Source organism: Perca fluviatilis, chromosome 14, assembly GCF_010015445.1.
Source record: "Perca fluviatilis chromosome 14, GENO_Pfluv_1.0, whole genome shotgun sequence".
Lineage (NCBI taxonomy): Eukaryota > Metazoa > Chordata > Actinopteri > Perciformes > Percidae > Perca > Perca fluviatilis.
In genome coordinates, this window is record NC_053125.1 from 35,349,938 (window position 1) to 35,404,803 (window position 54,866).

The 54,866-nt window shown below is 40.6% G+C and overlaps 1 protein-coding gene and 2 long non-coding RNA genes across 3 annotated transcripts; all 3 read right to left on the reverse strand.

Moving 5' to 3' along the window:
* Positions 1-252: 252 nt before the first annotated feature.
* LOC120572968 lies at positions 253-1,053 on the reverse strand. The gene is made up of 3 exons (XR_005641537.1): positions 889-1,053; positions 570-756; positions 253-411 (listed from the first exon to the last, which is right to left on the reverse strand). It is a non-coding gene; the product is annotated as an uncharacterized LOC120572968 (long non-coding RNA).
* A 4,534-nt stretch (positions 1,054-5,587) lies between these two features.
* On the reverse strand, positions 5,588-49,742 carry LOC120572634 (zinc finger protein 91-like). Its single transcript, XM_039821954.1, has 4 exons — positions 49,547-49,742; positions 48,295-48,382; positions 36,876-38,399; positions 5,588-7,038 (listed from the first exon to the last, which is right to left on the reverse strand). The coding sequence occupies exons 2-4, from the start codon at positions 48,310-48,312 to the stop codon at positions 5,662-5,664; spliced, it is 2,919 nt and encodes a 972-aa protein (XP_039677888.1). The 5' UTR covers positions 48,313-48,382; positions 49,547-49,742; the 3' UTR covers positions 5,588-5,661.
* On the reverse strand, positions 19,426-33,094 carry LOC120573007. The gene is made up of 4 exons (XR_005641581.1): positions 32,968-33,094; positions 32,183-32,270; positions 24,433-24,521; positions 19,426-19,653 (listed from the first exon to the last, which is right to left on the reverse strand). It is a non-coding gene; the product is annotated as an uncharacterized LOC120573007 (long non-coding RNA).
* Positions 49,743-54,866: the final 5,124 nt, after the last annotated feature.

Sequence of the window (54,866 nt, forward strand, 5' to 3'; positions counted from 1 at the left end):
GTGGTAGGCCATGCTTCCGCAGTTGCTGTAGGAAGTACATCCTCTGCAGAGCCTTTTTAAGGATGTTGGACTCCCTCTTCAGGTCCTGGGAAATGATGGAGCCCAGAAACTTGAATGAGTCGACCTTTGACACTAGGCTGTTGGATATTGTGAGGGGGAGCACTGGGGGGTCCTCCACGTCTGCTGCAGTTTTTCTGAGAGGCCGCTAGAGTAGCAAGAAGAAGCAACGTTACAAGTCAAATTAAAACCCCTTATCAGCCAAGCTACGCATAATACTGATGTGAACAATAAAATAACACCTGCCTGTTATAACCCTGCAGATTGTCAGGCCCTGGAAGGCCTTTGTCTTTCTGCCCTGCAGGCTATACGGTTTTACAACGTCATTGGTTGAAAGGTTGTCAGAAAAAGTTGCTGTAAAACAAATATAGAAATACAAATTACACATGTAGAACAAAGTGGAGAGCTTGTACAATCTCATTTTGTAAGAGAAGTCAGTTCAGTTATAATGATATTTTAATTTATGCAATCATATAGTGTTATCTTAGGGCAGGGTAGGGCCACTTAATTACCATTTTGTTCCTCCTCTCCTGTTGAACTCCTGCAGCTCGATGACTGTTGAGCAGGGCGACAGCAACACGTCATCGACTGGAGCAGAGGGAGGTGACTGGGAGCTCCTTAAGAGCATGAGCAGCTCATCCATCTTTTCCTCAAATGTGTCCATCCGCTGTGCCATGCGGGTAATGGAGGTCCTCATGGCTATGGAATAATTAATGGTTTTAGTTGTTATACATTATAACAGTCACGTGATATGCACCAGGTTGAATTTCAGTAGTTCCATGGTAGGAAATAAGACTGGTTTCTTAAATGCATGCATAAATGTTAACTTACGCTCTGTCCTGAAATGCTTTCTTGCTTGTGGAATGGATTCATCTGAAATAAAAGACCATACAATTTGTACTGATTGCAAAAAGAATATATGAAGTGTAAATAATGTAGTCTGTACTTAAGGTCTTACCATGATTATCTAAATAAACGATGGATGTATTTAGACAACCAAGGAAGTGTAATCATTATGTTATCCTAGGTTAGCCTGCAGTTTTGTGAATAGAGCTTCTGTTAATACATCCATGGCTAGCAGTCTTGAGCGGAGGAAAGTCTTTACTGTTGACAGCCGACAATGTCCTTCTTGGTATCTTCGTCCTACCTTGCGTTATAACACCGTCGGTGAAGTGTAGTCAGCATAGGTTTTAGTCAATGGCAGTATTTCAGTTCGAATTTGGGACCAAGCGAATGGATCTTTTGTCTGTCCTGTTAGCCAGGTGTGTGTACCAGTGTTGTAAACGGAAGTCAGGACAGGACTTGAATCGGTCACCTGAGAGCAGAGGCACGGTCTTCCCCTACTGGCGTGGGGGTGTAACGGTAGGATTTGTACACTGGACTGAGACACTTGTTAGAAATGAAAGAAGTGAATTTTCTTAGTTGTGAAAATCGTTCTATTGATAGATTCTTTTTTTAAGTATCTTCACCTACAGTTAAAAAAACGAAATCAAGCACAAAAGTATTGTTTTTAACAAAATTGTTATCAGCCTAAAAATAATTATATTCTCTTGCTTTGTTGTTTATCTTATTTTTGCGTGAATCTAAATCAAGTGACTGCTAGGCTACTTCAAAAACTTAAATGGAGCTGGTAAAAATAAACATTTTCAAAACCGCACTCAGAACAACCACAGGAGAATGTTCCCATTGGTTAGTTCCCCTAACGTTTAGGGAACGTTATAACCATGAGGGAACGTTCCCTAAACGTTAGTTTTTGGTTTGGTTCGAACTAACCTTTAGAGAACCAAAAACTAACGTTCCCCAACGTTCCCTAAACGTTCTGTGTTAGCGGGGTGTAAGCGTGTACTGGTGTTAATGTTCTGTGCATTGTCGGACACATGCAGCCACTTTCCTGAAACCACTTGCAGGACCGACACAAGTCCACAGCGGCCCGTGGCGTGAATGTCTGAGCCTGCAGGTTATCAGCTGTGTGTCTGCCTGGTATACTCTTGGACAGCAGATTTAATTCGCCGGTCCTCATGAATATAATTTAGTTGCATGTGTATCATAGCTCTCCACAAGCAGAAAAAAGAGGAGCTTAAAATGCAACTTGCGATTTGATCTTGTGATCTGGACAGGGAGGATAACTCTGGGAGTTGGAAGGGCTATGTCGCGATTCTGCCTTCTCACATCGTTACAGCCCTACACAAGAGGTGCTGGTCTTCTACACTGCTGACATTGAATCCATCCTCTGCACATCCTTCATCGTTTGGTTTGGGGCAGCCACAAAACAGGATGAACGCGGATTACAACACATAATTTGGACTGCTGAAAAAAATCAATGGTGCCCTCCTGCCCTCCCTCCAGGACTTGTACACTGGTAGGAGCAGGAAGGGGGCAGAGAACATCACCAAAGACCCCACACATCCTGCACACACTCTCTATAACCTCCCCCCCTCTGGCAGGCACTAAAGATCCCTGCTCACAAAAACAACCAGACATAAGAACAGCTTCTTTCTCACTGCCATCACTCTACTGAACTGCGGATGAGTGGGGTCATCCCCACTTTGGTCATTCACCCACTTCTCTACACAATACATACGTATCATTCCAATATGCATCTTGCACACTACTTTGCACTATTACGTTTTGCACTTTACATCCCACTCCATGTGTGCTTGTCTTGATTTTATGTCTTATTTGTATTTTTGTATATTATGTTGATATTTGTATATTGTTGTCTCCATTGTACAGTATGGGTCTATTTTACTATTTGTCTACTGAATGTTTACTACTACATGTCTATTTGTTAAATGTATAGAGTTAACACCTAATAACATAAAACCTATTACTGACATCTCTAATAATAACATAAAACCTGTTACCAACATCTCTAATAATAATATAAAACCTGTTACTGACATCTCTAATAATAATATAAAACCTGTTACTCTTCAAATAATAGTAATAATAATAATAATAATAATAATCACATTTTATCTACCAAGAGATTAATCAAGGAAATACCTTTATTTATTTATTCATTTATTTAGCAAGCAAGCACATTTTAAAAACAACAATGTTACATTTATGAAATATTAAGTAAAAAAAGAAATACTAAGGAAACCCTCGAAGGGCATGCTGGGTAAATTTATTCAGTGATAGGTGAAGATAGATATACATAAAATAGATTTAAAACATAAAAAACAAAAAACTATAAAAACTTAAAAAATATAAACCCATCCCTCCAAAGTCCAGTTTTTGGACCAAAACACCGCCAAACTGTCAATTTAAACTTTTGTTTGAATCAGACTTCCTGTATCCTGATAATTAATATTTTTTTATGAAATACTATTTTTGTATTATGTACTGCAGTAGCATTACACTAACTGGACTTCTACATCACTTATCATCATGATTGTCCTTTGCAGAGAGCCATTGAGCTGCAGTGAGAGGAACTGAAGGTGTCAGTTACGGACAATAGTGATCGGACCAAACAGATCAAGAGGAACAGCTGATCTTCTGATTAATCTTTGTGACTTATGTGTTCACTACAATGTCTTTTTGTTCCAATACATACCTGGTGATGCTTGTATTGCGATCGCAGAACAACTTGTCAAACATTTAGAGTTTAAACACAAACACTAAAGAGAACAAGAAGATCTGATTAAATAAATCTGTCAAATATGTTTGAAGTTGTTTGTTTGTGTTCAGAGTTTCCAGCAGAACCAGAAGTCGTCTATGAAAACCCCTGCAGAACTGCTCAGGAAACCCTGTTCTTAGCAAGAAGCATGCACAGAGTACTTGACCTGGCCTCAACTTGAGTCCAACTACAATTTCAAAGTTGCGCCACCAGACATTTTGCAGTGAGAACAACTTATCACAAGAAAATTAATACAATTAGTTGAAGTAATTCCTTTAACAAAGTTGACAATGTCATTACATATTTATTTCTTCAATTTCATTGAAAATCAAAGATTTTCAAGTTCAAGTTCTCGTTTTTACAGTGAACAAAACTCAACAGATCTTAAACCACATTCAGAGACAGAAAATACAAAGAGTTAATATTAAATGTAAGATACTGATTATTAAATGAAACGTCCACAAAGTAAGAAAAGATGTTATACTACAAGTAAGAATAAAAGAATATGTATAATGCAGAAAAAAACAAATAATGGGAACACGCCACTGTTTGTTGAAATAGGGTTATTCACCGTCTCCCCTAAATGTAGATAGGTGGGCAAAAGCATTTTTGTCTCAGTGTATGCATTGTCTTAGTCCGGTAGTGCCGGCGCTAGCTTAGCTTAGCATAGTGAATGGAATCCAATGTTGCCAGTTAGCATGTCATGAGTAAAAGTGACCCAACAACAACAAAACCTAATTACTTCTTGTGGCCTGCATATTAACAATGAGTACAAATAGCAATGCAGTTGGCATCAAGTAGAGCAGTGCAGAAGGAGCTCAGTCCTCCAAGTCAGGAGATAAAGTAAGGGAGTGAACGAGTTCTAGGAAGGGGTTCCATGTCTCTAGGAATGTCGTGATAGAGCCTTTCAGAGAATATCTGAGCTTCAAACTGTCGAGCACCTCTTTAATCCAAAGGTCATGTGTGGGGGGGTGGGAGAGCTTTCAGTTGAACAAGATCAGTCTCCGGGCTAGCAGAGATGTAAATGCGTCCGGCAAAAATAGAAGCTCTGTGTATCTGCTGCGGACCGCCGGAGCTGTGCCGAAGTCGGAACGCAGCCATTCTGCAGTCAGTGGAAATACACACATTGACTTTAATGGAAACCTGATGACTCCGACACCGTTCAGCAGCCGTTACGTAGCCATTACGTAGCCAGTGGAAATTGGGGGTTAGACGTTCCCTGTAAAGGATAGGGTTTGGGCCAGCTGTGTGTTTGACATCGATGTCCTTTATTTCCGGCCGTTCAGGACATTTCGCCTCTTTTTAAATTAGAAACAAAGAAAATAAGCTATCCTCTGACACAAGCTTTAGAAGCCTCCCATAATACGCCTCTGTTTGTGTCCGACAGGTCATTCAGCTCAAAGAATAGAGTGATTTGAGAGTTTAACCCTTGTGTGGTCCTTCGGGTCCCAGTGACCCGAAGGACCACACAAGGATTATGTACTTCCCTTTACTTTGTTGAGAATTGCTCTCTAAACCCTGTTTCTTGTAAAGTAAGTAAGTAAAGTTTATTTCTAGAACACATTTAAACACAGTTTAAGCTGACCAAAATGCTGTACAAACAAGAACTAAGGTGCTGTATTAACCCTTGTTTAGAGAGCAATTCTCAACAAAGTAAAGGGAAGTACATAATTATATATAAGAATCGCTTATAGTAATCCTCCACTAGTAGAGAGGAATTAAACCTCCACTGCTTGAAGGGGTTAGAGTGAGCACGAAAGTAGAGATCAAGGGAGGTTGGGGCGTGGTCTGATTATACGATACTATGGTAGTTGCTGGATTTAAAAGGCTGGCCAAAATGACAAGTGTGTTTTGCAATTTGCCAACTTTTTTGACCAACTCGGGGAGGCAGTCAGTCCAACTGCCTTTTCTGCCGAAGGTTAGCTGTCAGGTTGGTGTGTCCGAGCCTTTAAACTTGTTAAACCGCCTCGTAGGAAACATGTTCACAACGGGGCAGTATGATAGCGCTGTTGATGAGATTTAAGGTGACTACTCTGAGAAAACGTTTTCCCACATTGTTCACAGCTGTACGGCTTCTCTCCAGTGTGAATGCGCTGGTGAGATTTAAGGGTATCACCACGAGAAAATGTTTTTCCACATTGTTCACAGCTATACGACTTCTCTCCAGTGTGAATGCGCTGGTGTTTTTTAAGGTTCTCACTATGAGAAAAGGTTTTTCCACATTGTTCACACCAGTACGGCTTTTCTCCAGTGTGAGTGCGCTGGTGAGATCTAAGGTTACTACTCTGAGAAAAGAATTTCCCACATTGTTCACAGCTGTAGGGCTTCTCTCCAGTGTGAATACGTTGGTGTACTTTAAGTTCAATACTCTGAGAAAACGTTTTTCCACATTGTTCACACCAGTGCGGCTTCTCTCCAGTGTGAGTGCGCTGGTGAGATTTCAGGCTGCCACCATGAGAAAAAGTTTCCTCACATTGTTCACAGCTGTACGGCTTCTCTCCAGTGTGAATGCGCTCGTGAGATTTAAGTTCACCACTCTGAGAAAAAGTTTTCCCACATTGTTCACACCAGTACGGCTTCTGTCCAGTGTGAATACGCTGATGGTGAGATTTAAGGGCACCACTTTGAGAAAAAGCTTCCCCACATTGTTTACAGCTGTACGGCTTCTCTCCAGTGTGAATGCGCTGGTGAGATTTCAGGTTACTACTTTGAGAAAAGGTTTCTCCACATTGTTCACAGCTGTACGGCTTCTCTCCAGTGTGAATGCGCTGGTGAGTTTTAAGGTCTCCCTTTTGTGTGAAAGCTGCCCCACATTTACCACAGCTGTAAGGCTTCTCTCCAGTGTGAATGCGTCGATGGTTTTCTAGGTTACTCTGTTGTCTGAAAGATGCCCCACATTGATCACAGCTGTATGGTTTGTCTCCAGTATGAATGCGTTGATGGTTTTTTAGGATATCCTGGCGTGTGAAAGCTGCCCCACATTGATCACAGCTATACGGCTTCTCTCCAGTATGAATGCGTTGATGTGTTTTAAGGGCAACCTGGTGTGTGAAAGCTGCCCCACATTGATCACAGCTGTACGGCTTCTCTCCAGTGTGAATGCGTTGATGGCTTTTTAGGTGTCTCTGTAGTGTGAAAGCTGCCCCACATTGATCACAGCTGTGAGGTTTGTCTCCAGTGTGAATGCTTTGATGTGTTTTTAGGTTACTCTGTTGTGTGAAAGTTGCCCCACATTGATCACAGCTGTATGGCTTTTCTCCAGTGTGAACTCTGTGATGAATCTTTAAATATCCTGATGTTGTGAAGGATTTGTCACAGTGGTGACAGTGGTGACGTTTGACTCCTTTTCCTCTCGGTTTCTATCAACAGACAGAAAAACAGAGAGAGTGAGTTAGTGAGGTGCCATACTGTAGCGACCTATCTTACAATAGAAACAACATTTAGAGCATGTCTATGGGACATAGTTTGACTGCTGCATTACATTTCTTAATTATCTGCCGACATTCCCATTATCGAGTTGCATTATGGGAAATGTAAGATCCAGTGTTGGTTAGTTTGTGATAAATAAAATAATTTTGACTAATATATGTGTGGCCTCCCTTTTTGTTGCAGCAGAGCTTTCTGCTGTGCTATGTATTAAAACTGCTGAGGATCCAATGGTGCCACTGACAAACACCGGAGCAAATGTCATGATCATGGATGTTTAAAAGAAGAGCTTCGATGTATGAAAAGGTTCTCAGTCATCCAGGATATAGTATCCAAGAAAGGTTCAAATCAAGGGCAACTGGACTTGGTTTAAGGTTGTTGAAGACATTTCGTCTAGGACAAAAAGATAAGCTCAAAAGACATAGTTGGTTTTTTTTGTTCCTAAAAGGATCAATAAATTGTTTGGGGTGTATTAGGCCACGCCTAATTTATCCAATCAGTACACCACTGCATGCATGGCCTCAGGAGTGGCCCTAGATCAAACAATTCAAATTTGGTAAATATCGCATGTGCAGTTCATATAGAGATATATACGTTTTGTATCTGTAGCACACCCTAATGGCCAAAGTCTCAGAGTGGGATAAAAAAAACTCAGGATTCACATTGACAGTATTTGATTTGGACAAGATATGTAAGGTTTGTTTGGGTCTCTAGCTACAAAAATTCAGCAATCTCAAGATGCTAAATGCAAAGTTTCAAGCAGTTCGATCAGAAAACCCATGATGAGTTTGAAAAAGTATGTTTTACATATCCACGCATCCCTTGATTGAAACTTAATCACCGTATGTTGGCCACGTCCATTTGGGGTTGGGATTTCTTTTACAAAATTGCGTGCCCTGACAGTACCTAGGTAAGGACTACTAGCCAGTCAGAAGCAGAGTATGAGGGTGTGCCCTGACAGTACCTAGGTAAGGACTAATAGCCAGTCAGAAGCAGAGTATGAGGGCGTGCCCTGACAGTACCTAGGTAAGGACTACTAGCCAGTCAGAAGCAGAGTATGAGGGCGTGCCCTGACAGTACCTAGGTAAGGACTACTAGCCAGTCAGAAGCAGAGTATGAGGTAGGCCTGTCACAATAACAAATTTTGCTGGACGATAAATTGTCCCCGAAATTATTGCGATAAATGATATTGTCGTTCTGAGACCATTTTCATCAAATATAATAATAATGGCATAATAATGCAGGTACATCTGTTTAAAGATCAATAAACTTTTATTTCTAAATAATATTTAACTCTGGAACTGGAAGACATTTTAAATATCCACAATATGTCTTTGATCTCTTTAGTATGTCGTCTTTCACGCTGATGGACAGTTGTGGAATTGCCGTTTGTGACACGCATGTTTTCCCAGGCAATTCGTACTGGCTGTCAAATGTTTGCAGCATTCATCGAGTGTTTGTGCGATAGACTATAGACTCTGTACTACATTTAACAATTATTTATTAAACACTAAATATTAAATTTAAATAATATATAATTAATACATTATCAATTTCTATGTTGCTATCTGCCACATGGCGAGTAAATGTTTTACCAAAATAGTTTTGTTTTTCAGTCGTTTCAGGCAAAGTTATTTTCTTCTGCTCCTCTGCTGTCTACAGGTCAGAGCTTCACAGGGGCAGGCCGCCACACACACACACACACACATACACACGCACAAACACACACTGACACACCAGATGCCAGCCGCCACTTCTGTTTACTGATAGCTATCGTTTACCTCAGGCTAATTAACTAGCAATTTTTGTTTATAAGTCTTCATTTTGGCGAAGGTGCAGCTAGTTTCTTCTGCTCCTCTGCTGTCTGCAGGTCGGATACTGTTAATCCTTGTACACTGATAGTTCCTAAAGTACTACATGCATTAAATCATGCTTCTTCATGCATTAAGTCATGCGTGATTCATGATAATTCCACATGTGGAGGAGACGCCGGGCCTAACCACAGATAAGAAGACAGTATCTCTTTGTATGACTGATCAGTGAATAAATTCTGGTGGTTAGCCAACTGCTGTGACTGATCAGTATTTTGAAGAAGACATGATAATCATTAATAAATGACAAATCATGATGATTCAATAGCTTAATTTATGCATTAACGTGTTGTTCCTGCATTAAGTCATGCATTAGATACTATCAATCCTTGTACATTAGTGATAGTTCATCAAGCACTACATTAACAAAATCACGCATTAAATGTACCCTTATTTTAAAGTGTTACCCGTCATTGTTGTTTTATGTTGCCGACTGTCTTTTTGTGCTTTAAAAAACAAAATTTGAATGGACAGGACAGTGAGGAAGGGGAGTGAGAGGGGGAAAACACAAGAAATCGTCTCAGGTCGGACTCGAACCCTCGACTTCTGCGTCGAGGCATAAACCCCTAAACATATGTGCGCCTGCTCTAACCACTGAGCCCACCCGGCCACTTTTTGTGCTTTTTTTAAGTATTACCGGCATCTGTAAAAACCCAAATGATAGCCAACCCTAGTCGTGGCTAGAGAGGTGAACATACCCTCCACTGAATTTAAAGCCTGCTGGGGGGGTGCAGACCAATGTTGTGGTCTAATGAATTGTGTTTACGGAGGACAAGATGAGTTTCTAAACCCTTCCAGATGGTTCTCTCCAAAAGACATTTTGGTATTTGCATGAACTGTTGATGTCAACTGAGTTACCACCGAAGAACGTTAAGTCTCAAATACCACTTGAGCATTACAAAGTTCAAAAAACACATCCCTTTAAAAGTACATTTAAAACAGATTACACCTGTACCTACAAAACCTTGCCCAAAGGTGAATAATGATGCCTGTGGCACTGACATCCATTGTCATGAAATGTCTTGAGAGGATAATGGTGTAATTTCTTAAGTAAGATGTTGGTGTGTTTTTAGATCCTTTTAAGTTTGCTTATAGGCAGGGTGCACAGATGCTATTAACAGCATTTCACATCTGGTCAGTTAACACCTTGAGGACCCCCAAGGCCTACGTACGCATTTTGTTTGTTGATTTCAGTTTAGCTTTTAACACTCTGCAGCCTCACATGCTCATTCAGAAACTCAAACACATGAATGTTAACTCTTTTAGTTGTTTTTTTAACAAACTATACTCAACAGGTCAGAGTGAATAATGCTCTCACGGAGCCCAGGCCAATCAGAACTGGTGCCCCTCAGGGCTGTGTCAGCTCTCCAGTTCTCTTTACATTGCATACGAACGACTTCACTAGACTCCACACTGACAATTATACTATTAAAATTATCAGATGATACAGCAATCCTCGGCGTTATGCACAAAGATAGAAGCCCAGCAGCGTATCATACAGAAATTTTAAGATTTTGTCCAGTGGTGCGACGACAACTATCTTGTGCTAAATGTGACCAAGACTGAGGAGATGGTGTTTGACCCAAAGGCCATAGGTGACACCAGGCCTGTAGTGATCAATAACTTATTCATTACTCAGGTTAGCTCTTACAAGTACATTTGTTTATATATCGATAATGCACTCAGCTGGAAGGACCACGTGAACACTCTTTGTTCTAGACTTCAACAGAGGATGCATTTTCTACAAAGACTTAGAGTGTATGGAGTCAAACAAAAAATTATGTTGTTGTTCTATCATGCAAAACTAGAGAGTATTCTAAAATACATTATCACATCCTGGTATGCTAACCTGACAGTACAGTCCAAATCACAGATTGCCTGTCAGGTACAGACCACTGTGAAGATTATGGGGGTCAAAAATGGGAAATAATGGTGTTGCATAAACACTCATTTGTGCCTGTGTCCATTAAGCTTATCAACAATAACATGTAGGCTGGCTGGGTTGTGCACTATGTCATCGTGCAATAAGTAGGTTATTGGGGTTATGCAATATGTTAGAGGTGCAATACATGGGCTGATACATTGTTCATAATGTCATTGTGTACTGCAAATGCTATGTTGAAATGTGTCATTTGTGCAATATGTAAGCTATTTGGGTTGTGCATTATGTCAGTTGTGCAAAATGTGGGCAATTGGGGTTGTGCAATATGTTAGTGTGCAATACGTAGACTATTTTGGTTGTGCATTACATCATATGTAGGCTATTTGGGTTGTGCATTACATCATATGTAGGCTATTTGGGTTGTGCATTATGTCATTTGTGCAAAACGTAAGCTATGGGGTTGTGCAATATGTTAGTGTGCAATACATAGGCTATTTGGTTTGAACATTATGTCAGCACATTGTTCCATTTGTGCAGTACGTAGGCTATTGGGGTCGGGCAATATGTTAGTTGTGCAATATCTTATTGTGCAAGGGCTGTGCTACACTTACAGTACTGGCCAAATGTTTGGACACACCTTCTCATTCAATGCGTTTCCTTTTTATTTTCATGACTATTTACATTCTAGATTCTCACTGAAGGCATCAGAACTATGAATGAACACATATGGAATTATGTACTTAACAAAAAAGTGTGAAATAACTGAACAAATGTCTCATATTTTAGATTCTTCAAAGTAGCCACCCTTTGCTTTTTTAATAATAAGGGGAAAATTCCACTAATTAACCCTGGCAAGGCACACCTGTGAAGTGAAAACCATTTCAGGTGACTACCTCATGAAGCTCATTGAGAGAACACCAAGGGTTTGCAGAGTTATCAAAAAAAGCAAAGGGTGGCTACTTTGAAGAATCTAAAATATAAGACATGTTTTCAGTTATTTCACACATTTTTGTTAAGTACATAATTCCATATGTGTTCATTCATAGTTTTGATGCCTTCAATGAGAATCTACAATGTAAATATTCATCAAAATAAAGAAACACATTGAATGAGAAGGTGCGTCCAAACTTTTGGCTTGTACTGTAACTATTTTGGAGAATGCAGCCAACAGGGTTGTTCAATTAAAAAATGCCAATGAAAGGAGTAGTTAATGTGCTTACTATATAGGTACCTGTCTAATGTATATGAGAGCATGTTTTGTGTTGGATGAGACTTATGTTTTGAGAGATGCTTATTTTCTGTATTTTGAGTTGTCTAAAGCTGTGGAACCGACAGAGTACAAAACTAATTTCCCTTCGGGGACAAAAAAGTATATCTTATATTTTATCAGATAAAGTATGTGTGATTAATTTGAGATTAATAACGAGTTAACTATGGACAGTCATGTGGTTAATCATGATCAAATATTTTAATCGATGGACAGCCCTAATTTACATACGTTTTAAATATGCTGAAAATGATCCAATATGTAATAATAATGTCAATCAATCAATATTAATGCTGCATTGTTGTGGCCTTCCAGTTTATTTTGGGGAAACTATTCTTCTTTTTCTTGCTATCATTTGATTGAACTGTTGAAATACTAAGGTTGATATCTAAAGTAAAGAGGAGATCCATGGAGCATAAAATGACTAAACTATTACAAACACTTGGAGTCAAAGTGATCTCACCTTTTGTGGAGAACTCATTCTTGTTCTTCAGGGGGAACTAATTCAGACGGACGTCCTGAAGTCAGAAGGGTCTTGTCCCACAGATGAGCTGTGAAGTCAACACACAGAGACACACCATGAGACAGGAGACACTCCACACTAGAACATCACTATACTCATATACTATCTGCTGATCAACACACAGAGACACACCATGAGACAGGAGACACTCCACACTAGAACATCACTATACTCATATACTATCTGCTGATCAACACACAGAGACACACCATGAGACAGGAGACACTCCACACTAGAACATCACTATACTCATATACTATCTGCTGATCAAGTGGCTCTTTTCCAGGTTTTTCTTCACATTGGGGACCATGTTTTTGTTTTAATAATCTGAAAAGTTACAAAGTAGTAAGTATACAGTAGAATAACATGGAAATACTTAAGTAATAGTACCTCTGAATTGTCCTAAAGCAGAGAGCAGTTGAGTAAAATACTCTCCACCACTACTCTTATGAAGCAGCTGCTCTAAACAAACAGTTAAACTCTCCGTTTCTCACCGATTCTTCCAACGTGTTGACTCCACAAGATTTCCACGCTTTACTTCTCAGAAACAGCCATCAAGAAGAGAGGAAACAGCCAACAAGAGAGGAGAGGAAACAGCCAACAAGAGAGGGGAGGAAACAGCCAACAAGAGGAGAAGTTGGTCCTGGTGTTCAGACCCAGAGAACTAAGTTGAACTCATGGGGTTCAGACTCTCTTACCCAGGGAAAAACATGAGACATGTGTTACTCCCCCCTCCATAAGCCTCACAGTGGTCTGGTCTGCTGCCTACCATCCCCCAACACACTTACACTCACACACACACTGCAGCCTAGTGGTTATTCAAAAGGGATACTTCACCGATTAGCATTAAGCTTTGTATCAGTAGAAGCCCAGTAGTGTTTTTGAATGGCCGGCCAGCCGTGCATCCCCCCCCCTAAGCTGAGAGGGGCCGTCTATCCGTCTTGGAGCCGAGCCCTGCTGGTGTGCAGACTAGATTAGAACAAAAGGATGTTTATTCCTGTAGCTTGTGAAGAATTGACCCCCACATGGTAGGATCTTCTTGGTGACCGTAAGGTGAAAAAGTGAAGAAGGAGCTGCAGGACTGTTTGGACTGTACAGACTGGAGTGTTTTTGAAGAAGCCTCAGGTGACCTGGACGAACTTACTGACTCTGTAACATCCTACATTAGTTTTTGTGAAGGAGTGTGTGTGTGCCAACAAAGACGTCTACAGGAGCGGAGACAGGACTCTGTACAAAACACAAAACACACTGACCAAGGAGATCAGAGCAGCTAGAAGAAGCTACTCTGAAAAGTTAAAAAAGAGGCCTTCAAGACATCACCAGCAATAAGAGACTACCCCCGACTGCTGAGGCTAACAATGGCCTTGGTGATGACCTGAATGCCTTCTACTGCAGGTTTGAGAGGGAAACACTCACACCCCTCCCCCACTCCCGACCAACTGCAGCCCCCACCACTCACTTGGCCAGTCCCAAAAAAAATTCCATCACTGGACTGAATGACTATAGACCTGTGGCCTTGACTTCAGTTGCCATGAAGTCCTTTGAACGCCTGGTGCTGACCCACCTCAAAATCATCACAGGTCACCAGCTGGACTCCCTGCAGTTTGCCTAGAGGGCAAACAGGTCAGTGGATGATGCAGTGAACAGCGATACACCAAACCTGTATATATCTGATTACCAAAGAACAATATTGCCTATGCAAATTATTAACAGTATACCTAAGTAAAATAAATACATTGCCAAAGTTATAAGACTTCTTCTTTGTAACAAAATACTGCTGAAAAACAAACAGAACTAAACTCCATTGTGGAGTTGATTCGAGCATGTTGAAAATTCTTCTTCAATCAAGTTCTCTTACATTTACAAAGTAAATTAAATGGCTACTGTTTCACAGTACTGTGGAGGGTCTGAAATTAACACTCGCCAGTCGCCAAATGTGGGGGCGGGCCGACACACAAACACATAAACAGTCGCGCACACACTAACCACCAGCCTACCTTATGTTTACTGATAGCTAGTGTATAACTCAGGCTAATTAATTAGCTACTAAGGTGCGATTTTTGGCAGCTAGCCTTCCAAAAGAAAGCACAGAAAGGGGCCGGTTCGGGTTATGATGAACAGTGGCGTGATAGTCACAATAGAGATAATGGAACAGTGACTACAGTGGTAGTCGTAGTAGTTCATGTCATAGCCAGGCACAGCAGGGCGTTACAGGATGTAACGTGGCACAGCAGAGCATGGGTGGACGCAGCAGGATGTAGCCAGACGTAGCCGGACACTGCAGGGAATCACAGAGCATAGTATGGTGTAGCCGGTCCACAGCGTCAGCTGCACCCAAGACTCAGATCTTGGTGTCACCCTAATCCGAGGCGATGTTCTTGGCGAAGAAGAGACATAAGGACTCCAGGGAGTAAACTCCCCAGAGCTAATTTAGTAACAAGCATTTCTGGGACAGGAAGCACATAAAAGGAAACAATAGAAAACAGAGAGGAGAGAGCAGCTCATTGTGTCATAAGAAGGAAGGAACTTCCCCGGCAGTCTAGAATTATAACAGCATGACTAAGAGAAGCAGGTTAGAGAGAGGTGCCTGGTCAGGCTAGAACTCTCCCAAACCGGATCGGGCTGTACTGGCCTGCCTTCCTCTACTCTCACTATATTGCATATATGATAGGTAAATCTGATGACTGTAAAGAGAAGCAGAGAAAAGCAGGGGTGCTGTGTCTGCAGCTATACACCCTGCCCCGCCGGTCTAGGCGTACGCTGCAACTCCTCACTCCCTAACTATAAGCTTTATCGAAGAGGAGAGTTTTCAGTTTAGTCTTAAATGTGGTGACGGTGTCTGCCCCCCGATCCCAGATTGGGAACTGGTTCACATCAGCTGGTGTACATCAACCCTGTTATCTACAGTCAATCAATGTACATCATTTTTTTCAGGACAAACTGGGCTATTAGAATATTTGTGCTGTAGGGGTCACCTGAATGTGAAAAAGGTTGTATGACCTTAAAGACAAATAAAACGGAAAATGAATCTCACAGAGATTCACACACAGAGCAATACAAGCTAAGCCAATCTCCTGTCTAAATCAGTTCCCACATGTCTTGGGAGTCAAACTGTGAAGAAATAAAGATTATATCTTATACAGTTGACAAAATATATAAATTTTTTCAAAGAACGCTTTTGCCAAAAATCAAAATAATAATGTCATATTTATTGATATCACACACACAGCAATGTTACACAAGCATTTGTGTTGTCTAAAACAGTTCTATATATTTGGAGTCATCCAATGCAAAAATAAACATAATGAACGTTATAACTCATATAAATGACAAACTATTTACATTTCTTCAAAAAAGGCCCAAATGTATCCCAAATATCTAAACAGTGATGCCATTCTTCTCTGTAGAAAGGTAATAGACCGAAGTTATCTCTCTTTTTCACTTGACTCTTTGTTCTCACTCGGATTTCCTGGAGTGAACTCTCTTTTCCACTGCATAGTCTTTGCGTGATGGACCTGTCTTCCCATTGGTTGGAAAATGACAACACACTCTCGCAAAGCATCATGGGAGATTTATACTAGACGGTAGCACAGAGCTAGCTGCAGAAATGACCGAAAACGTGATAAATTATGTACATCAAGTGGATAAATCTTGGATGTAAGAGTTTGGATTTATTGCTGAACAACTCTGAAAAGAGGCACAAATTCCAGGCTGGATAGAAAACCTTCTGGAAAGGCTACAAAGACACGAAAGACATCCCCGTTATGGCTAACTCCTTAGCTTTTAGCAGGAGACATCGGTCAGAAGCTACGCAAAACTGTTATTAAATTATCTACATATAAATCAGAGGTGCCATTTGTTGTCGTATACGATGCCTTAGGGTTCTCAGAGATAAAAAAAAAACAACTGTTACTGACACCTCTAATAATATAAAACCTGTTACTGACATCTCTAATAGTAATATAACACATGTTACATTAGGTTGCTACTGCAGAAAGCAATAAGTAATAATAAATCATCTACCTGCCACATTTCATGTGATTAAGGAAATTGCATAACTGATGCACAATGGGTGTGCATTCGTATGATATCGGAGAAAATATGACGTTCTTTTAAATGCTGTGAAATGACAACCGGTCACCGTTATGTGGCTGTTGTGACGGTTAAGTTTAGGCACTAAAAATCTAACCAGGATTAAATAAGTATAAGTAGAAATAAGTACTTCTGGGACAGGAAATTCCTATTTGGGACCAATACACCATGCCAATCTTCCGCCAAAATGTCAATTTAAACTTTTTTTAATCAGACTTCCTGTATCCTGATAATCATCTACTTTATGAAATACGATGTATTACACTAACAGGACTGCTACATCACTTATCATCACGTATTAACATAATTGTCTTTTGCAGAGAGTGATGGAGCTGCTGTGAGAAGAACTAAAGACTAAGATAGTGATCGGACCAAACAGGGACAGAGTTACAGCTGCTCTTCTGATTAATCTTTGTGACTTATGTGTTCACTACAATGTCTTTTTGTTCCAATATATGCCTGATGATGCTTGTATTGCCATCGCAGAACAACTTGTCAAACATTTAGAGTTTGAACACAAACACTAAAGAGAACAAGAAGATCTGATTAAATATATCTGCAGAACCAGAAGTATTCTATGAAAACCCCTGCAGAACTGCTCAGAAACCCTGTCCTTAGCATGAAGCATGCACAGAGTACTTGACCTGGCCTCAACTTGAGTCCAACTACAATTTCAAAGTTGCGCCACCAGACATTTTGCAGTGAGACCAACTTATCACTTATAACTTAGACAATTAATACAATGAGTTGAAGTAACCATTTTAACAAAGTTTCAAGTTCTCGTTTTAAAGTGAACAAAACTCAACAGATCTTAACACATTCAGAGACAGAAAATACAAAGAGTTAATATAAAATGGAAAATATACTGTAGATTATTAAATGAAAGGTCCACAAAGTAAGAAAAGATCATCTTAAGCTACAAATAAAAAAAAGAATATGTATAAGGCAGACAAAAACAAATAATGGGAACACATCTTTAACAGATTATTCTCAACACAAGGCTCACATTCTTTCATTTGGAGCTTTTGACCAAATTACATTACATTACATTACATGTCATTTAGCTGACGCTTTTATCCAAAGCGACTTACAATTAAGTGCTTTCAACTTTGAAGGTAATACATTCCACACCCTTCTTCAGCTCTTAAACTTCCCCCTGAATCCAACCAGCTGTTTTAATGTGACTGAAGTGTCAGACTGAAATCTGAACCACTGAAAAAGTCTGTGGGAAACGGTTCAAAGCAGAGGGTTAAAATTATTTACATGAATGACATGACTAACCCTTCAAAGGGAGGGAGCCTAATATGTAGTCACAGCCAGGATAACATATGTAACCGATATGATCAGGGCGTGAAGAGAAGAACAACCACAGCTGATGATTTTCCAAGATTTATTCTGCAGAAGACAATAAAACACTGATTGGCTTCTGGTCTATTGTTTCCTCTGTATCTGCACCTCTGCTCCTCAGCAATACAGGACGGTATTGTCAGGAGAAGACGCATACACAAAAACCCATGGTATAATATATATATACATATATTACACTCAACTCCCAACATGTACACCACCAGCCAACAGGGGCAACTAAGACACACTTAGAAACCTTACTTGGATTGTAACAGGTAATGTGACAAACATGAGAACCAACATTTTATACTTTAACAGTTTCAGTGGGAAAAGTTGAACAGTACGTGGGTTTGGAGACTGCACAGATAAAAAAAAAAGTGTAACAAAGAAATACACATACCTGCAGAAGACAATAAAACACTGATTGGCTTCTGGTCTATTGTTTCCTCTGTATCTGCACCTCTGCTCCTAAACATTAAATAACAGAATTTACACACTCAAACTGGATCGCTGAGCCTCCGTTACTTATACTGCACAGAAACAGCGCAAAAATGGCGCGAAAAGAAAAAGTTAAACAATGCATCATTAAAACCCATATCTAACCGCACAACGGCACTAAACAACTTAATTAATATTGTATTAGCTTAGAAGCACTAAATAGTAAAGGGGCACAACACAATTCTAAAAGAAAACAACAAAATAGCGCAGCAGCACTTCACACACAACCTACATCAGCAATACAGGACGGTATTGTGAGGAGAAGACGGAACCTACGGCGACTTCGGAGGTACAAAAGAGGCGCAATGAGGAACAACATCTCCGCCGGAAACAATAGTATTTGATAAATAAATTAAACTCAATAAGATAAAATTCACAAATTCCCAACTAATCATTAAATAATAATTTAAATGATTACAATTAAATTAAACATAAATTGGAAATTAGAATTAATAAAGTGCATTTTTAACTCCGTTACACATACATGCTGTTCAGAAGATAAAGTTACTGCTGGTCAGCCTTCAATGTGGAGAGTAGATCAGAACACAGCTATCAGGGCATGAGGAGGAGGCAGGAGGAAACAGCTTGGCTCTGAAACATGTTCACAACGAGGCAGTGTGAATGCGCTGGTGTTTTTTAAGTTGACTACCCGGAAAATTTTTCTCACATTGTTATTGCGCACTTCGCTCTAGAGCACCTAAAAGCTTTTCCACATTGTTCACACCAGAAGGCGCTTCTCTCAGTGTGAATGTGCTGGTTGGGATCGACAAAAGTTTTACTCATCCATTGAACGTTTCTTCTTGTGTGTTTGGCTTGTTTTGGTAAGGTGAAAATACCACTCTGAAAAGTTTCCCCGCAATGTTCACACCAGTATGGCTTCTCTCCAGTGTGAATGTGTTGATGTCTTTTTAGGGTACTCTGCTGTGTGAAAGCTGCCCCACATTGATCACAGCTGTATGGTTTGTCTCCAGTGTGAACTCTCTGATGAATCTTTAAATGTCCTGATGTTGTGAAGGATTTGTCACAGTGCTGACAGTGGTGACGTTTGACTCCTTTTCCTCTCCGTTTCTATCAACAGACAGAAAAACAGAGAGTGAGTTAGTGAGGTGCCATGTTGTAGCAATCTATCTTAAACAAGAAACAACATTTAGCATGTCTGTTGAACATAGTTTGACTGATGCATTACCTTTCTTAATTATCTGCCGACATCCCCATTATGGAGTTGCATTATGGGGAATGTAAGATCCACTGTTGGTTAATTTGTGATAAATAAACTACTTTTGTTTAATATATGTGTCACCTCCCTTTTTGTTGCCGGCCTTGAACCAAGCAGTAACAAATGGGTGATCATCCGGGCGTGTTAGTGCTGGGAAACTTGTAAATGTAACATTTTCTTTGTGGGAGTGTTTCCCACATATTTTTACTTGATCTAGTATCTGTAGGGGTTTTCAGATTGTCTTTATGTTGCAGGACTAGCTCTACTCCAGTAAGAGTGTTTCTGTGTCTTTCCTGACAACAGCTAGGCTAGGAGTTGAGGGCTGTAAAGTTATTTGGAACCTTTATTCCTGATAGGCATACGCAATATGGCGCACCCATTGACCATTTGTTTTACTTTGTTGTTTCTGTGCAGTAAGTGGTTAGAGCAGTACCAGTGGATGCTCAGGTTAACTCCATGGTTGTGTAGGTGATTTTCACCACACTGAAAGTTAACCAGGTTACTGGGCTTTGTGCTTCATTTAGACCACAGCTATCCTGCATGAAGTCTAGGGTTGAGTGAGTCAGCTAGTGATTGTTAAGCAGTTAGCCGGAGGAATGAGGTTGCATAATTATTAATAATAATAATAATAATAATAATAATAATAATAATAATAATGGAAAAAGTAACATCAAGTATTTTTGAAGCCAACCCATAGGAGTCCAGAAATCTCAAACCTCTTCTGCATAGATGTGTATGTTTTTTAATAAATCAAATACATTTAAAAATTAAAGCTGCGAGCAGCGATGGACAGGCCCTCGCACCTCTGCGTGCGTCAGGGTTACCAGCAGACGCCACTCCTTGCGACCATGCATTTGCGCGGCACTCAGACACCGCAAATCGTCAATGAAAAGGGAACTCCCCGCCGAGTTCAACGATACCTCACACAAGACTCTACGTCATACGGTTCATTAGCTGTTAAAAGGGGCGTGGCTGAAGCATAGGGGGCGGGTCAAAACATCACCAATTAAAACAGGAACTCTCTGCTGAGTTCAATGATATCTCACACAAGGGTCTTCATCAAAAATTGTGTTAATCATTTTTGAATATGTTAAGTCCCTCAAAAAGGCAATTCATTTGACAGGAAAAAGTATATCTATATATGGACGGGCCCTCGCACCTCTGCGTGCGTCAGGGTTACCAGCGGACGCCACTCCTTGCGACCATGCATTTGCGCGGCACTCAGTCACCGCAAATCGTCAATGAAAAGGGAACTCCCTGCCGAGTTCAACGATACCTCACACAAGACTCTACGTCATACGGTTCATTAGCTGTGAAAGGGGGCGTGGCTAAAGCATAGGGGGCGGTTCAAACCATCACCAATGAAGACGGAAGTCTCTGCTGAGTTCAATGATACCTCACACAAGACTCCACCTTAAACGGTTCAAATGTTATGAAAGGGGGCGTGGCTTGAGTAAGTGGGCGTGGTTAAAGTATAGGGGGCGGCTCAGTATCACATGTTGACCACACATTATAAGTTTCATGTAAATCGGATGATGTTTGTCATATAAGGCGCATTTCCTGTTGCCAATTTTGGCCTGTAGGTGTCCTCAGGCCTGGACCCTTGTCAATCGTGAGAAATTTCGGGCAGATACGACAACGTACACTCAAGTTACAACAACTTCTTTGTTCATCGCTAAACACTCAAAATGGCCGCCACGCCACGGCCACGCCCTATGACGAAAAGTTTTTCTTTTAACAACTTTTCATCTTTAACATCTTAAGATGGTACAGACCGAGTTTGAAGTTGATCGGATGAAATCTCTAGGAGGAGTTCGTTAAAGTACGACATGTGGAAATGGCCAAAATCGCACTAATTTCGAACTTTGAAATCAAAATGGCGGACTTCCTGTTGGGTTTAGGGTATGGCTCTAATGAAGTTTTTTGTACATCTTGACATGTTACATATGTGTACCAAGTTTCGTGAGTCTATGTTAAACGCACTGCAGGGGTTCAATTTTTTTAACTTTGTAGGGGCCGCTAGGGAGCCAATTTTGTGCGCCTATTCCCGAATCCCTTAAAATACGTACATTTTCACCAGACTTGATGCGACCGCCAAATTTGGTGAGCTTTTGAATATCGTAAGCCCCTCAAAAAGCCAATTAATTCGGTGTAATAATAATTCCTTCAGTTTCAATAGGGCCTTCGCCGCTGTCGGCGCTCGGGCCCTAGTTAATTGGAATGAACTACTGTCTGGCACAAATGTGGATGCTGACACCCATGTGTTTTTATCCACAATTCAAAATACAACAGAGCAATTTCTAAAGAAAAGTCAAAGGTTACAGTAAATATACTCTAAATGATTAAAGGGGTAATGGTAATGGTGATATACGGAAACTAATGAAGAAGAGAGACCTTGCCCTGCGAACCTCTCTTTAGACAAAACTATTGAATGACATTTTCACTTCACTTACCAAATAAGGTAACAAAGGACATCCGAGAAGGAAACTTACACTAGTATCTGTAGAGGTTTTCAGGTTGTCTTTATGTTGCCGGACTAGCTCTACTCCAGTAAGAGTGTTTCTGTGTATTTCCTGAACAGCTAGGCTAGGAGGTGAGGGCTGTAAAATGTGGTTCAGTTATCCAAGAATAGGTGACTCTCAGCCGGAATTGCCGGTGATTTCAGGGGAGGTTACGGTTAAGTAAGTACTGAAACCATTAGTTAAGAAAATAACCAATGTTAGTCCCTGTCGCTGCCATGCTGTTTGTGTATCTCTATGGCCCGTTTGGAGCTACGGGAGCCTAGAGGGGCGTCAGCGGATATTAAGGAGAAAAACAATTTTCATTTAAACAAATCAATGTTAACTACACATTCGAGTTAACCTTATGTTTTAGGTTGTTGTCTTTGGTAAATCCAACTTGTATTGTCAGCAATGTTGGGCAGTAATGATACTAGTTTAATTACTTCCAGTAGAGTCACTGTTTTCTGAATCAAACAGGTTTTCAGAAGCCTACCTCTTTTATTGAGCAAGTAATGTGGTATTGTCTACACAAGCTACATTTCCTCAAGCATTTCTGAAGCTCAAGCTGAAATAAAACTTCTGAGGATCACTGATGCCACTGACAAACACAGGCGCATATGTCGTGATCATCAATGTTTAAAAAAAAATAGCTTTTATGTACTGTATGTAAAGGCAGTGTTACCTCTATGTTGATTGGCAAGTGGCGGTCCGCCACGGTTCGATTTCTCCTGCCATGGAATCAGAAATGTACAAAAAGCGTCTATCAGCAGTGATTGTTAGAGAGCATTCTTTCTACAATGGAAATCAAATATTCTTCAGAAAGTTCTTCCCAACTCTGTTGCAGAAGTTCCCATAAATGTGTGGCACTTGTAGGTTGCTTTGCTTTCACTTTTCTGTCCAGTTCATCCCAAACCAGCTCAATGGGGTTTAAGTCTGGTGACTGTGCTGGCCACTCCATGTTTTTAAGCTTACCATCTTGTTCTTTTTTCCTAAGGTAGTTCTCGTGCTGTAACATGCTGTGGTAGCCGTTTTGGTTCAGTGTGCCTTTCACTCTGTACAAATCACCGACCCTGGATCCAGTAAAACAGCCCCAGACCATCACGCTTCCTCCTCCATGTTTGACAGTTGATGTCATGACGGCGTACAAAAATCCTGCGTGATGAACCCAAGATTTCAAGTCCATAACACCTTCTTCCAGTCTTCAGTAGTCCATTGACGATGTTTCTTGGCCCAGGCCAGCCTCTTTTTCTTATTCTGACGTCTTAGCAATGGCTTTCTTGCTGCAACTCGACCTATCAAGCCTGCAGCTCCAAGTCTTCTCTTTCCAGTTGAAACTGAGACTTCTTATTACGACCACTATTAAGCTGTGCTTGAAGCTGTTGTCCTGTGAGCTGCCTATCACGCAAGCTGTTGACTCTCAGAAACTCTTCTTCTGATTCTGTTGTGGCTTTGGGTCTGCCAGACCTCTTCCTGTCAGAGTTTCCCCCAGTTCCTAAGTGCCTTTTGATGGTGAAGAATACTGTACTCACTGACACCTTGACTTTCTTTGGAATTTCTCTGTAGGAAAGACCAACATTCTTAAGTGTTATGATGGTCTGTCTCTCTTCCATTGTTAATTGCCTTTTTCCTGCCATTTTTATAGCAACACACTACTTTCTGCAGTACAATACTGTTCAAATAATGCTCACGAGGGTATGGTACCACAGTGTGTTCAAACAATACTTTTATACAAACAGAGGGGGTTGTAAGTAATCCAGACAAGTGTGAACACCTGTGGGAATTGGTAGCACCAACTTTCAAAGCTTGATCAACCTCCATTGCTGCAGAAGAGCTTTACCTTGTTAACCCATTTCTTGTTCCCACAAAAAGGCCTTTTTGTAAAATACTGAAATGTACATTATTTTTCAGTTTTGGGTAACCTTACTTTTTCTTAAACCTCAGGCAGTTCACCACTTACCTTTGTACAATTTCAAACTATTCATTGGACTTGAACTGCTAAAATTGCAATAAAAAACTAAAAACATTGGGGTGTTCTAAAACTTTTGACCGGTAGTGTATATACAGTAGACAATGACAAAACAAATACAAATACTAAACTAATACAAACACTTTGAGTCAAAGTGATCTCACCTTTTGTGGAGAACTCATTCTTGTTCTTCAGGGGGAACTAATTCAAGACGGACGTCCTGAAGTCAGAAGGGTCTCGTCCCACAGATGAGCTGTGAAGACAACACACAGAGACACACCATGAGACAGGAGACACTCCACACTAGAACATCACTATACTCATATACTATCTGCTGATTAACACACAGAGACACACCATGAGACAGGAGACAATCCACACCAGTGTTTCTCAAATGGGGGTACGTGTCCCCCTAGGGTACTCTCGAGGACTGCAGGGGGTACGTGAGATATTTAAAAAAGGCTGTTGTCCAGAACATTGTTCCTCTTTATGTAGAATTTATTTTTTTCCTACCAAAAATGTGACATTTGTGTCTCCTTCTTTGGACCTAATCTATCCTTCCTTCTACTGTCCTTCTACTTTTTACAAGTTTCTCGCATCTTTCTTGTTATGTCAATGCTGTTGAAGTTGTTGATACTATTTTGACCTATCCGTGCCTTACTTCCCTCCTTCTTTCTACCGTCTTTTTCCAAGTTTGTCTTTTTTACAGTTTTTGTCTCCTTTTCTCATCAGCATTTCAATGTTTTTTCCAGTTCCAAGGCCGTTGTTTAATAAATCAGCGCTGTACTGTTCCTCTTTATATAGACTTTTTTTTCTACCGAAAATGTTAAGCGCTGGTCAGGGGGTACTTGGCTTAAAGAAACCATTCAAAAGGGGTACATTACTGAAAAAAGTTTGAGAACCACTGGTCCACACTATAACATCACTATACTCATATATATTTATTTATATTCTCAGCAAAAAAAAGAAACGTCCTCTCACTTTCAACTGCTTTTATTTTCAGCCATCTTAACATGTGTAAAACTTTGTATGAACATAACAAAATCCAACTACTAAGAAATAAACTTAACGTTTCACAGACATGTGACTAACAGAAATGAAAAATTAGGGCCCTGAACAAAGGATGGTCAAAATGAAAAGTTGCAGAACAAGACTTCCTCCTCCCTCATGTGGTCCCCTTCCTGCAGGCTACAGGGAAGACCTCCTCCTCCTCATGTGTTCCGCTTCCTGCAGGCTACAGGGAAGACCACCTCCTCCCTCATGTGGTACCCTTCCTGCGGGCTACAGGGAAGACCACCTCCTCCCTCATGTGGTACCCTTCCTGCAGGCTACAGGGAAGACCACCTCCTCCCTCATGTGGTACCCTTCCTGCGGGCTACAGGGAAGACCTCCTCCTCCCTCATGTGGTACCCTTCCTGCGGGCTACAGGGAAGACCTCCTCCTCCCTCATGTGGTACCCTTCCTGCGGGCTACAAGAAAGACCTCCTCCTCCTCATGTGGTACCCTTCCTGCGGGCTACAAGGAAGACCTCCTCCTCCCTCATGTGGTACCCTTCCTGCTGGCTACAGTGAAGACCTCCTCCCTCATGTGGTACCCTTCCTGCGGTCTACAGGGAAGACCTCCTCCTCCCTCATGTGGTACCCTTCCTGCAGGCTACAGGGAAGACCTCCTCCCTCATGTGGTACCCTTCCTACGGGCTACAGGGAAGACCTCCTCCCTCATGTGGTACCCTTCCTGCGGGCTACAAGGAAGACCTCCTCCTCCCTCATGTGGTACCCTTCCTGCTGGCTACAGTGAAGACCTCCTCCCTCATGTGGTACCCTTCCTGCGGGCTACAAGAAAGACCTCCTCCTCCTCATGTGGTACCCTTCCTGCGGGCTACAAGAAAGACCTCCTCCTCCTCATGTGGTACCCTTCCTGAAGGCTCATCCTGACATCACCCTCCAGCATGATACCGCTCGTTCTATGCACACTTTCCTGCAAGCATGTTACTGTTCTGCCATGGCCAGCGAAGAGCCCGGATGTCAATCTCCATTGAGCACATCTGGGACCGGTTGGATCGGAGGGTGAGGGCGAGAACCATGCCCCCCAGAATTGTCCGGGACCTTGCAGGTGACTTGGTGGAAGAGTGGCTTAACATTTCACAGTAAGAACTGGCAAAGCTGGTGCAGTCCATAAGGAGGAGATGTACTGCAGTACTTAATGAACTGCTTAGTCTGGTGTAGTACATGAGGATGAGATGTACTGCAGTACTTAATGAACTGGCCAGTCTGGTGCAGTCCATGAGGAGGAGATGTACTGCAGTACTTAATGAACTGGTTAGTCTGGTGTAGTACATGAGGATGAGATGTACTGCAGTACTTAATGAACTGGCCAGTCTGGTGCAGTCCATGAGGAGGAGATGCACTGCAGTACTTAATGCAACTGGTGGCCAAGCCAGATACTGACTGTGACTTTTGATTTTGACCATCCTTTGTTCAGGGACACATTTTTCCATTTCGGTTAGTCACATGTCTGTGTAATGTTGTTCAGTTTAGTTCTTAGTAGTTGAATTATTTTCTGTTAATACAAAGTATTACGCATGTTAAGTTGGCTGAAAATAAGTATTGCCCAAATTAAGAGTTTATTTCAACCAAACCAGAGTGGTGATTGTTGGAACAGTGGAAAGATGAACCAAGATGGCTTTTGATAGATTTATTTATAATTTCTGTCCACTATGAATGAAGTGTGTTTTATGATGATAAAAGTACTGATTATTTACATGGAGTCTGGTGGAGATATGCTGGCTCTATACACGCTAAAAGTCCTGATTATTTACATGGAGTCTGGTGGAGATATGCTGGCTCTATACAGGCTAAAAGTCCTGATTATTTACATGGAGTCTGGTAGAGATATGCTGGCTCTATTGTGATGGAAGTTTCTTTTGCAGCAGGAGTCTTTTTTTTTCTTTTTCGAAAATGAAGAGTGAAACAAAATTAAAGAGAGTTGAAAACTAAACCAAGTTGGTTCTTTGTATTTATTTATACTTGCAGGTATAAGAGTAACAATTTCACAATGGCACAGCAGCTCAGTGTGGGAATGTCTCTTCGACAAGTGCACAAAAACACTGGGCTTATATTCACACACATGTTCAGAGTGGCAGTAACACACGCTCTTGGCTTAGCATGACTCGACATTTCTTACAGGCAATCTAAACACAGGAGACATCCTGGACCCTCTGCCCCACTTCCACCCCGAGGTCACACATCCCGTTTATCTCAGCTGCCAGCGGAGAAATTAATCTGCCGAGAGAGAGATAGTTTAGGGTGACCTTGGACCTTTTATCGGTTCACACAATGGCAGAGATTCTGATCCAGAGCAGCCTCCACATGTCTGATCTCTCAACAGAGAGAGCAAGGCCAGCAGGGCTTAATAAGGCCTCTTACTCTAAACAATATATCCTACAACACACATACACACACATATACACACACACACACACACAGACAGACACACACACACATACACACACAGACACACACAGACACGCACCCCACACAGACACACACACACACACAGTTACACACACACACTAAGTCAGATAGAGGAATAGCATCAGAAGCTACATGTAGCATTCAGCTCTGACTCACTCGATGCCAAACAAACGTCATTCATCTCTAAACTACATCCCAACTAAATACAGTCCAATACAACACGGTGTGGCAGGCTTTAAAGCATTTTGGCTAATATTATCTCGGCAGCATTTAACATTTAACATGCGACTTACCACAGCACTTATCAGGAGTTCTGCTGTGGATTACCCAGAATGCATCTGCATTGTAGCCATATTTCTGCTAGATATTTTTTTAATTAAACTTTAATATTAATTTATACAATTGCAATGCCTTGATTTTAGTAAAGTTAGTACACAGTCATAGCCATAAATGCAATGGTACTAATAATTGGCTTAATTTCTGTCGGTGTTTCGGTTTTGGTTTTAGGTCTTGGTTTCCTCTTTTTTCGGTTTTCGGTTTCGGCCAAGAATTTTCATTTTGGTACATCACTACTCTTATCCAGTATGTAAAGTTTAAGGCAGATTATGTAAAGTGAAGTTACCTGTGTAATGGCAATTGCACAAAATGGCCACCACGTAAACACCACCCTATGAAAATATAAAACCTTTGCTATTTGGCATCATGGAAGTCTTGACATGCTGCTGATCCAACTTGAAAAGTTCTTTTAGTCAGTCAGCCTGGTCCATCAGAGGGTCAAGAGAGTGGAATTCAATCCCGAACCACATCAGACAGTTCAACACATGTACATCTTTTACCATCCAGCTAAAACACTGGATGGTCAATACTTATACATGTCAGCACTAACACTATTTATGATACATTTATTCTGTTCGTTTGTAAAGTCAACATATATGAATTTTACTTATTGTTTCCTCCTAGTTTAATACTGCTTGTATTGTTCTTATTGGCTGTGTCTGTTGTAATTTTTATTTTTTCACTTTATACCCTGTTGTTTGCTTGTTTTATATCTTTCTGCTTTTTGTGTCGTGTCTTGTCTTGTGTTAGGTTCTGTGTTGTGTCTTGTCTTGTTGTTTTCTGTTTCTGTAATGTTTTGTTGTTTTTTTGACATCGAGGGCAGAGGACTACAGATGGAAAGTAGCCTTTTGGCTAATTCTGGCTTTTTTAACCCATGGGAAATCATGTGTTTTATTAATTTGCACTGTCCCCTTTCATAAAATAAACTGAACTGAGAAGGATTTACTGAATAGTCTTAGTTTTAAAAAGTCCCATACCTGTAAAGGGCCTAAAATAGTGTGTTGTCACATGACCTATGACATCATCGTTAGAGCTATCAAAAACTTCTTCACAAATTAAAGGTCCAATGTGCAGGAATTTCTCCCATCTAGTGTTGAGATCATATATCGCAATCCACTCTTTCGCACCACGCAGTTCCAAATACGTATTACAGCTACGGTAGCCTTCATGCTTCAAAAAGACGGTGTCTTGCTCTTTTCAATATCATTTTTCTTTTTCTGGGTGAAGAAGAAGACTCCTGTTCCTGAAATTTGGATTTTGAATACATGTGGTCCTCCATGTTTCCTTCTTAGAACTCTCCACCGGGCCGGGAAGCTACGATACCCATTAGCAGCATTAGCAGCAGCTGTGAGTTTATCAAGTGACAGAGAAAACGCGAAAGGTGGAGCAGTATGTCCCTTACCAGCTAACATATTTCCAGATGGAGCATGAATATGGAGCATCTACCCCAGTTCATACAATTGGAAATGTAAAATGTCAAGCCAGTAGGAATACTTGGAAGTGATGATGGTGGTAAATATTCATGAAAAAGGACAAGTTTTAGAACGGGCAACACAGATTTTGATAATGGACAACTAAACACGTTACACACTGGACCTTTAAGGTCATATTAGTCGGAGGATTTTAAGAACCAAAAATGAGACAAATTTGATATACCCCCTAGGAGCAGTTTGAAACTACTTGCGTAAAATTAAAAATGCATAAAATTCATAATGGATGATTTTCGGTTGGGCGGAGCTAATTTAAGTAAATTGAAAATATGTCAGAAATGATGAGAGCAATGTGTTTACCATAATTTGTGAATATCAGCGCAACTATGTCCAAATTAAAGCTTTCCATGCATTAGGGGGCGCTATGGAGCCGGCTAAATACATAATCGTGGTACAATCTCCCAATGTTTAAAAGTTTTGATATCTGCACCAAATTTGGTGAGTTTTCTGTAAATTAAGGGAGTCACAAATTAGGTCAATGAATAAAACTAATTAGGGGGCGCTATGAAGCCACCATGCCACACACAAGCCTAAATACACTATCAAATCGAAGTATACTATTTGGAACATGGCATCAAAATGTTGAGAGTTTTCATTCATCTCAAACATGTGTTCATAACATGAAAATGAATGCACAAAATCCTAGAAAATGCATATTTTCTGCACAACACACCAAATCAATGTTAACTGACGGTCTACTGTGTTATTGCTTTAGCTCAGTAGATTCCACTGACACAAGTAACAACCCACTTCTGCTCGGCTAACACTGAACAGCATGTTGCAAGTTATGACCAGGAAGCTTTACGACATATTTATTGTCATTCTGCGTTCAGCAGTAGAGAGTTTTGGAGATTTAAAGGTCTTGTTTTTAGGTCTAAGTGTTCTTTGTACTGTGGGCATACGTTGACTACAAATACCGGGTGATGCTCAGAAAAATAATAGAAAGATTTTCCCACCAAATTTTGTAAATATCAAAGGAACTTTATCCGCACCATGGGATGCATTAAGGGGCGCTATGGAGCCCGCTGACGACACCCAAGCCCAATCATTACATATCTTTGCAATTTTCGACAGGTCTTACATGTGTACCAATTTTGGTGAGTTTACTTATATCCTAAGACCCTCAAAAATGTGATTCCTTGAAAAAAAAAACAGGTTCCCTGCACTCTCAGCCCTGGTACTTTCATGATTGAGATCAATTAAGATGTTTCAATCATCATCATGATGTCTGATTTATTAATAATGTTCATGTCTTCTTCATCAGTAAATCTGTAGTTATAGTGACAGGCTAAAGAAACTGAATTGTAGTGTTGTAATCGTGATAAACTAAACATTATTTTTTCTTTACTTCATCATGTTTGAGGCCCCATTAAATAAAGTGCTGACCTGCTCCATCTGGAACATTGATACATAGGATATGATTAATGGTGGCATATGCAACAATCATCTTTGGGACCCCACAAATAAAGTCAGCCATTCTGTCTATTTAGGCATCTAATTATTGAAAAATTAAAAATGCTAATTAAATAATCATTTTGGAAAGTGTGTGCAGATGTTAGAAAAGTAATGCTTGCTATAATCTTTGCTTCATTTTAGAGTTAAACTATTTGCACAAAATCTGTGTGCAACTATTTCTGTTTCTCATAAGATAATCGTGACCTTGTGAAAAGCACAGAATTCCCCTGAGGACAGACGCCAGGCCTGACCAGAGATAAGAAGAAAGTATCTCTTTGTAAGACTGATCAGTGTTTTGAAGAAGACATGAACATCATTAATAAATGAGAAATCATGATTCAAATACCTTAATTGATGCATTCATTAACGTGTTGTTCCTGCATTAAGTTATCAAGTACTACATTAATTAATTCATGTTTTAATGGACCTTTATTATAAAGTGTTACCAGTCATTGGCCTTAGCAATGAACAAGCTGTTCTTTAATGTCACCAACTTTCTTTTTGTGCTTATCTTTAAGTATTGGTTTTAAAAGTATTGCTTTAGCACCGGTATCTGTAAAAACCCAAATGATGGCCAACCCTAGTCGTGGCTAGAGAGTTGAAAATACCCCCCCACTGAGTTTAAAGCCAGCTGGGGGGTGCAGACCAATGTTGTGGTGTAATGAATTGTGTTTACGGAGGACAAGTTGAGTTTCTAAACCCTTCCAGATGGTTCTCTCCACAAGACTAAAGGTATTAGCATCAACTGTTGATGTGAACTGAGTTACCACCGGAGAACGTTAACTCTCAAATACCACTTGAGCATTACAAAGTTCAAAAACATATCCCTTAAAGAACATTTAGAACAGATATAATATGTGTGATTAATAACGAGTTAACTAGGGACAGTCACGCAGTTAATCATGATCAAATATTTTAATCGATTGACAGCCCTAATTTATATAAAATGATCCAATATATAATTATAATGTCAATAAATTTATATTAATGCTGCATTGTTGTAGCCTTCCAGTTTATTTTGGGGAAAATATTCTTCTTTTTCTTGCTATCATTTGATTGAACTGTTGAAATACTAAGGTTGATATCTAAAGTAAAGAGGAGATCCGTGGAGCATCCAATGACTAAACTAATACAAACACTTGGAGTCAAAGTGATCTCACCTTTTGTGGAGAACTCATTCTTGTTCTTCAGGGGGAACTAATTCAGACGGACGTCCTGAAGTCAGAAGGGTCTCGTCCCACAGATGAGCTGTGAAGACAACAACCAGAGACACACCATGAGACAGGAGACACTCCACACTAGAACATCACTATACTCATATACTATCAGCTGATCACCACACAGAGACACACCATGAGACAGGAGACACTCCACACTAGAACATCACTCTACTCATATACTATCTGCTGATCAACAACCAGAGACACACCATGAGACAGGAGACACTCCACACTAGAACATCACTATACTCATATACTATCTGCTGATCAACAACCAGAGACACACCATGAGACAGGAGACACTCCACACTAGAACATCACTATACTCATATACTATCTGCTGATCAACACACAGAGACACACCATGAGACAGGAGACACTCCACACTAGAACATCACTATACTCATATACTATCTGCTGATCAACACACAGAGACACACCATGAGACAGGAGACACTAGAACATCACTATACTCATATACTATCAGCTGATCAATTGGTTCTTTTCCAGGTTTTTATTTACATTGAGAACTGTGTTTTTGTCTTAATGATCTGAACATCTGAAGTTACTTAAGCTATTGAGTAGAAGTATAAAGTAGAATAACATGGAAATACTTAAGTAATAGTACCTCTGAATTGTCCTAAAGCAGTTGAGTAAAATACTCGCCACCACTACTGTTGTGAAGCAGCTGCTGTAAACAAACAGTTAAACTCTCAGTTTCTCACCGATTCTTCCAACGTGTTGACTCCACAAGATTTCCACGCTTTACTTCTCAGAAACAGCCAACAAGAGGAGAGGAAACAGCCAACAAGAGGAGAGGAAACAGCCAACGAGAGGAGAGGAAACAGCCAACAAGAGGAGAGGAAACAGCCAACAAGAGAGGAGAGGAAACAGCCAACAAGAGAGGAGAGGAAACAGCCAACAAGAGAGGAGAGGAAACAGCCAACAAGAGGAGAGGAAACAACCAACAAGAGGAGAGGAAACAGCCAACAAGAGACGAGAGGAAACAGCCAATAAGAGGAGAGGAAACAGCCAACAAGAGGAGAAGTAGGTCCTGGTGTTCAGACCCAGAGAACTAAGTTGAACTCATGGTGGGGGGTTCAGACTCTCTTACCCAGGGAAAAACATGAGACACATGTGTTACTCCCCCCTCCATAAGCCTCACAGTGGTCTGGTCTGCTGCCTCCCATACCCCAACACACACACACACATACACACACACACAGCAACCCAGTGTTTATTTAAACTGCAGGGAGGGACTCCTGGAATGTGAGATATTCTTGAGTTTACGGCTCAGCCTTTATTTTGTTGGGGTGGAAAGTTCAGATCTGGGTCCTGACTCTTAAAATAGTCAGAAAGGTGTGTGGGGCACTGGCGTCCTGGCTCTGGATCAGTGTTGGATCAAATTTCGTATTTAATTAATCATTTAACAGACAGTTGTCCGAAATTAGAAAGGAAGAAACAAACGTTAATCTGGGAAGTAACATCTATTAAAACATAATGATGCACATGAGCTGCTGTTTCAAGTTAATTAAGGCTTTATATTAAAAGTGCATGCTTGTAGAAATTACTTTGTATAACCTTTTAACCTAAGCGTTGAACGGTGCCTACAATATCTTTGTTTAAGGTTCTCACACAACACACACACACACACACACACACACACACACACACTTCTATCACCATTCTCTACGTCTGATGAGACCAACCAGAGGTCTATTGTTGAGATCTATCCTTATTATTATAGTATATATGTTTTGGTTTGGGTGTTTATGTCTCCAGATATTGATTAGGTCCAACCAACTACATATATTTCCTAATTAATTTCTTTGTCTTTGGAAGGCTATCTATCCATCCTTTCATCCATTACTGTATCCATCCTTTCATCCATTACTGGATTACAATCTCCCCATTAAGAGATGATTCATTTTACTTTACATTATTTACTGTTTAAAAAAAGAGATAGATATTAACCAAAATTAACAGAGATTGGTCAATGTCTACAAGAAGAATGATCCATCTACTACGTGTCTGTATTAGGTTTTTGATGACATGACCTTTAAACTTTCCCTGCAGTAGAGCAACACCTGCTGACTTTATACTGACATCTCTAACAATAATAATATAAAAACATGTTACTGACATTTATAATACTAATATTAATAACAATAATAATTAGTTATCACATTTTATCTACCAATAGATCAAACAAGGAAATACTTTCATTCATTTATTTATTTAGCACATGTTAAAAACAACATTACATTTATGAAACATTAAGTAAGAAAAGAAATACTAAGGAAACCCTCAGGGGGCATGCTGGGTAAATTTATAATAAACATAAAAACAAAATAAAAATACGTAAAAATGTAAAAATATTTAAAAAATTAATAAAAATGTATTCTAGCAGATGGTGCCGTTGATGAGAACCCAGCTAGAAGTTAATACATGAAGTCAAAGCCAACTGGGAGAGCTGAAGGGCAGCAACAAGTCTGTTAGTTCTACCTCCATCTGAAGCCCCCCCATCCTTACTATCTTCACTACTACACATATGTTTGGATTTAAACTGTTTACATAGTTTTTATACCCCTGGACAATAACTGCACATTCCTGCTCTAATGTACACATTCTCTCATTTGGAGCTTTTGACCAAATTCCACAGCCTTCTTCAGCTCTTAAACTTCCCCCTGAATCCAACCAGCTGTTTTAGTGTGACTGAAGTGTCAGACAGAAATCTGATCCACTTTATTTATTTAATCATTATTTGACAGGGACAAATGCATAGAACATTGCTTTATAAAGAATACAAATTAGATGCCATGCATACATGCAACCCCTGTCCCTGGAGAAGTCTGTGGGACACTGTTAAATAAAGAGGGTTAAAACTATTTACATGAATGACAGGACTACCCCTTCAGAGGGAGGGAACGTAATATGTAGTCGTACACGGTAGGGGGTGTTTTTGTTTTGTAATGGCGTGTATACTTTTGACCTGAAATCAGTGTTGTAATGTAACAAAGTACAAATACTTCACTACTGTACTTCAGTAGAATTTTTACATATCTGTACTTTACTTCGTTATTTATATTTCTGGAAACTTTTACTTTTACTCCACTACATTTCCTAAATAAAATGTATACTTTTACTCCACTACATTTCCTAAATAAAATGTATACTTTTACTCCACTACATTTCCCCTAAGCATCTTAGTTACTCGCTACTACAAAATAAAATCAGAAGAGATTTATTACACTGAAAAAAAGGAAGTTTGGTAAATCATTGCTCCTAAATTGCCAAGATAATGCACGCTCCATTCCAGTTGGTGACGTGATGCCTGTTTGTGGCCAAGCGGCAAAAAACAAAACAAAAACAAACATAGGTAAAAACTAAAGAAGAAGAGGGGGAAGCATAATGACTGATAATGTCATGGAAGCACCTGGTGCAGGCTCTGCCGCCATGGTAAAAGACGATGACCACCCCGACGACAGTGGTGATGAAGATAACGTTACACACCTTTGGCCATAAAGTTCATAATCAAAGTTTTTTTTTTTTACTTTTACTTCTAATACTTAAGTACACTTAATAACAGAAAATTGCTATGGATACTTAAGTACTGTTAATATCAGATACTTAAAGACTTTTACTCAAGTAATATTCTAAAAGGAGACTTTAACTTCTACCAAAGTCATTTTCTGGTAAGATACTTGTACTTTTACTCAAGTATTGCTTTTGAGTACTTTATACAAGACTGCCTGAAATTAGTTTAGCTCGCCATTCCCATAGATGGCATGGGCCTGGGCGCCCTTGTTATAATCAAAAGAAGAACGAGTGCAGCAGAAGTAGTTTAGTCGGTGCAAACAATGGCAAACCTCACAGAAAGACTTATTCAACCTGCTCATCCTCATTGGAGAGGAGAGTTTGGGCACATTTCAGATTTTATAACCTTGAGGGGAAGACAGAACTTGATAGGAATCATGCTATATGCAGGCTTTCCAAAGCAAAAGTTAAGTATTTTGGAAACACCATAAACTTGAGAACTCCCATGCAGGTAAGCCAGCACCCAGAGATTAACATTAAAGACGTTGACCAACAACAACCTAAAGTACCTAACATAACAGTAAACCAATGCACTCTTTCAATGCTCTAAACTCCCACCCAACTCTCAACAAAAGGCTTGTTTTATTTAAAATATTGTATTATATACTTGAATTAAATGTATTTGAAAGCTGGCCAAAGCTTGGCACTTTGCAGGTTTTAGTTGCAGAAGTTTTTATTATTTTTTTGTATAAAGTAATCAAACTACATTTAATTTGTATTTTCTTTTCCTTTAAATTGTATGTCTACTGCAATCACATGGGAAAAGTAACTACATTTACGTACTATGAATCTTTTTTTTTTTTTTATTTTTTTATTTTTTTAAATCGAATATCGTTTTTTAATTGAATCGTGACATTTTCTGAATCGTGCACCCCTAGTATCCAGGATAACATCCATGCTAATCAGAAGGTAAAGTTAATGCTGGTCAGCCTTCAATGTGGAGAGAAGATCAGAATATAACAACACAGCTATCAGGGCATGAGGAGGAGGCAGGAGGAAACAGCTTGGCTCTGAAACATGTTCACTACGAGGCAGTGTGAATGAGCTGGTGAGATTTAAGGGTACTATGGTGAGAAAAGGTTTTCCCACATTGTCCACAGCTGTACGGCTTCTCTCCAGTGTGAATGCGCTGGTGAGATTTAAGGTTAGAACTATGAGAAAAGGTTTTCCCACATTGTCCACACCAGTACGGCTTCTCTCCAGTGTGAATGCGCTGGTGAGATTTGAGGTGATCACTCAGAGAAAAGGTTTTCCCACATTGTTCACAGCTGTACGGCTTTTCTCCAGTGTGAATGCGCTGGTGTTTTTTAAGGCTATAACTATCAGAAAAAGTTTTACCACATTGTTCACAGCTGTACGGCTTTTCTCCAGTGTGATTGCGCTTGTGTTTTTTAAGGTTACTACTATGGGCAAAAGTTTCTCCACATTGTCCACAGCAGTAAGGCTTTTCTCCAGTGTGAATGCGCTGGTGAGATTTAAGGTTACCACTATCACAAAACGTTTTCCCACATTGTTCACACCAGTACGGCTTCTCTCCAGTGTGAATTCGCTGGTGTGTTTTAAGGTCCCTATTGTGAGAAAAGGTTTTCCCACATTGTCCACACCAGTACGGCTTCTCTCCAGTGTGAATGCGCTGGTGAGATTTAAGGTTACCACTATCATAAAACGTTTTCCCACATTGTTCACACCAGTACGGCTTCTCTCCAGTGTGAATTCGCTGGTGTGTTTTAAGGTCCCTATTGTGAGAAAAGGTTTTCCCACATTGTCCACACCAGTACGGCTTCTCTCCAGTGTGAATGCGCTGGTGACATTTAAGGTTATTAAACTGAGAAAAGGTTTCCCCACATTGTTCACACCAGTATGGCTTCTCTCCAGTGTGAATGCGCTGGTGAGATTTAAGGGCACCACTCAGAGAAAAGGTTTTCCCACATTGATCACAGCTGTACGGCTTTTCTCCCGTGTGAATGCGTTGATGTCTTTTTAGGGTACCCTGTTGTCTGAAAGCTGCCCCACATTGATCACAGCTGTAAGGTTTGTCTTCAGTGTGAATGCGTTGATGTCTTTTTACGTGACTCTGCTGTGTGAAAGCTGCCCCACATTGATCACAGCTGTAAGGTTTGTCTCCAGTGTGAATGAGTTGATGTCTTTTTAGGGTATCCTGTAGTATGAAAGCTGCCCCACATTGATCACAGCTATAAGGTTTGTCTCCAGTATGAATGAGTTGATGTCTTTTTAGGGTTTCCTGTAGTCTGAAAGCTGCCCCACACTGATCACAGCTGTAAGGTTTGTCTCCAGTATGAATGAGTTGATGTCTTTTTAGGTTACTCTGTTGTCTGAAAGCAGCCCCACATTGATCACAGCTGTAAGGTTTATCTCCAGTGTGAATGTGTTGATGACTTTTTAGGTGGTTCTGGTTTGTGAAAGCTGCCCCACATTGATCACAGCTGTATGGTTTGTCTCCAGTGTGAAGTCTCTGATGAATCTTTAAAGAGGCTGAAGTTGTGAAGGATTTGTCACAGTGGTGACAGCGGTGACGTTTGACTCTTCTTCCACTCCGTTTCTATCAACAGACAGAAAAACAGAGAGAGTGAGTTAGTGAGGTGCCATGCGATCTATCTTAAACCAGAAACAAAATTTAGAGCATGTCTGTGGAACAGTTCGACTCAAGCATTACCTTTCTTAATTATCTGCCGACATCCCCATTATGGAGTTACATTATGGTTAGTTTGTGATTAATAAACAACTTTTTATAATATTAAGGGTGTCACGATTTTGATTTAAAATAGTAATGGACTGAAATTAAGTCACAATCTCAAATTTCTAATTTTCGAATTTCAAATTCTACCACCACTCCAGTGGAGGCACTAATGAGTCAGATTATAACACACAGTAGCAGAAGAAGACGTGCTACATCAATCACACTCAACTTGAGCGAAGCGCTGCCTGCACGAATGAGGTAAAAAAAATAACAGGAGTGACTCGGTCCATTCTCCCGGTTCAGTGACACGACTTGGGTTCATTAACCGGCTCTTGCGTCAGTTCGTCTGAAGCGCAGCCAGTCAACCTCCTCTAACTTAGCTACACCAGTCAAAAGATAGCATTGCAACTGCAGATGCAGGAGACCCATCGATAGAACTGGAGCCTCCTCCTCTTTCACTGAAGTCTCCGGTGTGGAAGTATTTTGTATTTCCAGTGAGTTAGTTTAGATTAGTTTAGTTTATTTGTTTAATTGAGCAGTTATCATTCTGCTCAAAGGGAATGGGCAGAAGCAAAAGAGCTTATAAGCGCCCCCCCCCCATAAAATAATACAATAAAATTTCTCATTTCACAATAATACAAAAAAACATATTGCAAAACAACATCAAACAAACAATATAACAATCAAAACAAATACAAAACAGAAGAAAAATGGATTATATACACTTCCAAGGTTAAATGGCAAATAATGGCTAATCATTTCTTCTTCTTTATATTTATCAAAAATCTTTTGTTTGTGTCTATATTTAAAAAGATTGCCATTTGGACATTGTTTCATCTCCATCTCCAAATTATTTCACAAATGCACCCCATTAACTGTAAGGCTAAAACTTTTCAAAGTTGTACTGTGTTTCTGTGTCCTAAAATATCCCTTCTTCTAGTTATGTTGACAACGTTCGCATTGTCAACAAAAAAGCCACTGTTTGCAAGCGCTGCTATGTGAGTTACCATATTTTTCCACTGGCAGCATCACTAACATGGCAGTTATTGTGTGTTATGTTCAATTGTTTGGAAATAGTTTGTTTAGACCACAGTTGTATAGCGACGAAGTAGAACTACTTCACTACTGAACTTAAAGCCAGAGTTTCACGTTTTCGACTCACAGCTGCTGATAATGGGTATTATAGCTTCCGACATGCACTCCAACCCATAGACTGTATATCAACTGATATACAGTCTTTGAACAACCACGGCTGATAGACGGCTTTTTGTACATCTTCGCTTTTTTTAAGCGTGAAGGCTTCCATAGCTGCAATACGTACTGTGAACTGCGTGGCGAGAGAGAGTTGACTGCAATATATGATCTGAACGCTAGATGGGAGAAATTCTAACACAATGTAGCTTTAAGTACTAAAAGGCTATATCTGTACTCTACTGGACTATCACATTTTTCTCCTACTTCCATTTTTACTTCAGTACATATTTTCAATGAGTTTAATAGTTTTAATACATTTTTTATGTGCCGCATCATTACTCGTTACAATTATAAAAATGTTACGAGTGGCTAAAGCATAGGGGGCGGGTAAAACCATCACCAATTAAAAAGGAAGTCTCTGCTGAGTTCAATGATACCTCACACAATACTCTACTTTAGATGGGTCAGCATTTATGAAAGGGGCGTGGCTTAAACATAGGGGGTGGGCCAAACCATCACCGATGAAGAAGGAAGTCTCTGCTGAGTTCAATGATACCTCACACAATGGTATACCTTAGATGGGTCAGCATTTATGAAAGGGGCGTGGCTTAAACATAGGGGGCAGGCCAAACCATCACCAATGAAGAAGGAATTCTCTGCTGAGTTCAATGACACCTCACACAAGGGTCTACCTTAAACGGTTCAAATGTTATCAAAGGGAGCGTGCCCAGAGTAAGTGGGCGTGGTCATATTATAGGGGGCGGCTCAGTATCACATGTAGATCACACATTCTGAGTTTCATGTAAATCGGATGATGTTTGTCATATAAGGCAGATTTCCTGTTGCCAGCGGGGGGCGCTATGACCAAAAGTCAATTTTGGCCTGTAGGTGTCCTCAGGCCTGGACCCTTGTCAATCGTGAGAAATTTCGGGCAGATACAACAACGTACACTTAAGTTACAACAACTTCTTTGTTCATCGCTAAACACTCAAAATGGCCGCCCTGCCACGGCCACGCCCTATGACGAAAAGTTTTTTAACAACTTTTAACAACTTTTCATCTTTAACGTCTTAAGATGGCACAGTCCGAGTTTGAAGTTGATCGGCTGAAATCTCTAGGAGGAGTTCGTTAAAGTACAACACGTGGAAATGGCCAAAATAGCACTAATTTCGAACATTGAAATCAAAATGGCGGTCTTCCTGTTGGGTTTAGGATATGGCTCTTATGAAGTTTTTTGTACATCTTGACATGTTACATATGTGTACCAAGTTTCATGAGTCTACGTTAAACGCACTGCAGGGGCTCAATTTGTTTTACTTTCTAGGGGGCGCTAGCGAGCCATTTATGTGCGACTATTCCCAAAATCCTTAAAATACGTACATTTTTACCAGACTTGATGCGACCGCCAAATTTGGGTTGAGTTTTTGAATATATTAAGCCCCTCAAAAAGCCAATTCATTTGACGGGAAAAGAATAGAAACAATATTTCCTTCAGTTTCAATAGGGCCTTCGCCGCTGTCATCGCTCGGGCCCTAATTATCACTGCCAGAGCGGTAGATGGCTCTGTCAGCAGGTCTGATGAAGCTGGCTCATCAGTGAGTGAATCAAGCTGTCTTATAAGAAGGCCGCGTGTGCTCCCATTCTGCCTTTTGCTCTGCTGCCTGCCCGCACTGAGAACACTTGAGATCTTTCTTAGTTTGTTTCGAGATGGAAGAACCAGAAACACCACCTAGAACACTTTCAACTTGGAGTGATCGTGGCGGTGAAGGCGAGGAAGGAGACCACCTCTGGCCCTACTCAGAGTCCATGTTCTCATTTGTGAGTGAAAGACAATTCATATAGAATGAAGTGCCTATTCTTCCTCTATTCTTAGACTGCGAAATGGCCTCAAAAAATTCACCCTCAAATTTGAAGAAACATAAAGGTAAGTTACAATTATAATACACAAATGGCACGGAGTTAAGCTCAGTTTTTTATGGTTTGTCACATAGGGTCCTCGTGGTACGCTCCATAGGGTTTGTCACGTAGTGGCCTCATGGTACGCTCCATAGGGTTTGTCACATAGGGTCCTCGTGGTACGCTCCATAGGGTTTGTCACGTAGTGGCCTCATGGTACGCTCCATAGGGTTTGTCACATAGGGTCCTCGTGGTACGCTCCATAGAGTTTGTCACGTAGTGGCCACTTGGTACGCTCCATAGGGTTTGTCACGTAGTGGCCTCTTGGTACGCTCCATAGGGTTTGTCACATAGGGTCCTCGTGGTACGCTCCATAGGGTTTGTCACGTAGTGGTCACATGGTACGCTCCATAGGGTTTGTCACATAGTGGCCCTATGGCGAGTGGATAGTGCCACGGATAACCTACCGAAGGAGACTGTCGTGTGACTCTAACGTGTGGATTGACTAAACCGTCGCCAGTGTACATCGTCGTTGATAAGTACGCCGCCACACCTAGCGTCATCGCCAGACGTGCCCCCCCCCCCCCAAAAAAAGTTCAATATACAGTAAGACTATAGCCTATAGGTTTAAATGTATTTCAATTCATTCAATTTATGTTCCAGGCCCTTTAGCCATTATACAAGTTGCTCTAAAAGTAGCCTACTGACAGTATAAAAATAATACGATGAATTAAATTGTAGTATCTCATCAGCTTATGTGACCTGCTCACTGTTGGAAGAATGCGTAACTCTAACATTGATTGAACATGGGCGCCATCTACTGGATCATCGGCACTAATTGCCTTACTGTTTATAAGCTTTATAGATCTATTTACATGTAATTTTATGTACGTATGTGTATATGTATGCATGTATACACTTTATTATATACAACTTATATATGTAGCCTACATAGTGAAACGTTCATGTTTAACGTTACCTTGTTTATCTTTGTTTTTAGCCATAACGTTATGTCTGTTTCTGTGTTGAAAGCAACACCTAGCCAGACTCAAATTCCCTTGTGTTTACTTGGCCAATAAAGCAGTTTCTGATAAAAATCCGAAATATACTGTAAGTTCTTTATTTAGTATCTTTGCAGAGACCCCCAATTAAAACAAATTCGATTTGAGTCAAGGCACCGTCTGGCTGTGTGGGCTGGCTCTCTGTTCTTTATCTAGTTGGTCTAGCTACGACCAACCAAATCACTGACTTATTTATTATGTAATGGGTACATGTCAATCAAGCACCTTCATATTTGTTTTAACGTTGAATACCCTTAATAGTTAATTTGTTTGTATTTTTTTAGTGAATTGACGTTCATTTTGGGTAACAAGTGGACGCAACTATCACTAAGGCTGCAAGCTCCCCAGCTATATATAGGCTGTTATTTTTATGATTTTGATCATATATCTTGTGACTATACCTTCGTTACGGTCCTAAGGCGTAGGACAGTTGATGATTGTTGTTGATTTTGGTTAAATATGCCAAATTGCTATTTTATTTATGATTGTTGTTCAAACGGTATCTGTCTCTTGTTGCCATGGAGACATTTCAAGTGTTCATTCAGCAGTTTAATACTTTTTTTATAAGCATGATGATATTATTAGCCACACATTATGAGTAACACATAAGAACCAGAAAGTAAGCAAAAGAACACTAACAAAATGTGAATCTAAACAATGATCATATACTTTACTCTAGTTCAATATTATGGGAAAAGTCACCCTGACGACATAGTTCAGACGTCTTTAGATAGATGCGTGTAGTTTCACACGCGTTGTTAGCGATATGGTTTAGTTGCTTTTGGTACGTCAGTAAATTTGATGGGAATTTTAACATCATGGGGCCGTTTCGCGCTGGTAAACGCTTATCTAATCCAATTCAATAAATTCCAGGGTTTGGCGCCGGGAGGGTAAAGCCGCCTTATCATTCTCGCGGTCTGTGACGCGATCGCGTCATGCGTGACCGTATTGCTTCCATAAAGTTTCGTGGTGCCGGTGTTCATCCATAGGGTTTGTAAAATGATCGCGGTGTTCGCTCTTCCATAGTTTTGTCACGATACGGCCGGTGTGCTCCATAGGGTTTGTCGTGGCTGGTATCGCGGGACATAGGTTTTGGCCGCGTGTGCCCCATAGGGTTTGCGTAACGGCGGTAGCCATAGGGTTTGTCGCATGTAGTGGCCCGTGAATGCAGCTCCATAGGGTTTGTCACGTAGTGGCCACGTGTACGCGCTCCATAGGGTTTGTCACGTAGTATGGCCCGTTGAATGCCGCTCCATAGGGTTTGTCACGTGAGTGGCCCCGTGTATGCGCTCTCCATAGGGTTTGTCACGTAGTGGCCCGTGAAATGCGCCATATAGGGTTTGTCACGTAGTGGCCCGGTTGGTACGCTCCATAGGGTTTGTCACGTATGCCCGTGGTGCACCTCCATAGGGTTTTTCACGTAGTGGCCCGTGGTACGCCCATAGGGTTTGTGCGTAGTGGCCCGGTGGCTCCATAGGGTTTGTCACGTAAGTGGCCCGGTGAATACGCTCCATAGGGTTTGTCACGCATTAGCCCGGTTGGTACCGCTCCATAGGGTTTGTCACGTAGTGGCCTCATGGTACGCTCCATAGGGTTTGTCACGCTAGTGGCCGGTGAATGCGGCTCCATAGGGTTTATCACGTAGTGGCCACCTGATGCAGCTCCATAGGGTTTATCACGTAGTGGCCACGTGTGCACGCTCCATAGGGTTTGTCACGTAAGTGGCCCGGTGGTGCAGCTCCATAGGGTTTGTCACGTAGTGGCCCGTGGTAAGGCTCCATAGGGTTTGTCACGTAGTGGCCCCATGGTGCGCTCCATAGGGTTTGTCACGTAATTGTGCCCGGTGGTACGTTCCATAGGGTTTATCACGTAGTGGCCACGTGATACGCTCCATGGGTTTATCACGTAAGTGCCACGTGCTGGCTCCATAGGGTTTATCCCCGTGGCCACGTGGCAATGCGCTCCATAGGGTTTGTCACGTAGGCCCCTGGTAATGCGGCTCCATAGGGTTTGTCACGTAGCTGGCCCCGTGTACGCTCCATATGGTTTGTCACGTAGTGGCCACGCTGCGGCTCCATAGGGTTTGTCACATAGTGGCCCCGTGTGTACGCTCCATAGGGTTTGTCACGTAGTGGCCCGGTGGTACACTCCATATGGTTTGTCACGTAGTGGCCCCGTGGTACGCTCCATAGGGTTTGTCACGTAGTGGCCCCGTGGTACGCTCCATAGGGTTTGTCACGTAGTGGCCCGTGGTACGCTCCATAGGGTTTGTCACGTAGTGGCCCTGTGGTACGCTCCATAGGGTTTGTCACGTAGTGGCCCGGTGGTACACTCCATATGGTTTGTCACGTAGTGGCCCCGTGGTACGCTCCATAGGGTTGGTCACGTAGTGGACACGTGCGTTGACGTACACTAACATGTGCAAGCGGCACAGTAACCACGGTAACTGGTCAATGAAAAATGATCATTATAGAGTTTCAAGCAGGTTCTAAATCAAACACAACTAAGCAGGGTGGGGAATTAACACCCGCCACCAGCCAATGCCGGGTACTTTTTCAGAGTGACTTTGCCTTGTATACCAGCCACAGGGGCATCTTGGGTGGAAAAGGCTGTGATGCCACTGCAAAATAGCGTCGGGAAGGAACTTGTTTTGGTGAAACGTGTTTTATTCGTGCAACAGAGTAACTAATTTTATTGGTTTTCAGCGCTAATCCGTGACACATATAGTTAAGCTGAGGCGCATTGACAAAACGTACAGCGAAAAACATATCAGACCGTCCTGCAAACCAGTTTACATTTTTCTCTCTAAAGTCGCTGGAAGCGGCTGCTGTTTTAATCCTGTCGGCTGTCTGCAGTGGGCGGACCTGCTTCTCCCGCGACTGACGCATGCGCACATGTACACATGTACAAACACACACAATCACACACGGTGGATGCAGGAAAAACCGGAGATGAGACGCAATGACCTAAATGGGGACAGCTACGCTCATTTTTGTAAGTGCAATAATAAGTTAAAGTCCAATAAGTACTTAAAAATTTGTAAGGGTGCAACTAAGATTTTTCCTAGGTTGCACCAGTGCACCTAACATCCTCGCATCCGCTGCCTCTCCACGAACGAAGCGATGTCGTTTATATCGATATGGTTTAATGTTGCATTACATGACCCATTCCTGCCTGTGTTTGGATCGCTCCTCCCAGCAGCCCCGCCCCCATTCACTCACACTCCCCTGCAACATGGAGAGACACAGTACTGCCGGTCCACATGCTGACATTTGTCTACAGTTTTAATTGTTATTAACACAGCCGTATATTGCTAAGTATGAGAGGGAAACCTGTATTATTAACACAGCTGTATATTGTTAAGTATGAGAGGAAACCTGTATTATTAACACAGCTGTATATTGTTGAGTATGAGAGGAAACCTGTATTATTAACACAGCTGTATATTGTTAAGTATGAGAGGAAACCTGTATTATTAACACAGCTGTATATTGTTGAGTATGAGAGGAAACCTGTATTATTAACACAGCTGTATATTAAGTATGAGAGGAAACCTGTATTATTAACACAGCTGTATATTAAGTATGAGAGGAAACCTGTATTATTAACACAGCTGTATATTAAGTATGAGAGGAAACCTGTATTATTAACACAGCTGTATATTGTTGAGTATGAGAGGAAACCTGTATTATTAACATAGCTGTATATTGTTGAGTATGAGAGGAAACCTGTATTATTAACACAGCTGTATATTAATAGTATGAGAGGAAACCTGTATTATTAACACAGCTGTATATTAATAGTATGAGAGGAAACCTGTATTATTAACACAGCTGTATATTGTTGAGTATGAGAGGAAACCTGTATTATTAACACAGCTGTATATTGTTGAGTATGAGAGGAAACCTGTATTATTAACACAGCTGTATATTGTTGAGTATGAGAGGAAACCTGTATTATTAACATAGCTGTATATTGTTGAGTATGAGAGGAAACCTGTTTTGGTACCACTGGTTCCGCTGGTAACTCTGTTATTGTGGCCGCCACAGTGAAAAACAAATAAGAAGTTATTGAATGGAACTAACTTCAGTTGGTTGAGTAATAGCGTGTGAGACGGAGCCTGCTGGACCTGGGCCAGAGATCTGACCCATGGCCACATTATCATTGTTCATAAAAATGCAGCGCAGTGACGATACAGACATTTCATAGCCTACACAAGACGGGTGTAACGCCGCTGATCCGCCATAGCCCATCACTCTGTGAGTAGCATACGCTTCAGTCCATCTACCCCCCCTCTCTCCCTATATGAGCTACTGGGCTATCCAGGTCTGTTATTGAAAACAAGTGAAGGAGCTTTCTCAGAGATATGTATTTTTTAAATATATCCCAGGCTATTTATTTCAGATAATTTACATGTGTTGCAGCTCTATATTTTCAAATTGGGAAGGAAACCCTGTCTTTGCATTTTATTTTAATCACATCTGTTTTAATAAAAGAGCTTGTGAAAAGTGGCTTTGACTTAAAACTGAACAGTTAGCCCACTTTGTAAAAAATATATATTAGGAGGTAGAGAGAGATATTGTGTATCGTCCTTCAGCCGAAAAATACAGAGATATGATTTTTAGTCCTGGACTAGTGGAAGATCTGATAAGAATCAGTGTGGAGGGGCCCAGCTTGGAGGATTTTGATGCTAGGGAGTGTGACGAGCTGGTTTAGCCGAGGCCAAAGGGGAAGAAGGCCAAATGACAGGTGTTGGCCATCTGAGGGGCATTTGACAGCAAGGGGGGACCCGCTAGAAGACTCTGAGTACAGTATAATTGTGCTTCAAATAAAAAAATTTTTTTTACCAACTCTCTATTCTTGTTTAAAATAATTGACATAATATAGATATGAATGTATATGGAGTGTGATAAAAAGGTGACCTTGAAATTGTGGCCTTAATGGCGACGCAAGAAAAAATTTGGGTGCACCTAATTTTTGTGCTGGTGCACCTAAATAAAAAAAGTTAGGCGCACCAGTGCGACCAAGGCAAAAAGTTAGTCTGGAGCCCTGCTTTATCAAAGCATATGGATGTGTCCCAGCCCAGGATAGGAAATGAACTAACAATGTAAAGATCATCAAGCCAATGGCAGATAGCCTATGTCCAAATTTGATTCATTCAATAAATTATAATTTTTTGGTCTTAAATCCACCAGCCATTTTCATATTAGATCAACATTCTGAGCCTTTCTGGTTACTATAGGAAAACTTTTTTTTGCAACTTTCACTGTATGAAACAAAAATACAAAAGACATCACAGCTTTTATATCGCAATTTTTTACAAAAGCTCCTGCAACATCAAACAATCTCAAACAAGGCCGTCAATGTTACTGAGAGATGAGTCAATATTTATTAGTTTTGTTCATTAAATATGTAGGCTTACAATAACTGTATATGACCAAACACAATTTAACCATGGTCTCTCACCCTTTTTTTTTCACATGACTTTCCATTTGCCTATATTAATAAAATATGTATTAATAATAAAAAATAAAAAAATGTATTCAAGAAATTGAAAATATACAATTCCGGGAAAAAGTGGCTGAAAAAAAAAAAAGTGATCTCACCTTTTGTGGAGAACTCATTCTGGTTCTTCAGGGGGAACTAATTCAGACGGACGTCCTGAAGTCAGAAGGGTCTCGTCCCACAGATGAGCTGTGAAGACAACAACCAGAGACACACCATGAGACAGGAGACACTCCACACTAGAACATCACTATACTCATATACTATCAGCTGATCAACAACCAGAGACACACCATGAGACAGGAGACACTCTACACCAGTGTTTCTCAAATGGGGGTACGTGTCCCCCTAGGGGTACTCTGGAGGACTCTTTATGGAGAATTTAGTTTTTTCCTACCAAAAATGTGACATTTGTGTCTCCTTCTTTGGACCTAATCTATCCTTCCGTCTACTGTCCTTCTACTTTTTTTACAAGTTTCTCGCATCTTTCTTCTTATGTCACTCTTTTTGAAGTTTTTGATACTATTTTGACCTATTCTTGCCTTCCTTCCTTCCTTCTTTCTACCATCTTTTTCCAAGTTTGTCTTTTTTAAATTTTTTGTGTCCTTTTCTCATTAGCATTTAAATTTTTTTTTCCAGTTCCAAGGCTGTTGTTTAGTAAATCTATCGCTGTACGGTTCCTCTTCATATAAACTTTTGATGATGATTACACACACACACACACACACACACACACACACACACACACACACACACACACACACACACACACACACACACACACACACACACACACACACACACACACACACACACAGAGTTAGATGTTCTTCCTGTCTGAATGGAGCTTTATATTCGGGCCAATGCCGATCAAACGGAACCAATGTTGCCTGCTGATAAAACAAACAAAAGTGAGAGCAGATGTGGATGAAGTTACTCTCTGATCTGTTACTGCAGTAGCAGTACCTCAGTATTGTCCTTAAGGTGTAATTTCTGGATTTTATGAAGCCCAAAATCACCATCACCAAACTACACCAGACTCCATGTAAATAATCAGGACTTTTATCATCGTAAAACACACTTCATTCAAAGTGGACAGAAACTAAATAAAACTACCAAAAGCCGTCTTGGTTCATCTTTCCAATGTTCCAACAATCACCACTCTGGTTTGGTTGAAATAAACCCTTAATTCACCCATTTACATGTGGAGATATGCTGGCTCTATACACGCTAAAAGTCCTGATTATTTATTATCGAGTATATATATATATATATATATATAAAAAAAAAATATATATATATATATATATATATATATATATATATATATATATATATATAGGCATTTCTTACAGGCAATCTAAACACAGGAGACATCCTGGAGCCTCTGCCCCACTTCCACCCCGAGGTCACACATCCGGTTTATCTCAGCTGCCAGCGGAGAAATTAATCTGCGGAGAGAGAGATAGTTTAGGGTGACCTTGGACCTTTTATCGGTTCACACAATGGCAGACATTCTGATCCAGAGCAGCCTCCACATGTCTGATCTCTCACAGAGAGAGAGCAAGGCCAGCAGGGCTTAATAAGGCCTCTTACTCCACACACACACACACACACACACACACACACACACACACACACACACACACACACACACACACACACACACACAAAAAAAAAAAAACACACCACACACACACACACACACACACACACACACACACACACACACACACACACACACACCCAAGTTTTTTCCGGGTTTCTCCTGTTTTTTTTAGCCCTATCTCCCAGACCCCTAAATAAATATATATAAATAATCAGACCAATACTGTACGTTTGTCTAATGTTGACCAGTTGCCAGATCTTGTATGAAACGCATCCTATTCACACAATCCACACACCATATACAATTTTCAACCCGTTTGTCACCTCAGCCTGGCAACCTATAACCCTCAACCTGGCAACCTCTAACCCTCAACCTGGCAACCTCTAACCCTCAACCTGGCAACCTCTAACCCTCAACCTGGCAACCTCTAACCCTCAACCTGGCAACCTATAACCCAGTTGATCTCTGTGCAAGCTTTGCGGAAAGTTCAGACCCGAAAGCGAGCCGATAAAGATGTCAGGTGAAGGTGGTGTTCCCGCAAAGAAATGGAAATATAGCTGTAAATTGTAACATGTTGGGCGCAACAATTTCCATGCAGCTTACCTCGTCATATCAATTCAATTCAATTTTATTTATAGTATCAAATCATAACAAGAGTTATCTTGAGACACTTTACAGATAGAGTAGGTCTAGACCACACTCTATAATTTCTTTTTTGACTACTATATTGTAGCGTTTTTATCATTTTTTGACATAGTATACTATGACTTTTGTGACATACTAAACTATGACTTTTATTTCGACATACAGCCTACTGTGACTTTTATTGATGTACTATATTGTGACTTTTTATCACTTTTTTGATACACTATATTATTGCTTTTTTACACTTTTTTCGACATACTATACTATGACTTTTCCGACATAATATATATACACACACAGAGAGAGCAAGGTCAGCAGGGCTTAATAAGGCCTCTTACTCTACACAATATATCCTACAACACACACACACACACACACACACACACACACACACACACACACACACACACACACACACACACACACACACACACACACACACAAACAAAGTCAGATAGAGGAACAGCATCAGAAGCTACATTTAGCATTCAGCTCTGACTCACTCGACACCAAACAAACGTCATTCATCTCTAAACTACATCCCAACTAAATACAGTCCAATACAACATGGTGTGGCAGGCTTTAAAGCATTTTGGCTAATATTATCTCTGCAGCGTTTAACATGCGACTTACCACAGCAGTTATCAGGAGTTCTGCTGTGGATTACCCAGAATGCATCACTTTTAGGGCTGCGGTGCAATGTGGGAGTGACGCCAGCAGGGGGTGCTGTCCCCATTTCTGCAGGAATTAAACAGAACCTAAAATACATCCTGTTACACTGGTGGTGGTGATTTCTCTCGCCAAACCCACCAGACTCCATGTAAATAATCAGGACTTTTAGCGTGTATAGAGCCAGCATATCTCCACCAGACTCCATGTAAATAATCAGGACTTTTAGCGTGTATAGAGCCAGCATATCTCCACCAGACTCCATGTAAATAATCAGGACTTTTAGCGTGTATAGAGCCAGCATATCTCCACCAGACTCCATGTAAATAATCAGGACTTTTAGTGTGTATAGAGCCAGCATATCTCCACCAGACTCCATGTAAATAATCAGGACTTTTAGCGTGTATAGAGCCAGCATATCTCCACCAGACTCCATGTAAATAATCAGGACTTTTAGCGTGTATAGAGCCAGCATATCTCCATCAGACTCCATGTAAATAATCAGGACTTTTAGCGTGTATAGAGCCAGCATATCTCCACCAGACTCCATGTAAATAATCAGGACTTTTAGCGTGTATAGAGCCAGCATATCTCCATCAGACTCCATGTAAATAATCAGGACTTTTAGTGTGTATAGAGCCAGCATATCTCCACCAGACTCCATGTAAATAATCATGACTTTTAGCGTGTATAGAGCCAGCATATCTCCACCAGACTCCATGTAAATATGTGATGTTTCTCATGTTGTAATATGCTGGTGTTTTATTTTGTCCACAAGGGGCACACTGGGTTAAAACCAGAGAGAAACTCATATCACTAAAGATGAATAAGCTCATTAATAAATATCAATAGGTACTCTGCTGTGTCGGAGTTAGATTTCAGAACAACTTTACATCAGTTTGGATGGAATTATTCGATTAGAGACACATTACAATGCTTGGTTAATTTGCAGCCAAACTCAAGTAGGTTAACACTGTATTACAAGCCGTTGTTTTGCAAATTCTGAGGTATATATATATATATATATTACTATATCCCATACCATATAGGTTACATAAAAGGAGAGACAATGACTGTAAATCATGAAGACCATGCATGCATTCAAAGTGAGTCGTGTATTACCACTGTTCTGTGACTGTCGGTGGTAGCCTAACACTTGTTTAGGCTAGGCCTATATCGAGAATATTAGACCACGAGTTATTGTTACTGTTAAAAAGTATGTACCAGTCACAATGTGTAGCTTAGTAGGTGGCTGTTGATGAAGTAGTAGTAGTCCTCCTCTCTTCTTCTGGGAAAACATGCCCCCCTTCCCATAACAATACGTCATTATAGACCTGCCTATATACTTTATAATTAAGTAATATAATACTTTGTAATGTGCATTTATTACAGACACAGAAAGATGTTTTTATTTAAGTCTGCATCATTGAAGATCAGAATAACACAAATACACATCAAGTAAACAGAGGGGAATACATATATATATACATGAAGTATATGAACAAGAAATTAGAACCTGTTATAATAATAATAGTAATAAAAAAGACCCTTCTATAAACATACAGTATATACAGTGCCTTGCGAAAGTATTCGGCCCCCTTGAACTTTTCGACCTTTTGCCACATTTCAGGCCTCAAACATAAAGATATAAAACTGTAATTTTTTTGTGAAGAATCAACAACAAGTGGGACACAATCATGAAGTGGAACGAAATTTATTTGATATTTCAAACCTTTTTAACAATTCAAAAAACTGAAAAATTGTGTGTGCAAAATTATTCAGCCCCTTAAGTTAACACTTTGTAGCGCCACCCTTTGCTGCGATTACAGCTGTAAGTCGCTTGGGGTATGTCTCTATCAGTTTTGCACATCGAGACTGACATTTTTGCCCATTCCTCCTTGCAAAACAGCTCGAGCTCAGTGAGGTTGGATGGAGAGCGTTTGTGAACAGCAGTTTTCAGTTCTTTCCACAGATTCTCGATTGGATTCAGGTCTGGACTTTGACTTGGCCATTCTAACACCTGGATATGTTTATTTGTGAACCATTCCATTGTAGATTTTGCTTTATGTTTTGGATCATTGTCTTGTTGGAAGACAAATCTCCGTCCCAGTCTCAGGTTCTTTTGCAGACTCCATCAGGTTTTCTTCCAGAATGGTCCTGTATTTGGCTCCATCCATCTTCCCATCAATTTTAACCATCTTCCCTGTCCCTGCTGAAGAAAAGCAGGCCCAAACCATGATGCTGCCACCACCATGTTTGACAGTGGGGATGGTGTGTTCAGGGTGATGAGCTGTGTTGCTTTTACACCAAACATAACGTTTTGCATTGTTGCCAAAAAGTTTGATTTTGGTTTCATCTGACCACAGCACCTTCTTCCACATGTTTGGTGTGTCTCCCAGGTGGCTTTTGGCAAACTTTAAACGACACTTTTTATGGATATCTTTAAGAAATGGCTTTCTTCTTGCCACTCTTCCATAAAGGCCAGATTTGTGCAGTACTTAACTGGATTGTTGTCCTATGGACAGAGTCTCCCACCTCAGCTGTAGATCTCTGCAGTTCATCCAGAGTGATCATGGGCCTCTTGGCTGCATCTCTGATCAGTCTTCTCATTGTATGAGCTGAAAGTTTAGAGGGACGGCCGGGTCTTTGTAGATTTGCAGTGGTCTGATACTCCACCATTTCAATATTATCGCTTGCACAGTGCTCCTTGGGATGTTTAAAGCTTGGGAAATCTTTTTGTATCCAAATCCGGCTTTAAACTTCTCCACAACAGTATCTCGGACCTGCCTGGTGTGTTCCTTGTTCTTCATGATGCTCTCTGCGCTTTACACGGACCTCTGAGACTATCACAGAGCAGGTGCATTTATACGGAGACTTGATTACACACAGCTGGATTCTATTTATCATCATTAGTCATTTAGGTCAACATTGGATCATTCAGAGATCCTCACTGAACTTCTGGAGAGAGTTTGCTGCACTGAAAGTAAAGGGGCTGAATAATTTTGCACGCCCAATTTGTCAGTTTTTTATTTCTTAAAAAAGTTTGAAATATCCAATAAATTTCGTTCCACTTCATTATTGTGTCCCACTTGTTGTTGATTCTTCACAAAAAATTACAGTTTTATATCTTTATGTTTGAAGCCTGAAATGTGGCAAAAGGTTGAAAAGTTTAAGGGGGCCGAATACTTTCGCAAGGCACTGTAAACATACAGATGAATAGAGAGGATATACTGCACAGTTGGAGGTGACACAGAGTAATATATATCAATATAAATATGCATAGTGCAGAATATTGTCCAGTGAATTAAAGGTCCCATGACATGCTACTTTTTGGATGCTTTATATAGACCTTAGTGGTCCCCTAATACTGTATCTGAAGTCTCTTTTATATAGACCTTAGTGGTCCCCTAATACTGTATCTGAAGTCTCTTTTATATAGACCTTAGTGGTCCCCTAATACTGTATCTGAAGTCTCTTTTATATAGGCCTTAGTGGTCCCCTAATACTGTATCTGAAGTCTCTTTTATAGAGACCTTAGTGGTCCCCTAATACTGTATCTGAAGTCTTTTATATAGACCTTAGTGGTCCCCTAATACTGTATCTGAAGTCTCTTTTATATAGACCTTAGTGGTCCCCTAATACTGTATCTGAAGTCTCTTTTATATAGACCTTAGTGGTCCCCTAATACTGTATCTGGGCCTTCCTCACCTTCATCTCTTTAAGCTCCTTCTTCTGATTGGCTGTCAGAGA

Excerpts from the sequence above, each read along its gene's own strand:
- LOC120572634 (XM_039821954.1), bottom strand. Across the intron at positions 7,039-36,875 it reads AATCTCACCAGCTCATTCAC|AAACCGAGAGGAAAAGGAGT; the intron begins ACTGCCTCGTAG and ends GTCTGTTGATAG.